The sequence below is a fragment of the Ascaphus truei genome, unplaced genomic scaffold (genome assembly GCF_040206685.1).
Source record: "Ascaphus truei isolate aAscTru1 unplaced genomic scaffold, aAscTru1.hap1 HAP1_SCAFFOLD_1126, whole genome shotgun sequence".
Classification (NCBI taxonomy): domain Eukaryota; kingdom Metazoa; phylum Chordata; class Amphibia; order Anura; family Ascaphidae; genus Ascaphus; species Ascaphus truei.
In genome coordinates this window covers 37463-109551 of record NW_027453993.1, presented here as the reverse complement: position 1 = coordinate 109551, position 72089 = coordinate 37463, and the positions used below count along the sequence as shown (strand labels likewise).

Genomic DNA, 72089 nt, shown 5'->3' with positions numbered 1-72089 from the left:
GTCACTCCCTCATCACTCTCTCTCTCTCCCTTCTCTCTCTCTCCCTTCTCCATCTTCCTTCTTTCTCCATCTCCCTTCTCTCTACATCTACCTTCTCTCTCTCCGATCCCTTCTCTCTCCCTATCCCTTCTCTCTCTCCCTATCCCTTCTCTCTCTCCCTCTTCCTTCTCTCTCCCTATCCCTTGTCGCTCCCTCTCCCTTGTTTCTACCTCTCCCTTGTCTCTCCATTCTCTCTCCATCTTCCTTCCTCTCCCTCTTCCTTCTCTCCCCATCTTCCTTCTCTCTCCATCTCCTTCTCTCTCCATCTTCTTCTCTCTCCATCTTCCTTCTCTCTCCCTTTCCATTCTCTCTCCCTTTTCTTTCCCCTCCCTTTTCCTTCTCTCTCCCTCTCCCTTCTCTCTCCCTCCTCTCTCCCTTGTCACCCCCTTCTATCTCCTCTCCCTTCTCTCTCCCTATACCTTCTCTCTCCCTCTTCCTTCTCTCTCCCTCTTACTTCTCTCTCCCTTTCCATGCTCTCTCCCTTTTCCTTATCTCTCCATTCTCTCCCTTTTCCTTTCCCCTCCCCTTTCCTTCGCTCTCCCTCTCCCTTCTCTCTCTCTCTCCACTCCCTTCTCTCTCTCTCTCCCCCTCCCTTCTCTCTCCCTCTCCCTTATAACTCCCTCGTCATTCCCTCTACCTCTCTCTCTCCCTCTCCCTTCTCTCTCTCTCTCCCTTTTTTTCCCCCCTTCCCTCTCTCACCCTCTTCCTTCTCTCTGTCTCTCCCTCTCCCTTCTCTCTCTCTCCCTTCTCTCTCTCCTCTCTCCCTCTCCCTTCTCTCTCCCTCTCCATGCTCTCTCCCTTTTCCTTATCTCTCCATTCTCTCCCTTTTCCTTTCCCCTCCCCTTTCCTTCGCTCTCCCTCTCCCTTCTCTCTCTCTCCACTCCCTTCTCTCTCTCTCTCCCCCTCCCTTCTCTCTCCCTCTCCCTTATAACTCCCTCGTCATTCCCTCTACCTCTCTCTCTCCCTCTCCCTTCTCTCTCTCCCTTCTCTCTCTCTCCCTTTCCCTTCTCTCTCACCCTCTTCCTTCTCTCTGTCTCTCCCTCTCCCTTCTCTCTCTCTCCCTTCTCTCTCTCCTCTCTCCCTCTCCCTTCTCTCTCCTTCTCTCTCCCTTTTCCTTGTCACTCCCTCATCACTCTCTCTCTCTCCCTCTCTCTCTCTCTCTCTCCCTTCTCTCTCTCTCCCTTCTCCATCTTCCTTCTTTCTCCATCTCCCTTCTCTCTACATCTACCTTCTCTCTCTCCGTATCCCTTCTCTCTCTCCGTATCCCTTCTCTCTCTCCCTATCCCTTCTCTCTCTCCCTATCCCTTTTCTCTCTCCCTCTTCCTTCTCTCTCCCTATCCCTTGTCGCTCCCTCTGCCTTGTTTCTACCTCTCCCTTGTCTCTCCATTCTCTCTCCTCTTCCTTCCCTCTCCCTCTTCCTTCCCTCTCCCTCTTCCTTCTCTCTCCATCTTCCTTCTCTCTCCATCTTCCTTCTCTCTCCATCTTCCTTCTCCCTCCCTTTCCATTCTCTCTCCCTTTTCCTTTCCGCTCCCTTTTCCTTCTCTCTCCCTCTCCCTTCTCTCTCCCTCCTCTCTCCCTTGTCACCCCCTCCTCTCTCCCTCTCCCTTGTCACTCCATTCTCTCTCCCTCTCCCTTCTCTCTCCCTATCCCTTCTCTCTCCCTTTCCTTGTCTCTCCCTCTCCCTTGTCTCTCCATTCTCTCTTCCTTTTCCTTCTATCTCCCTTTTCCTTCTACACTGGCGACACACTTTATTCGAGCTTGGCTAGTCCCACGAATTCGGGTATACCCGGGTGTATTGAGGTTTGTGACTGTTTTCTGCCCGAGTACATTGAGTTATTTTCCAAGCAGGGATTGAAGCATTTTATTCCCGCTGGTTGCAATACTGCACAGTATATATATATTAAACTGCATTACAATTCATGAATTTATGCCATCTGGTAGACACGCGAAGCATTGCAGCCTATTAAATCCTAATCATTATCATTTAACAGATCAGCCGCCCATCAGCCAGGCATGAACCCAGGCTGGGAAGGCAAATGCACGGGGCTTGTCAGAGGTTAGTAGTGGCTTATTCCAGGTATCTGCCAGGTACATACCGGGTATTTGCTCGAATAAAGTGTGTCGGTGCAGTATCTCCCTTTCCTTCTCTCTCCCTTTCCCTTCTCTCTCCCTTTTCTTTCTCTCTCCCTTCTCCATATCCACATTTATTGACTATAAGAGTTCTGATAAAGATTGTAAGTACTGTAACTTGTAATGTTTATGCGGTTAGAAATATGGTATTCATTGTTTATCATCAACCAGCCCTGGTTGTGGGTGGCTCTTGTGTATGAAATAGTCCATAGCACCTACCCCTAGAGATAATGTACACATACACACCCACATACTGTAATGTGTGTGTGTGTGTGTGTGTGTGTGTGTGTGTGTGTGTGTGTGTGTGTGTGTGTGTGTGTGTGTGTATATATCCACATTTATTGTCTACAAGGGTACTGATAAAGATTGTAAGTACTGTAACTTGTAATGTTTATGCAGTTTGAAATATGGTATTAATTGGTTTATCATCAACCAGCCCTGTTTGTGGGGCTCTTTTGTGTGAAATAGCCCAGAGCACCTACCCCTAGAGATAATGTACACATATACACCCACATACTGTAATGTGTGTGTTTATATCCACATTTATTGTCTATAAGAGTTCTGATAAAGATTGTAAGTACTGTAACTTGTAATGTTTATGTGGTTTTAAATATGGTATTCATTGGTTTATCATCAACCAGCCCTGTTTGTGGGGCTCTTGTGTATGAAATTCCCCAGAGCACCTACCCCCTTTATTGTCTCCATAAGAGTTCTGTTAAAGATTGTAAATACTGTGAATGTTAATGTTTCTGTGGTTTGAAATTTGGTATTCATTGGTTTATCATCAACCAGTTCTGTTTGTGGGTGGCTCTTTGCATTGTTCTGTGTATTCTCTGTGTTTTTCTGTTATGTTTGCTGAGTAACCTTGTGATATAAAGAGATGGCAGCCTTGGTTTGTTATGCCTCTTTTTTCCTGTACACAGCAAAAGATTTTGCGGCCTATTCTAATCACTCTTAAGTGAGACAAACCGCTTCTAAAGAGCACTCTAGATGCAAATGTAAATAATAGGTATCATAGAATTTGAACACATGGCTGCTCAACTCAAGTCTCCTTAGATCCCCCCAAACTGGTCTGAATTTCAGGATTTTACAGCTTCAGCACAATTTTACAGCTTCAGCACAAGTGGCTCAAACAGAGGCTTGTTTGAAGACAGAGACCCTGATTGAGCCACCTGTGCTGAAGCAGGGACTGATTAAAGCATCTGTGTTGAAGCTTGGATATCCTGAACACCTGACCTCCCTTCTCTCTCTCTCCCTTTCCCTTCTCTCTCTCTCCCTTCTCAACCTCTCCCTCTCCCTTCTCTCTCTCCCTCTCCCTTCTCTCTCTCTCTCTCCCTCTCCATTCTCTCTCTCCCCCTCCCTCCTTCTCTCCCTCTCCCTTATAACTCCCTCGTCATTCCTCTCCCTTCTCTCTCTCCCTTTCCCTTCTCTCTCACCCTCTTCTTCTCTCTCCCTCTCCCTCTCCCTTCTCTCTCTCCCTTCTCTCTCTCCTCTCTCCTCTACCTTCTCTCTCCCTCTCCCTTCTCAATCCCTTTTCCTTGTCACTCCCTCATCACTCTCTCTCTCTCCCTTCTCTCTCTCTCCCTTCTCCATCTTCCTTCTTTCTCCATCTCCCTTCTCTCTACATCACCTTCTCTCTCTCCGTATCCCTTCTCTCTCTCCCTATCCCTTCTCTCTCTCCCTATCCTTCTCTCTCTCCCTCTTCCTTCTCTCTCCCTATCCCTTGTCGCTCCCTCTCCCTTGTTTCTACCTCTCCCTTGTCTCTCCATTCTCTCTCCATCTTCCTTCCCTCTCCCTCTTCCTTCTCTCCCCATCTTCTTCTCTCTCCATCTTCCTTCTCTCTCCATCTTCCTTCTCTCTCCATCTTCCTTCTCTCTCCCTTTCCATTCTCTCTCCCTTTTCCTTTCCCCTCCCTTTTCCTTCTCTCTCCCTCTCCCTTCTCTCTCCCTCCTCTCTCCCTTGTCACCCCCTTCTATCTCCCTCTCCCTTCTCTCTCCCTATACCTTCTCTCTCCCTCTTCCTTCTCTCTCCCTCTTACTTCTCTCTCCCTTTCCATGCTCTCTCCCTTTTCCTTATCTCTCCATTCTCTCCCTTTTCCTTTCCCCTCCCCTTTCCTTCGCTCTCCCTCTCCCTTCTCTCTCTCTCCACTCCCTTCTCTCTCTCTCTCCCCCTCCCTTCTCTCTCCCTCTCCCTTATAACTCCCTCGTCATTCCCTCTACCTCTCTCTCTCCCTCTCCCTTCTCTCTCTCTCTCCCTTTCCCTTCTCTCTCACCCTCTTCCTTCTCTCTGTCTCTCCCTCTCCCTTCTCTCTCTCTCCCTTCTCTCTCTCCTCTCTCCCTCTCCCTTCTCTCTCCCTCTCCATGCTCTCTCCCTTTTCCTTATCTCTCCATTCTCTCCCTTTTCCTTTCCCCTCCCCTTTCCTTCGCTCTCCCTCTCCCTTCTCTCTCTCTCCACTCCCTTCTCTCTCTCTCTCCCCCTCCCTTCTCTCTCCCTCTCCCTTATAACTCCCTCGTCATTCCCTCTACCTCTCTCTCTCCCTCTCCCTTCTCTCTCTCCCTTCTCTCTCTCTCCCTTTCCTTCTCTCTCACCCTCTTCCTTCTCTCTGTCTCTCCCTCTCCCTTCTCTCTCTCTCCCTTCTCTCTCTCCTCTCTCCCTCTCCCTTCTCTCTCCCTTCTCTCTCCCTTTTCCTTGTCACTCCCTCATCACTCTCTCTCTCTCCCTCTCTCTCTCTCTCTCTCCCTTCTCTCTCTCTCCCTTCTCCATCTTCCTTCTTTCTCCATCTCCCTTCTCTCTACATCTACCTTCTCTCTCTCCGTATCCCTTCTCTCTCTCCGTATCCCTTCTCTCTCTCCCTATCCCTTCTCTCTCTCCCTATCCCTTTTCTCTCTCCCTCTTCCTTCTCTCTCCCTATCCCTTGTCGCTCCCTCTGCCTTGTTTCTACCTCTCCCTTGTCTCTCCATTCTCTCTCCCTCTTCCTTCCCTCTCCCTCTTCCTTCCCTCTCCCTCTTCCTTCTCTCTCCATCTTCCTTCTCTCTCCATCTTCCTTCTCTCTCCATCTTCCTTCTCCCTCCCTTTCCATTCTCTCTCCCTTTTCCTTTCCGCTCCCTTTTCCTTCTCTCTCCCTCTCCCTTCTCTCTCCCTCCTCTCTCCCTTGTCACCCCCTCCTCTCTCCCTCTCCCTTGTCTCTCCATTCTCTCTCCCTTTTCCTTCCCTCTCCCTTTCCTTCCCTTTCCCTTTCCTTCTCTCTCCCTTTTCCTTCTCTCTCCTTTTCCCTTCTCTCTCCCTTTTCTTTCTCTCTCCCTTTTCTCACTCCCTTCTCTATCCCTCTGCCTTTCTCTCCCTTCTCTCTCCGTATCCCTTCTCTCTCTCCCTATCCCTTCTCTCTCTCCCTATCCCTTTTCTCTCTCCCTCTTCCTTCTCTCTCCCTATCCCTTGTCGCTCCCTCTGCCTTGTTTCTACCTCTCCCTTGTCTCTCCATTCTCTCTCCCTCTTCCTTCCCTCTCCCTCTTCCTTCTCTCTCCATCTTCCTTCTCTCTCCATCTTCCTTCTCTCTCCCTCTCCCTTCTCTCTCCCTCCTCCCTTGTCACCCCCTCCTCTCTCCCTCTCCCTTGTCTCTCCATTCTCTCTCCCTTTTCCTTCCCTCTCCCTTTCCTTCCCTCTCCCTTTCCTTCTCTCTCCCTTTTCCTTCTCTCTCCTTTTCCCTTCTCTCTCCCTTTTCTTTCTCTCTCCCTTTTCTCACTCCCTTCTCTATCCCTCTGCCTTTCTCTCCCTTCTCTCTCCCTATCCCTTCTCTCTCCCTCTTCCTTCTCTCTCCCTCTTCCGTCTCTCTCCCTTTCCATGCTATCTCCCTTTTCCTTATCTCTCCATTCTCTCCCTTTTCCTTTCCCCTACCCTTTCCTTCGCTCTCCCTCTCCCTTCTCTCTCTCTCTCCACTCCCTTCTCTCTCTCCCCCTCCCTTCTCTCTCCCTCTCCCTTATAACTCCCTCGTCATTCCCTCTCCCTCTCCCTTCTCTCTCTCAACCATTCCTTTCTCTCTCACCCTCTTCCTTCTCTCTGTCTCTCCCTCTCTCTTCTCTCTCTCCCTTCTCTCTCCTCTCTCCCTCTCCCTTCTCTCTCACTCTCCCTTCTCTCTCCATTTTCCTTGTCACTCCCTCATCTCTCTCTCTCTCTCTCTCTCTCTCTCTCTCTCTCTCTCTCTCTCTCTCTCTCTCTCTCTCTCTCTCTCTCTCTCTCTCTCCATTCTCCATCTTCCTTCTTCTCCATCTCCCTTCTCTCTACATCTACCTTCTCTCTCTCCGTATCCCTTCTCTCTCTCCCTCTTCCTTCTCTCTCTCCCTCTTCCTTCTCTCTCTCCCTCTTCCTTCTCTCTCTCCCTCTTCCTACTCTCTCCCTATCCCTTGTCGCTCCCTCTCCCTTGTTTCTACCTCTCCCTTGTCTCTCCATTCTCTCTCCCTCTTCCTTCTCTCTCCCTCTTCCTTCTCTCTCCCTCTTCCTTCTCTCTCCCTCTTCCTTCTCTCTCCCTCTTCCTTCTCTCTCCCTCTTCCTTCTCTCTCCCTCTTCCTTCTCTCTCCATCTTCCTTCTCTCTCCATCTTCCTTCTCCCTCCCTCTTCCTTCTCTCTCCCTTTCCATTCTCTCTCCCTTTTCCTTTCCCCTCCCTTTTCATTCTCTCTCCCTCTCCCTTCTCTCTCCCTCCTCTCTCCCTTGTCACCCCCTTCTCTCTCCCTCTCCCTTCTCTCTCCCTATCCCTTCTCTCTCCCTTTCCTTGTCTCTCCCTCTCCCTTGTCTCTCCATTCTCTCTCCCTTTCCTTCTCTCTCCCTTTTCCTTCTCTCTCCTTTTCCCTTCTCTCTCCCTTTTCTTTCTCTCTCCCTTTTCTCACTCCCTTCTCTATCCCTCTGCCTTCTCTCTGCCTTCTCTCTCCCTATCCCTTCTCTCTCCCTTTTTCTTATCTCTCCATTCTCTCCCTTTTCCTTGCCTCCCCTTTCCTTCGCTCTCCCTCTCCCTTCTCTCTCTCTCCACTCCCTTCTCTCTCTCTCCACTCCCTTCTGTCTCTCTCCCCCTCCCTTCTCTCTCCCTCTCCCTTATAACTCCCTCGTCATTCCCTCTACCTCTCTCTCTCCCTCTCCCTTCTCTCTCTCTCCCTTTTCTCTCTCCTCTCTCCCTCTCCCTTCTCTCTCCCTCTCCCTTCTCTCTCCCTTTTCCTTGTCACTCCCTCATCACTCTCTTTCTCTCCCTTCTCTCTCTCTCTCCCTTTTCTCTCTCCCTCTTCCTTCGCTCTCCCTCCTCTCTCCCTTGTCACTCCCATCTCTCTCCCTCTCCCTTCTCTCTCCCTATCCCTTCTCTCTCCCTTTCCTTGTCTCTCCCTCTCCCTTGTCTCTCCATTCTCTCTCCCTCTTCCTTTTCTCTCCCTTTTCCTTCTATCTCCCTTTCCTTTTCTCTCCCTTTTCTCTCCCCTTTCTCTCCCCTTTCTGTCCCCTTTCTCTCCCTTTTGCTTTTCTCTCCCTTTTCCTTTTCTCTCCCTTTTCCTTTTCTCTCCCTTTTCCTTTTCTCTCCCTTTTCCTTTTCTCTCCCTTTTCCTTTTCTCTCCCTTTTCCTTTTCTCTCCCTTTTCCTTTTCTCTCCCTCTCCCTTCTCTCTCCCTCTCCCTTCTCTGTCCCTCCTCTCACACTTGTCTCTCCCTTCTCTCTCCCTCTCCCTTCTCTCTCCCTCTCCCTTCTCTCTCCCTCTCCCTTCTCTCTCCCTCTCCCTTCTCTCAATTTTTTTCTCTCTTACTCCCACTCTATCTCTTTCACTTCAACCCGTCTCTTGCTCTCACACACATTTCTTTCTTCCACTTCTCTCTCTCTCTTTTTCTTTCTCACACCCTCTCTTTCTCTCCCTGCTCTCTATTACTCTCCCTGACTAGCATCCCTGCTCCTTCTAAATCACCTGTATTTTACTCTCACAAATGTCCTTTCTTTCTCTCTCTCTTTCAAGGACTACCACTCTCCCCTCTCTCTCACAAACCCCTCTCTCACTCAGTCTAAGCATTGTTTATTTAGTCCATCAGTGAAAGAGGGTCCTCAACTGCATTGCTCTAAAGGGGATTGCATTATATTTTTTCACTTATCTTGGGTAAAATTTATTTGCAGTATGAAAATAGGTAAGTACGTCTATCAAGATGATGTTCACAAAGGACATACTAACAAGGAGGTAAGTAGTTGAGGTAAGTGAGTACACCCACACAATGCATTGCTTTTATCTCTCAGGATATAAAGCTTTGAGTTGATTTCTCTCCCTTTACACGAGTGTGCCCTTTTAGAGTCAGGCAGTGAACTCTTCGCTACTGTCCCATCTGCAGCGCTAGCTCGACTGTAAATTGGGGGAAGAAAGCATACCCCTTTACGGACGATAGACAGTAGTGCTTCTTCACTCCTAGCATACGGCAGAGGAGAAGCTCCGCTCTGTACAAAACGGATCTAGTCCTCAATGTCCAAGTACTTAGTAGTGAGGTAAAAGCTAGCTCTTTACCTCTAAGGGTGCCTCTCGCTAACATGCAACGAATGCAAGAGTTTCAAATTTTTGAATGACTAACTGCATATAAATGCAACATGTCAATTGGATAGGGAATAGAATATATACAACAAAATAGAAAGGGCAGGCTCACAGACTGATTCCATGCCCTCCCTCACCCGCTCTTGACCCATGTTCACTATCACCCACCACCTCATCCACCTTCACCCTCACACTCATCCACCTTCACCCACCCACCATTGCCCCCTCACCAACACCTTCACTCACCCACACCTTCACTCATCCCCCTACCTCACCTACATTCACCAACCTTTAACCCCACTTAAACACACCCTCCCTCTTCCACCTTAATCCTCACCCTCCCTCACCCACGTTCACTCTACCTTACTGGCCTCAACCTTACCTACAAAGCCTCCTATACCCATATTAACCATCCCTCACCCACCTTCAACATCACCTTCCCACACCCTCCTTCACCCAACCTCCCTCACCCACCTTCTACCCTCATCATCCATATTAAAATTCACCTTCACCACCCTTACCTGCACACCAATACCCAGCCTCACCCTTGCCCACTCACCCATACCTGAACTGACCCACACTTTTTTCACCCACCTTCATCCTCACCCTCCCAGACACATTTACTCACCCTCCCTAATCCACCTTCAACACCACCTACCCACTCTCTTCATCATCCACCTTCCCTCAAAAACCTTCAACCTCCTTACCCACACCCACCATACATCCCTAAACCTCCCTCACCCACCTACCCACAACCTCCCTCACGTGCTTACCCACTTACACTTTTTCTTACCACACTTTCAACCCCAAACCACACCCTCCCTAAATTGTTCAGAACTTAACTCTCATTGGCCAAGTACCTAAATGAGTCACATAACTAAAAATGTTCTATTCTTTTTTAACCAAACACAAATACAAAAATAATCGTAAGGGTCAACCCTAACCCTAACTTTCAACGCTAACCCTAACTCTTCTCTGATTGGTTAGTACCCAAATGAGTCACATACCTAAATTTTCGTATTCCCCTATAACCCTGGGCCAAACAAAAATAGAAAAATAATCCTAACTTTCAACCCTAACTTTCAACCCTAACTTTCAACCCTAACTTTCAACCCTAACTTTCAACCCTAACTTTCAACCCTAACTCTTCTCTGATTGGTTAGTACCCAAATGAGTCACATACCTAAATTTTCGTATTCCCCTATAACCCTGGGCCAAACAAAAATAGAAAAATAATCCTAAGTGTCAACCCTAACTTTCAACCCTAACTTTCAACCCTAACTTTCAACCCTAACTCTTCTCTGATTGGTTAGTACCCAAATTGAGTCACATACCTAAATTTTCGTATTCCCCTATAACCCTAACCCTAACCCTAACCCTAACCCTAACCCTAACCCTAACTTTCAACCCTAACTTTCAACCCTAACTCTTCTCTGATTGGTTAGTACCCAAATGAGTCACATACCTAAATTTTCGTATTCCCCTATAACCCTAACCCTAACCCTAACCCTAACCCTAACCCTAACTTTCAACCCTAACTTTCAACCCTAACTCTTCTCTGATTGGTTAGTACCCAAATGAGTCACATACCTAAATTTTCATATTCCCCTATAACCCTGGGCCAAACAAAAATCGAAAAATAATCCTAAGTGTCAACCCTAACTTTCAACCCTAACTTTCAACCCTAACTTTCAACCCTAACTTTCAACCCTAACTCTTCTCTGATTGGTTAGTACCCAAATGAGTCACATACCTAAATTTTCGTATTCCCCTATAACCCTGGGCCAAACAAAAATAGAAAAATAATCCTAAGTGTCAACCCTAACTTTCAACCCTAACTTTCAACCCTAACTTTCAACCCTAACTTTCAACCCTAACTCTTCTCTGATTGGTTAGTACCCAAATGAGTCACATACCTAAATTTTCGTATTCCCCTATAACCCTGGGCCAAACAAAAATAGAAAAATAATCCTAAGTGTCAACCCTAACTTTCAACCCTAACTTTCAACCCTAACTTTCAACCCTAACTCTTCTCTGATTGGTTAGTACCCAAATGAGTCACATACCTAAATTTTCGTATTCCCCTATAACCCTGGGCCAAACAAAAATAGAAAAATAATCCTAAGTGTCAACCCTAACTTTCAACCCTAACTTTCAACCCTAACTTTCAACCCTAACTTTCAACCCTAACTTTCAACCCTAACTCTTCTCTGATTGGTTAGTACCCAAATGAGTCACATACCTAAATTTTCGTATTCCCCTATAACCCTGGGCCAAACAAAAATAGAAAAATAATCCTAAGTGTCAACCCTAACTTTCAACCCTAACTTTCAACCCTAACTTTCAACCCTAACTTTCAACCCTAACTCTTCTCTGATTGGTTAGTACCCAAATGAGTCACATACCTAAATTTTCGTATTCCCCTATAACCCTGGGCCAAACAAAAATAGAAAAATAATCCTAAGTGTCAACCCTAACTTTCAACCCTAACTTTCAACCCTAACTTTCAACCCTAACTCTTCTCTGATTGGTTAGTACCCAAATGAGTCACATACCTAAATTTTCGTATTCCCCTATAACCCTGGGCCAAACAAAAATAGAAAAATAATCCTAAGTGTCAACCCTAACTTTCAACCCTAACTTTCAACCCTAACTTTCAACCCTAACTTTCAACCCTAACTTTCAACCCTAACTCTTCTCTGATTGGTTAGTACCCAAATGAGTCACATACCTAAATTTTCGTATTCCCCTATAACCCTGGGCCAAACAAAAATAGAAAAATAATCCTAAGTGTCAACCCTAACTTTCAACCCTAACTTTCAACCCTAACTCTTCTCTGATTGGTTAGTACCCAAATGAGTCACATACCTAAATTTTCGTATTCCCCTATCACCATGGGCCAAACAAAAATAGAAAAATAATCCTAAGTGTCAACCCTAACTTTCAACCCTAACTTTCAACCCTAACTTTCAACCCTAACTTTCAACCCTAACTTTCAACCCTAACTCTTCTCTGATTGGTTAGTACCCAAATGAGTCACATACCTAAATTTTCGTATTCCCCTATAACCCTGGGCCAAACAAAAATAGAAAAATAATCCTAAGTGTCAACCCTAACTTTCAACCCTAACTTTCAACCCTAACTTTCAACCCTAACTTTCAACCCTAACTTTCAACCCTAACTCTTCTCTGATTGGTTAGTACCCAAATGAGTCACATACCTAAATTTTCGTATTCCCCTATAACCCTGGGCCAAACAAAAATAGAAAAATAATCCTAAGTGTCAACCCTAACTTTCAACCCTAACTTTCAACCCTAACTTTCAACCCTAACTCTTCTCTGATTGGTTAGTACCCAAATGAGTCACATACCTAAATTTTCGTATTCCCCTATCACCCTGGGCCAAACAAAAATAGAAAAATAATCCTAAGTGTCAACCCTAACTTTCAACCCTAACTTTCAACCCTAACTTTCAACCCTAACTTTCAACCCTAACTCTTCTCTGATTGGTTAGTACCCAAATGAGTCACATACCTAAATTTTCGTATTCCCCTATAACCCTGGGCCAAACAAAAATAGAAAAATAATCCTAAGTGTCAACCCTAACTTTCAACCCTAACTTTCAACCCTAACTTTCAACCCTAACTTTCAACCCTAACTTTCAACCCTAACTCTTCTCTGATTGGTTAGTACCCAAATGAGTCACATACCTAAATTTTCGTATTCCCCTATAACCCTGGGCCAAACAAAAATAGAAAAATAATCCTAAGTGTCAACCCTAACTTTCAACCCTAACTTTCAACCCTAACTTTCAACCCTAACTCTTCTCTGATTGGTTAGTACCCAAATGAGTCACATACCTAAATTTTCGTATTCCCCTATCACCCTGGGCCAAACAAAAATAGAAAAATAATCCTAAGTGTCAACCCTAACTTTCAACCCTAACTTTCAACCCTAACTTTCAACCCTAACTCTTCTCTGATTGGTTAGTACCCAAATGAGTCACATACCTAAATTTTCGTATTCCCCTATAACCCTAACCCTAACCCTAACCCTAACCCTAACCCTAACCCTAACCCTAACCCTAACCCTAACCCTAACCCTAACCCTAACCCTAACCCTAACCCTAACTTTCAACCCTAACTTTCAACCCTAACTCTTCTCTGATTGGTTAGTACCCAAATGAGTCACATACCTAAATTTTCGTATTCCCCTATAACCCTGGGCCAAACAAAAATAGAAAAATAATCCTAAGTGTCAACCCTAACTTTCAACCCTAACTTTCAACCCTAACTTTCAACCCTAACTTTCAACCCTAACTCTTCTCTGATTGGTTAGTACCCAAATGAGTCACATACCTAAATTTTCGTATTCCCCTATAACCCTAACCCTAACCCTAACCCTAACCCTAACCCTAACCCTAACCCTAATACGCGGGGCCAAACAAAAATAGAAAAATAATCCTAAGTGTCAACCCTAACTTTCAACCCTAACTTTCAACCCTAACTTTCAACCCTAACTTTCAACCCTAACTTTCAACCCTAACTCTTCTCTGATTGGTTAGTACCCAAATGAGTCACATACATGACGAGAGGTAACTCTCAATGTATTACTTCCTGGTAAAATATTTTATAAATAAATAAATAAATAATACCTAAATTTTCGTATTCCCCTATAACCATAACCCTAACCCTAACCCTAACCCTAACCCTAACCCTAACCCTAACCCTAATAATCCTAAGTGTCAACCCTAACTTTCAACCCTAACTTTCAACCCTAACTTTCAACCCTAACTTTCAACCCTAACTTTCAACCCTAACTTTCAACCCTAACTTTCAACCCTAACTCTTCTCTGATTGGTTAGTACCCAAATGAGTCACATACCTAAATTTTCGTATTCCCCTATAACCCTAACCCTAACCCTAACCCTAACCCTAACCCTAACCCTAACCCTAACCCTAACCCTAACCCTAACCCTAACCCTAACCCTAACCCTAACCCTAATTCCCCTATAACCCTGGGCCAAACAAAAATAGAAAAATAATCCTAAGTGTCAACCCTAACTTTCAACCCTAACTTTCAACCCTAACTTTCAACCCTAACTTTCAACCCTAACTTTCAACCCTAACTTTCAACCCTAACTTTCAACCCTAACTTTCAACCCTAACTCTTCTCTGATTGGTTAGTACCCAAATGAGTCACATACCTAAATTTTCGTATTCCCCTATAACCCTGGGCCAAACAAAAATAGAAAAATAATCCTAAGTGTCAACCCTAACTTTCAACCCTAACTTTCAACCCTAACTTTCAACCCTAACTTTCAACCCTAACTCTTCTCTGATTGGTTAGTACCCAAATGAGTCACATACCTAAATTTTCGTATTCCCCTATAACCCTGGGCCAAACAAAAATAGAAAAATAATCCTAAGTGTCAACCCTAACTTTCAACCCTAACTTTCAACCCTAACTTTCAACCCTAACTCTTCTCTGATTGGTTAGTACCCAAATGAGTCACATACCTAAATTTTCGTATTCCCCTATAACCCTGGGCCAAACAAAAATAGAAAAATAATCCTAAGTGTCAACCCTAACTTTCAACCCTAACTTTCAACCCTAACTTTCAACCCTAACTTTCAACCCTAACTCTTCTCTGATTGGTTAGTACCCAAATGAGTCACATACCTAAATTTTCGTATTCCCCTATAACCCTGGGCCAAACAAAAATAGAAAAATAATCCTAAGTGTCAACCCTAACTTTCAACCCTAACTTTCAACCCTAACTTTCAACCCTAACTCTTCTCTGATTGGTTAGTACCCAAATGAGTCACATACCTAAATTTTCGTATTCCCCTATAACCCTGGGCCAAACAAAAATAGAAAAATAATCCTAAGTGTCAACCCTAACTTTCAACCCTAACTTTCAACCCTAACTTTCAACCCTAACTTTCAACCCTAACTCTTCTCTGATTGGTTAGTACCCAAATGAGTCACATACCTAAATTTTCGTATTCCCCTATAACCCTGGGCCAAACAAAAATAGACAAATAATCCTAACTTTCAACCCTAACTTTCAACCCTAACTTTCAACCCTAAATTTCAACCCTAACTTTCAACCCTAACTTTCAACCCTAACTTTCAACCCTAACTCTTCTCTGATTGGTTAGTACCCAAATGAGTCACATACCTAAATTTTCGTATTCCCCTATAACCCTGGGCCAAACAAAAATAGAAAAATAATCCTAAGTGTCAACCCTAACTTTCAACCCTAACTTTCAACCCTAACTTTCAACCCTAACTTTCAACCCTAACTTTCAACCCTAACTCTTCTCTGATTGGTTAGTACCCAAATGAGTCACATACCTAAATTTTCGTATTCCCCTATAACCCTAACCCTAACCCTAACCCTAACCCTAACCCTAACCCTAACCCTAACCCTAAATTTTCGTATTCCCCTATAACCCTAACCCTAACCCTAACCCTAACCCTAACCCTAACCCTAACCCTAACCCTAACCCTAACTTTCAACCCTAACTTTCAACCCTAACTCTTCTCTGATTGGTTAGTACCCAAATGAGTCACATACCTAAATTTTCGTATTCCCCTATAACCCTGGGCCAAACAAAAATAGAAAAATAATCCTAAGTGTCAACCCTAACTTTCAACCCTAACTTTCAACCCTAACTTTCAACCCTAACTTTCAACCCTAACTCTTCTCTGATTGGTTAGTACCCAAATGAGTCACATACCTAAATTTTCGTATTCCCCTATAACCCTGGGCCAAACAAAAATAGAAAAATAATCCTAAGTGTCAACCCTAACTTTCAACCCTAACTTTCAACCCTAACTTTCAACCCTAACTCTTCTCTGATTGGTTAGTACCCAAATGAGTCACATACCTAAATTTTCGTATTCCCCTATAACCCTGGGCCAAACAAAAATAGAAAAATAATCCTAAGTGTCAACCCTAACTTTCAACCCTAACTTTCAACCCTAACTTTCAACCCTAACTTTCAACCCTAACTTTCAACCCTAACTCTTCTCTGATTGGTTAGTACCCAAATGAGTCACATACCTAAATTTTCGTATTCCCCTATAACCCTGGGCCAAACAAAAATAGACAAATAATCCTAAGTGTCAACCCTAACTTTCAACCCTAACTTTCAACCCTAACTTTCAACCCTAACTTTCAACCCTAACTTTCAACCCTAACTCTTCTCTGATTGGTTAGTACCCAAATGAGTCACATACCTAAATTTTCGTATTCCCCTATAACCCTGGGCCAAACAAAAATAGAAAAATAATCCTAAGTGTCAACCCTAACTTTCAACCCTAACTTTCAACCCTAACTTTCAACCCTAACTTTCAACCCTAACTTTCAACCCTAACTTTCAACCCTAACTTTCAACCCTAACTTTCAACCCTAACTCTTCTCTGATTGGTTAGTACCCAAATGAGTCACATACCTAAATTTTCGTATTCCCCTATAACCCTGGGCCAAACAAAAATAGAAAAATAATCCTAAGTGTCAACCCTAACTTTCAACCCTAACTTTCAACCCTAACTTTCAACCCTAACTTTCAACCCTAACTCTTCTCTGATTGGTTAGTACCCAAATGAGTCACATACCTAAATTTTCGTATTCCCCTATAACCCTAACCCTAACCCTAACCCTAACCCTAACCCTAACCCTAACTTTCAACCCTAACTTTCAACCCTAACTCTTCTCTGATTGGTTAGTACCCAAATGAGTCACATACCTAAATTTTCGTATTCCCCTATAACCCTGGGCCAAACAAAAATAGAAAAATAATCCTAAGTGTCAACCCTAACTTTCAACCCTAACTTTCAACCCTAACTTTCAACCCTAACTTTCAACCCTAACTCTTCTCTGATTGGTTAGTACCCAAATGAGTCACATACCTAAATTTTCGTATTCCCCTATAACCCTGGGCCAAACAAAAATAGACAAATAATCCTAACTTTCAACCCTAACTTTCAACCCTAACTTTCAACCCTAACTTTCAACCCTAACTTTCAACCCTAACTTTCAACCCTAACTTTCAACCCTAACTCTTCTCTGATTGGTTAGTACCCAAATGAGTCACATACCTAAATTTTCGTATTCCCCTATAACCCTAACCCTAACCCTAACCCTAACCCTAACCCTAACCCTAACCCTAACCCTAACTTTCAACCCTAACTCTTCTCTGATTGGTTAGTACCCAAATGAGTCACATACCTAAATTTTCGTATTCCCCTATAACCCTGGGCCAAACAAAAATAGAAAAATAATCCTAAGTGTCAACCCTAACTTTCAACCCTAACTTTCAACCCTAACTTTCAACCATAACTTTCAACCCTAACTCTTCTCTGATTGGTTAGTACCCAAATGAGTCACATACCTAAATTTTCGTATTCCCCTATAACCCTAACCCTAACCCTAACCCTAACCCTAACCCTAACCCAAATAATCCTAAGTGTCAACCCTAACTTTCAACCCTAACTTTCAACCCTAACTTTCAACCCTAACTTTCAACCCTAACTTTCAACCCTAACTTTCAACCCTAACTCTTCTCTGATTGGTTAGTACCCAAATGAGTCACATACCTAAATTTTCGTATTCCCCTATAACCCTGGGCCAAACAAAAATAGAAAAATAATCCTAAGTGTCAACCCTAACTTTCAACCCTAACTTTCAACCCTAACTTTCAACCCTAACTTTCAACCCTAACTTTCAACCCTAACTTTCAACCCTAACTCTTCTCTGATTGGTTAGTACCCAAATGAGTCACATACCTAAATTTTCGTATTCCCCTATAACCCTGGGCCAAACAAAAATAGAAAAATAATCCTAAGTGTCAACCCTAACTTTCAACCCTAACTTTCAACCCTAACTTTCAACCCTAACTCTTCTCTGATTGGTTAGTACCCAAATGAGTCACATACCTAAATTTTCGTATTCCCCTATAACCCTGGGCCAAACAAAAATAGAAAAATAATCCTAAGTGTCAACCCTAACTTTCAACCCTAACTTTCAACCCTAACTTTCAACCCTAACTTTCAACCCTAACTCTTCTCTGATTGGTTAGTACCCAAATGAGTCACATACCTAAATTTTCGTATTCCCCTATAACCCTGGGCCAAACAAAAATAGAAAAATAATCCTAAGTGTCAACCCTAACTTTCAACCCTAACTTTCAACCCTAACTTTCAACCCTAACTTTCAACCCTAACTCTTCTCTGATTGGTTAGTACCCAAATGAGTCACATACCTAAATTTTCGTATTCCCCTATAACCCTGGGCCAAACAAAAATAGAAAAATAATCCTAAGTGTCAACCCTAACTTTCAACCCTAACTTTCAACCCTAACTTTCAACCCTAACTCTTCTCTGATTGGTTAGTACCCAAATGAGTCACATACCTAAATTTTCGTATTCCCCTATAACCCTAACCCTAACCCTAACCCTAACCCTAACCCTAACCCTAACCCTATAACCCTGGGCCAAACAAAAATAGAAAAATAATCCTAAGTGTCAACCCTAACATTCAACCCTAACTTTCAACCCTAACTTTCAACCCTAACTCTTCTCTGATTGGTTAGTACCCAAATGAGTCACATACCTAAATTTTCGTATTCCCCTATAACCCTGGGCCAAACAAAAATAGAAAAATAATCCTAAGTGTCAACCCTAACTTTCAACCCTAACTTTCAACCCTAACTTTCAACCCTAACTTTCAACCCTAACTTTCAACCCTAACTCTTCTCTGATTGGTTAGTACCCAAATGAGTCACATACCTAAATTTTCGTATTCCCCTATAACCCTGGGCCAAACAAAAATCGAAAAATAATCCTAAGTGTCAACCCTAACTTTCAACCCTAACTTTCAACCCTAACTTTCAACCCTAACTTTCAACCCTAACTTTCAACCCTAACTCTTCTCTGATTGGTTAGTACCCAAATGAGTCACATACCTAAATTTTCGTATTCCCCTATAACCCTGGGCCAAACAAAAATAGAAAAATAATCCTAACTTTCAACCCTAACTTTCAACCCTAACTTTCAACCCTAACTTTCAACCCTAACTCTTCTCTGATTGGTTAGTACCCAAATGAGTCACATACCTAAATTTTCGTATTCCCCTATAACCCTGGGCCAAACAAAAATAGAAAAATAATCCTAAGTGTCAACTCTAACTTTCAACCCTAACTTTCAACCCTAACTTTCAACCCTAACTTTCAACCCTAACTCTTCTCTGATTGGTTAGTACCCAAATGAGTCACATACCTAAATTTTCGTATTCCCCTATAACCCTGGGCCAAACAAAAATAGAAAAATAATCCTAACTTTCAACCCTAACTTTCAACCCTAACTTTCAACCCTAACTTTCAACCCTAACTCTTCTCTGATTGGTTAGTACCCAAATGAGTCACATACCTAAATTTTCGTATTCCCCTATAACCCTGGGCCAAACAAAAATAGAAAAATAATCCTAAGTGTCAACCCTAACTTTCAACCCTAACTTTCAACCCTAACTTTCAACCCTAACTCTTCTCTGATTGGTTAGTACCCAAATGAGTCACATACCTAAATTTTCGTATTCCCCTATAACCCTGGGCCAAACAAAAATAGAAAAATAATCCTAACTTTCAACCCTAACTTTCAACCCTAACTTTCAACCCTAACTTTCAACCCTAACTTTCAACCCTAACTCTTCTCTGATTGGTTAGTACCCAAATGAGTCACATACCTAAATTTTCGTATTCCCCTATAACCCTGGGCCAAACAAAAATAGAAAAATAATCCTAAGTGTCAACCCTAACTTTCAACCCTAACTTTCAACCCTAACTTTCAACCCTAACTCTTCTCTGATTGGTTAGTACCCAAATGAGTCACATACCTAAATTTTCGTATTCCCCTATAACCCTGGGCCAAACAAAAATAGAAAAATAATCCTAAGTGTCAACCCTAACTTTCAACCCTAACTTTCAACCCTAACTTTCAACCCTAACTTTCAACCCTAACTCTTCTCTGATTGGTTAGTACCCAAATGAGTCACATACCTAAATTTTCGTATTCCCCTATAACCCTGGGCCAAACAAAAATAGACAAATAATCCTAACTTTCAACCCTAACTTTCAACCCTAACTTTCAACCCTAAATTTCAACCCTAACTTTCAACCCTAACTTTCAACCCTAACTTTCAACCCTAACTCTTCTCTGATTGGTTAGTACCCAAATGAGTCACATACCTAAATTTTCGTATTCCCCTATAACCCTGGGCCAAACAAAAATAGAAAAATAATCCTAAGTGTCAACCCTAACTTTCAACCCTAACTTTCAACCCTAACTTTCAACCCTAACTTTCAACCCTAACTTTCAACCCTAACTCTTCTCTGATTGGTTAGTACCCAAATGAGTCACATACCTAAATTTTCGTATTCCCCTATAACCCTAACCCTAACCCTAACCCTAACCCTAACCCTAACCCTAACCCTAACCCTAAATTTTCGTATTCCCCTATAACCCTAACCCTAACCCTAACCCTAACCCTAACCCTAACCCTAACCCTAACCCTAACCCTAACTTTCAACCCTAACTTTCAACCCTAACTCTTCTCTGATTGGTTAGTACCCAAATGAGTCACATACCTAAATTTTCGTATTCCCCTATAACCCTGGGCCAAACAAAAATAGAAAAATAATCCTAAGTGTCAACCCTAACTTTCAACCCTAACTTTCAACCCTAACTTTCAACCCTAACTTTCAACCCTAACTCTTCTCTGATTGGTTAGTACCCAAATGAGTCACATACCTAAATTTTCGTATTCCCCTATAACCCTGGGCCAAACAAAAATAGAAAAATAATCCTAAGTGTCAACCCTAACTTTCAACCCTAACTTTCAACCCTAACTTTCAACCCTAACTCTTCTCTGATTGGTTAGTACCCAAATGAGTCACATACCTAAATTTTCGTATTCCCCTATAACCCTGGGCCAAACAAAAATAGAAAAATAATCCTAAGTGTCAACCCTAACTTTCAACCCTAACTTTCAACCCTAACTTTCAACCCTAACTTTCAACCCTAACTTTCAACCCTAACTCTTCTCTGATTGGTTAGTACCCAAATGAGTCACATACCTAAATTTTCGTATTCCCCTATAACCCTGGGCCAAACAAAAATAGACAAATAATCCTAAGTGTCAACCCTAACTTTCAACCCTAACTTTCAACCCTAACTTTCAACCCTAACTTTCAACCCTAACTTTCAACCCTAACTCTTCTCTGATTGGTTAGTACCCAAATGAGTCACATACCTAAATTTTCGTATTCCCCTATAACCCTGGGCCAAACAAAAATAGAAAAATAATCCTAAGTGTCAACCCTAACTTTCAACCCTAACTTTCAACCCTAACTTTCAACCCTAACTTTCAACCCTAACTTTCAACCCTAACTTTCAACCCTAACTTTCAACCCTAACTTTCAACCCTAACTCTTCTCTGATTGGTTAGTACCCAAATGAGTCACATACCTAAATTTTCGTATTCCCCTATAACCCTGGGCCAAACAAAAATAGAAAAATAATCCTAAGTGTCAACCCTAACTTTCAACCCTAACTTTCAACCCTAACTTTCAACCCTAACTTTCAACCCTAACTCTTCTCTGATTGGTTAGTACCCAAATGAGTCACATACCTAAATTTTCGTATTCCCCTATAACCCTAACCCTAACCCTAACCCTAACCCTAACCCTAACCCTAACTTTCAACCCTAACTTTCAACCCTAACTCTTCTCTGATTGGTTAGTACCCAAATGAGTCACATACCTAAATTTTCGTATTCCCCTATAACCCTGGGCCAAACAAAAATAGAAAAATAATCCTAAGTGTCAACCCTAACTTTCAACCCTAACTTTCAACCCTAACTTTCAACCCTAACTTTCAACCCTAACTCTTCTCTGATTGGTTAGTACCCAAATGAGTCACATACCTAAATTTTCGTATTCCCCTATAACCCTGGGCCAAACAAAAATAGAAAAATAATCCTAAGTGTCAACCCTAACTTTCAACCCTAACTTTCAACCCTAACTTTCAACCCTAACTCTTCTCTGATTGGTTAGTACCCAAATGAGTCACATACCTAAATTTTCGTATTCCCCTATAACCCTGGGCCAAACAAAAATAGAAAAATAATCCTAAGTGTCAACCCTAACTTTCAACCCTAACTTTCAACCCTAACTTTCAACCCTAACTTTCAACCCTAACTCTTCTCTGATTGGTTAGTACCCAAATGAGTCACATACCTAAATTTTCGTATTCCCCTATAACCCTGGGCCAAACAAAAATAGACAAATAATCCTAACTTTCAACCCTAACTTTCAACCCTAACTTTCAACCCTAACTTTCAACCCTAACTTTCAACCCTAACTTTCAACCCTAACTTTCAACCCTAACTCTTCTCTGATTGGTTAGTACCCAAATGAGTCACATACCTAAATTTTCGTATTCCCCTATAACCCTAACCCTAACCCTAACCCTAACCCTAACCCTAACCCTAACCCTAACCCTAACTTTCAACCCTAACTCTTCTCTGATTGGTTAGTACCCAAATGAGTCACATACCTAAATTTTCGTATTCCCCTATAACCCTGGGCCAAACAAAAATAGAAAAATAATCCTAAGTGTCAACCCTAACTTTCAACCCTAACTTTCAACCCTAACTTTCAACCATAACTTTCAACCCTAACTCTTCTCTGATTGGTTAGTACCCAAATGAGTCACATACCTAAATTTTCGTATTCCCCTATAACCCTAACCCTAACCCTAACCCTAACCCTAACCCTAACCCTAACCCAAATAATCCTAAGTGTCAACCCTAACTTTCAACCCTAACTTTCAACCCTAACTTTCAACCCTAACTTTCAACCCTAACTTTCAACCCTAACTCTTCTCTGATTGGTTAGTACCCAAATGAGTCACATACCTAAATTTTCGTATTCCCCTATAACCCTGGGCCAAACAAAAATAGAAAAATAATCCTAAGTGTCAACCCTAACTTTCAACCCTAACTTTCAACCCTAACTTTCAACCCTAACTTTCAACCCTAACTTTCAACCCTAACTTTCAACCCTAACTCTTCTCTGATTGGTTAGTACCCAAATGAGTCACATACCTAAATTTTCGTATTCCCCTATAACCCTGGGCCAAACAAAAATAGAAAAATAATCCTAAGTGTCAACCCTAACTTTCAACCCTAACTTTCAACCCTAACTTTCAACCCTAACTCTTCTCTGATTGGTTAGTACCCAAATGAGTCACATACCTAAATTTTCGTATTCCCCTATAACCCTGGGCCAAACAAAAATAGAAAAATAATCCTAAGTGTCAACCCTAACTTTCAACCCTAACTTTCAACCCTAACTTTCAACCCTAACTTTCAACCCTAACTCTTCTCTGATTGGTTAGTACCCAAATGAGTCACATACCTAAATTTTCGTATTCCCCTATAACCCTGGGCCAAACAAAAATAGAAAAATAATCCTAAGTGTCAACCCTAACTTTCAACCCTAACTTTCAACCCTAACTTTCAACCCTAACTTTCAACCCTAACTCTTCTCTGATTGGTTAGTACCCAAATGAGTCACATACCTAAATTTTCGTATTCCCCTATAACCCTGGGCCAAACAAAAATAGAAAAATAATCCTAAGTGTCAACCCTAACTTTCAACCCTAACTTTCAACCCTAACTTTCAACCCTAACTCTTCTCTGATTGGTTAGTACCCAAATGAGTCACATACCTAAATTTTCGTATTCCCCTATAACCCTAACCCTAACCCTAACCCTAACCCTAACCCTAACCCTATAACCCTGGGCCAAACAAAAATAGAAAAATAATCCTAAGTGTCAACCCTAACTTTCAACCCTAACTTTCAACCCTAACTTTCAACCCTAACTCTTCTCTGATTGGTTAGTACCCAAATGAGTCACATACCTAAATTTTCGTATTCCCCTATAACCCTGGGCCAAACAAAAATAGAAAAATAATCCTAAGTGTCAACCCTAACTTTCAACCCTAACTTTCAACCCTAACTTTCAACCCTAACTTTCAACCCTAACTTTCAACCCTAACTCTTCTCTGATTGGTTAGTACCCAAATGAGTCACATACCTAAATTTTCGTATTCCCCTATAACCCTGGGCCAAACAAAAATCGAAAAATAATCCTAAGTGTCAACCCTAACTTTCAACCCTAACTTTCAACCCTAACTTTCAACCCTAACTTTCAACCCTAACTTTCAACCCTAACTTTCAACCCTAACTCTTCTCTGATTGGTTAGTACCCAAATGAGTCACATACCTAAATTTTCGTATTCCCCTATAACCCTGGGCCAAACAAAAATAGAAAAATAATCCTAACTTTCAACCCTAACTTTCAACCCTAACTTTCAACCCTAACTTTCAACCCTAACTCTTCTCTGATTGGTTAGTACCCAAATGAGTCACATACCTAAATTTTCGTATTCCCCTATAACCCTGGGCCAAACAAAAATAGAAAAATAATCCTAAGTGTCAACTCTAACTTTCAACCCTAACTTTCAACCCTAACTTTCAACCCTAACTTTCAACCCTAACTCTTCTCTGATTGGTTAGTACCCAAATGAGTCACATACCTAAATTTTCGTATTCCCCTATAACCCTGGGCCAAACAAAAATAGAAAAATAATCCTAACTTTCAACCCTAACTTTCAACCCTAACTTTCAACCCTAACTTTCAACCCTAACTCTTCTCTGATTGGTTAGTACCCAAATGAGTCACATACCTAAATTTTCGTATTCCCCTATAACCCTGGGCCAAACAAAAATAGAAAAATAATCCTAAGTGTCAACCCTAACTTTCAACCCTAACTTTCAACCCTAACTTTCAACCCTAACTCTTCTCTGATTGGTTAGTACCCAAATGAGTCACATACCTAAATTTTCGTATTCCCCTATAACCCTGGGCCAAACAAAAATAGAAAAATAATCCTAACTTTCAACCCTAACTTTCAACCCTAACTTTCAACCCTAACTTTCAACCCTAACTTTCAACCCTAACTCTTCTCTGATTGGTTAGTACCCAAATGAGTCACATACCTAAATTTTCGTATTCCCCTATAACCCTGGGCCAAACAAAAATAGAAAAATAATCCTAAGTGTCAACCCTAACTTTCAACCCTAACTTTCAACCCTAACTTTCAACCCTAACTTTCAACCCTAACTTTCAACCCTAACTCTTCTCTGATTGGTTAGTACCCAAATGAGTCACATACCTAAATTTTCGTATTCCCCTATAACCCTGGGCCAAACAAAAATAGAAAAATAATCCTAAGTTTCAACCCTAACTTTCAACCCTAACTTTCAACCCTAACTTTCAACCCTAACTTTCAACCCTAACTTTCAACCCTAACTTTCAACCCTAACTCTTCTCTGATTGGTTAGTACCCAAATGAGTCACATACCTAAATTTTCGTATTCCCCTATAACCCTGGGCCAAAAAAAAATAGAAAAATAATCCTAAGTGTCAACCCTAACTTTCAACCCTAACTTTCAACCCTAACTTTCAACCCTAACTTTCAACCCTAACTCTTCTCTGATTGTTTAGTACCCAAATGAGTCACATACCTAAATTTTCGTATTCCCCTATAACCCTGGGCCAAACAAAAATAGAAAAATAATCCTAACTTTCAACCCTAACTTTCAACCCTAACTTTCAACCCTAACTTTCAACCCTAACTTTCAACCCTAACTCTTCTCTGATTGGTTAGTACCCAAATGAGTCACATACCTAAATTTTCGTATTCCCCTATAACCCTAACCCTAACCCTAACCCTAACCCTAACCCTAACCCTAACCCTAACCCTAACCCTAACCCTAACCCTAACCCTAACCCTAACCCTAACCCTAACCCTAATTTTCGTATTCCCCTATAACCCTGGGCCAAACAAAAATAGAAAAATAATCTTAAGTGTCAACCCTAACTTTCAACCCTAACTTTCAACCCTAACTTTCAACCCTAACTCTTCTCTGATTGGTTAGTACCCAAATGAGTCACATACCTAAATTTTCGTATTCCCCTATAACCCTGGGCCAAACAAAAATAGAAAAATAATCCTAAGTGTCAACCCTAACTTTCAACCCTAACTTTCAACCCTAACTTTCAACCCTAACTTTCAACCCTAACTTTCAACCCTAACTCTTCTCTGATTGGTTAGTACCCAAATGAGTCACATACCTAAATTTTCGTATTCCCCTATAACCCTGGGCCAAACAAAAATAGAAAAATAATCCTAAGTGTCAACCCTAACTTTCAACCCTAACTTTCAACCCTAACTTTCAACCCTAACTTTCAACCCTAACTCTTCTCTGATTGGTTAGTACCAAATGAGTCACATACCTAAATTTTCGTATTCCCCTATAACCCTGGGCCAAACAAAAATAGAAAAATAATCCTAAGTGTCAACCCTAACTTTCAACCCTAACTTTCAACCCTAACTTTCAACCCTAACTTTCAACCCTAACTCTTCTCTGATTGGTTAGTACCCAAATGAGTCACATACCTAAATTTTCGTATTCCCCTATAACCCTGGGCCAAACAAAAATAGAAAAATAATCCTAAGTGTCAACCCTAACTTTCAACCCTAACTTTCAACCCTAACTTTCAACCCTAACTCTTCTCTGATTGGTTAGTACCCAAATGAGTCACATACCTAAATTTTCGTATTCCCCTATAACCCTGGGCCAAACAAAAATAGAAAAATAATCCTAAGTGTCAACCCTAACTTTCAACCCTAACTTTCAACCCTAACTTTCAACCCTAACTCTTCTCTGATTGGTTAGTACCCAAATGAGTCACATACCTAAATTTTCGTATTCCCCTATAACCCTGGGCCAAACAAAAATAGAAAAATAATCCTAAGTGTCAACCCTAACTTTCAACCCTAACTTTCAACCCTAACTTTCAACCCTAACTTTCAACCCTAACTCTTCTCTGATTGGTTAGTACCCAAATGAGTCACATACCTAAATTTTCGTATTCCCCTATAACCCTGGGCCAAACAAAAATAGAAAAATAATCCTAAGTGTCAACCCTAACTTTCAACCCTAACTTTCAACCCTAACTTTCAACCCTAACTCTTCTCTGATTGGTTAGTACCCAAATGAGTCACATACCTAAATTTTCGTATTCCCCTATAACCCTGGGCCAAACAAAAATAGAAAAATAATCCTAAGTGTCAACCCTAACTTTCAACCCTAACTTTTAACCCTAACTTTCAACCCTAACTTTCAACCCTAACTTTCAACCCTAACTTTCAACCCTAACTCTTCTCTGATTGGTTAGTACCCAAATGAGTCACATACCTAAATTTTCGTATTCCCCTATAACCCTGGGCCAAACAAAAATAGAAAAATAATCCTAAGTGTCAACCCTAACTTTCAACCCTAACTTTCAACCCTAACTTTCAACCCTAACTTTCAACCCTAACTTTCAACCCTAACTCTTCTCTGATTGGTTAGTACCCAAATGAGTCACATACCTAAATTTTCGTATTCCCCTATAACCCTGGGCCAAACAAAAATAGAAAAATAATCCTAAGTGTCAACCCTAACTTTCAACCCTAACTTTCAACCCTAACTTTCAACCCTAACTTTCAACCCTAACTCTTCTCTGATTGGTTAGTACCCAAATGAGTCACATACCTAAATTTTCGTATTCCCCTATAACCCTGGGCCAAACAAAAATAGAAAAATAATCCTAAGTGTCAACCCTAACTTTCAACCCTAACTTTCAACCCTAACTTTCAACCCTAACTTTCAACCCTAACTTTCAACCCTAACTCTTCTCTGATTGGTTAGTACCCAAATGAGTCACATACCTAAATTTTCGTATTCCCCTATAACCCTGGGCCAAACAAAAATAGAAAAATAATCCTAAGTGTCAACCCTAACTTTCAACCCTAACTTTCAACCCTAACTTTCAACCCTAACTCTTCTCTGATTGGTTAGTACCCAAATGAGTCACATACCTAAATTTTCGTATTCCCCTATAACCCTGGGCCAAACAAAAATAGAAAAATAATCCTAAGTGTCAACCCTAACTTTCAACCCTAACTTTCAACCCTAACTTTCAACCCTAACTCTTCTCTGATTGGTTAGTACCCAAATGAGTCACATACCTAAATTTTCGTATTCCCCTATAACCCTGGGCCAAACAAAAATAGAAAAATAATCCTAAGTGTCAACCCTAACTTTCAACCCTAACTTTCAACCCTAACTCTTCTCTGATTGGTTAGTACCCAAATGAGTCACATACCTAAATTTTCGTATTCCCCTATAACCCTGGGCCAAACAAAAATAGAAAAATAGTCCTAAGTGTCAACCCTAACTTTCAACCCTAACTTTCAACCCTAACTTTCAACCCTAACTCTTCTCTGATTGGTTAGTACCCAAATGAGTCACATACCTAAATTTTCGTATTCCCCTATAACCCTGGGCCAAACAAAAATAGAAAAATAATCCTAAGTGTCAACCCTAACTTTCAACCCTAACTTTCAACCCTAACTCTTCTCTGATTGGTTAGTACCCAAATGAGTCACATACCTAAATTTTCGTATTCCCCTATAACCCTGGGCCAAACAAAAATAGAAAAATAATCCTAAGTGTCAACCCTAACTTTCAACCCTAACTTTCAACCCTAACTTTCAACCCTAACTTTCAACCCTAACTCTTCTCTGATTGGTTAGTACCCAAATGAGTCACATACCTAAATTTTCGTATTCCCCTATAACCCTGGGCCAAACAAAAATAGAAAAATAATCCTAACTTTCAACCCTAACTTTCAACCCTAACTCTTCTCTGATTGGTTAGTACCCAAATGAGTCACATACCTAAATTTTCGTATTCCCCTATAACCCTGGGCCAAACAAAAATAGAAAAATAATCTTAAGTGTCAACCCTAACTTTCAACCCTAACTTTCAACCCTAACTTTCAACCCTAACTTTCAACCCTAACTCTTCTCTGATTGGTTAGTACCCAAATGAGTCACATACCTAAATTTTCGTATTCCCCTATAACCCTGGGCCAAACAAAAATAGAAAAATAATCCTAAGTGTCAACCCTAACTTTCAACCCTAACTTTCAACCCTAACTTTCAACCCTAACTTTCAACCCTAACTCTTCTCTGATTGGTTAGTACCCAAATGAGTCACATACCTAAATTTTCGTATTCCCCTATAACCCTGGGCCAAACAAAAATAGAAAAATAATCTTAAGTGTCAACCCTAACTTTCAACCCTAACTTTCAACCCTAACTTTCAACCCTAACTCTTCTCTGATTGGTTAGTACCCAAATGAGTCACATACCTAAATTTTCGTATTCCCCTATAACCCTGGGCCAAACAAAAATAGAAAAATAATCTTAAGTGTCAACCCTAACTTTCAACCCTAACTTTCAACCCTAACTTTCAACCCTAACTTTCAACCCTAACTCTTCTCTGATTGGTTAGTACCCAAATGAGTCACATACCTAAATTTTCATATTCCCCTATAACCCTGGGCCAAACAAAAATAGAAAAATAATCCTAAGTGTCAACCCTAACTTTCAACCCTAACTTTCAACCCTAACTTTCAACCCTAACTCTTCTCTGATTGGTTAGTACCCAAATGAGTCACATACCTAAATTTTCGTATTCCCCTATAACCCTAACCCTAACCCTAACGTTTATCTCTATGGCAATGAACAGACCCGCTTATTGCCCCCCGGTCCGACCCCCCAGAGATGGACTCCAACTGGACAAGCACAGTCTCACCAAGTATGTGGAGGGCACTGATCGGATTGACATGTTTCTAAGGAACTTTGAAACGCAGTGCCGGCGGTACGGGGTGCTTCCCCAGCATAGGGTTGCACGCCTGGACCCGCTACTCTCCAGCTTGGCTAAACAGACTTTGATGGCGCTTACAGAGGAGTTTGCTGATGACTATGACCACCTGAAAGAACTTTTGCTGTTTCAGCATGGTTTTACCCCTGAAGCTTACCGGGGTAAGTTCCGGCTGGAGGAGAGGCACCCTCAGGAGACCTATGTCACTTATGTGACCCGCATGGCTTTGTATGGGTTACACTGGGTGGAGGGCTCTGAGGCCAAGACTTACCAACGCCTGCTGGACCTCATCTTTCAGGAGCAGCTCATGCAGCAGTGCCCGCCGGCGGTGAGGGCTTTTGTGTATGATAAAAAGCCCAAGACCTACACCGAGGCGGCGAGGATGGCAGATGACTATGTGGTCAGCCGGTCCCAGATGACCGCCAAGGTACCAGCCAAAGCGGTAACCCCACCGTCGCCAGCCAAGAAAGCTGTGAGTACCCCCCAGTGGACCCAAAAGCCGCCTGCGGGCAGCGGGTCACAGAAGGCGGGAGAGCTCCGGCATGAGCGCCAGTGCTACAATTGCAACAGCACTGGTCACATCTGACCAGATTGCCCGGAACCCCTGCGTTCCAACGGACCCTATCGAGGGCAACGCACCCCAGCTGCAAAGCCGGTAGCCCGCGTGCGGGTGGCTTCCACCAAAGAACCAGGACCGGTCATGGAAACAACTCCCAGCGAGACGTCCCATGTCACCCCTACCCCGGTTTCTTCAGTGCCTACAGCCAGGAGCGGAGGACATCACAGCGCAGACCTGCAGCAGACGGACGGCAGGAGCAAGCATCTCACCCCGGTCACAGTCGGTGACCGGCAAGCAGTTGGCTTACTTGATTCAGGAGCTGCAGTGACCCTGGTCCGACCTGATATGGTCCGGCCAGAGGAATTGATCCCAGGCCCTGGGATACAGATCACTGTGGCTGACGGAGAGCCACGTTTCCTGCAGGTGGCCCGCATTTTTTTGGATTGGGGGGTGGGCAAGAGTGTGCGGGAGGTGGGGGTTTTACCAGGTTTGGATGCTGAAATTCTTTTGGGCAATGACCTGGGACCGATGACCTGCACCTACGACCGTGTGCCCCAGCCCGCTGCAGTGGCGGCGGTTACCCGGAGCCAGACCGCGGCAATGTTGGCGGTGGCCACCCCAGTCCCCCAGCCTTTGGGACCAACGTTAGCGGAGGGCACAGAGGAGCCCAGGGAGGTAAGCCAGGATCAGTTGCAACCACAGGCTGACTTACTGTTCCCCCTTACCGTGTCCCCTTCCCCTGACAATGACATGACTGGGGGGGGGGGCAGATTTAGGAGCCCAGTTTAGGGAGGCAGTGAAGGCAGACCCTACCCTGGCCGGCGTGAGAATTCGGGCGTCTGAATCTCAGGCAGGGGAGGGCACTGAGCGCTGCCTATGGCATAAGGGACTCCTATACAGAGAAGAAGGGAACCCGAGAATAGAGAAGGGATTGACCGGTAAGCGACAGCTAGTAGTACCCCAGGGGTACCGACAGCAATTGTTATGGGTAGCTCACTCTCTTCCGTTAGCGGGACATCAGGGGGTCACCAGAACGCGAGCCCGGTTATTGCAGCGTTATTTCTGGCCGGGGGCATCCAGGGATGCGGCTGATTTCTGCCGCTCCTGTGATGCCTGCCAGCGAGTAGGTAAGGCGGGCGACCGTGTGAAGGCACCCCTGAGACCCCTACCGATAATAGGGGAACCCTTCCAGAAGGTAGCGATGGACCTGATAGGACCCCTCATGATTCCTAGCAGGTCAGGGAAGTGCTACATCCTCACGGTGGTGGATTTTGCCACCCGGTACCCTGAGGCGGTAGCGCTGGGCACCATAAGTGCCAAGACAGTGGCAGCAGCTTTGCTGAACATTTTTGCTAGGGTAGGTTTCCCTAGTGAGATCCTAACTGATCAGGGGTCGCAGTTCATGAGTGAACTGTTACATTGTCTCTGGGATGCCTGCGGTGTACAGCACCAGCGCACTACCCCTTACCATCCCCAAACAAACGGATTATGTGAGAGGTTTAATGGTACCCTGAAGCAGATGCTTCGGACCTTTATAGAGGCGGAGGGGAAAGACTGGGAGATTCACCTGCAGCACTTGCTGTTTGCATACCGAGAGGTACCGCAAGAATCTACAGGCTTCTCCCCCTTCGAGCTACTATATGGCCGCAGGGTACGTGGACCTCTGGACCTCTTCCGTGAGGGATGGGAGGGGAAGACTACTGCTACTGATGCTTCAGTGATCCAGTATGTAGTAGATCTCAGAGACCGGTTAGAGATGCTTATGGGGGTGGCCCAGGACCACCTCAGGGCTGCTCAGACCAAGCAGAAGCAATGGTATGACCAGCAGGCCGTAGCAGAGAATTCATCCCAGGACAGCAGGTGCTTGTTCTCAAACCCACTCGGGAGAACAAGCTGATGGCTGCCTGGTCGGGACCGTACCCGGTTATCCGAAAGGTGAATGAGTGCAACTATGTTGTACAGGTAGCGCCTGAGAGGCACAAGACATATCACATTAATATGTTAAAGGAATACAGAGCACCGAGTATGGGAGCAGTAATGGCCATTTGTAGCCCACTGCTGGAGGATCCGGCGAGCAATGCTCTGCCTGATCTCCTAGGGGAGGCAAAGCAAGGAAACACTGTTGAGCAGGTAGAGATCGGGGCACAGTTGAGTGCTAGGCAGAAGGGAGAAGCCAGGGACATGCTAGCTCAGTATAGCGCCCTCTTCACTGACATGCCAGGGACCACACATCTCACCAAACACCCAGTACACACAGGGGACCTGCAGCCTCTGCATAAGCACGCTTATAGAGTGTCAGCAGAGGTCAAGACAAGTATGGAGAGAGAGATTGAGGAGATGCTGACCCTAGGGGTAATTACTCCGTCCCAGAGCCCTTGGGCAAGTCCAGTAGTCCTAGTGCCTAAGGACAAAACCACCCGGTTTTGTGTGGACTACCGGTTGCTCAACGCTGGGACGGTGTCAGATGCTTACCCCATGCCCCGCATGGATGAGTTACTAGATGAACTCGCGGGGGCAAAGTATCTGACCACCATGGATCTGAGCAAAGGCTACTGGCAGATTCCCCTGACCCTGGAGGCTAGGGAGAAGTCAGCATTCTTCACTCCAAGTGGCCTCTATGAGTTTTTGGTGATGCCATTTGGGATGAAGAATGCCCCGGCTACCTTCCAACGCCTGGTCAATAGGTTACTGGAAGGGATGCAGAGCTATGCCAGGGCTTACTTAGATGACATTGTTGTCTTTAGTAATTCCTGGGAATCCCACATAGGACATGTAGCTGCGGTGCTGGATAGAATCAGGGAGGCTGGGCTTACCTTAAAACCCACTAAATGTATGGTAGGTATGGCAGAAGTCCTGTACTTAGGGCACAGGGTGGGTGGAGGGCATTTCAAGCCAGAGCCAGCCAAGGTAGAAGCCATAGTTCAGTGGCCTGTTCCAAAAACCAAGAAACAGGTCATGGCCTTTTTGGGCACCGCAGGGTACTACAGGAAATTTGTCCCACAGTACAGCGCCGTGGCCAAACCCCTGACTGATCTGACTAAGAAGCAACTGCCTGTGCTTATTACCTGGTCTCCTGCTGTGAAACTGCTTTCCAGGCACTGAAAGCTGCGCTTGCTGAGGCCCCCATCCTGGCTGCCCCAGATTATACCAAGCATTTTCTTATTCAGACTGATGCCTCAGACTTTGGTGTGGGGGCTGTGTTGAGCCAGGTGGGGGACGACGGCAAAGAGCACCCTGTGGTGTATCTCAGTCGCAAACTGCTCCCCAGGGAGGTGGCATATGCCACCATTGAAAAGGAGTGCTTGGCCATTGTGTGGGCACTCAAAAAGCTCCAGCCCTATGTCTATGGGAGGGCTTTCACGGTCATTACCGACCACAATCCCCTGAGCTGGCTACAGAGGGTATCAGGGGAAAATGCCAAACTGCTGAGATGGAGCTTGGCTTTGCAAGAATTTGAATTCACCATTCAGCACAAAAAGGGTAGTGAAAACAGCAATGCTGATGGACTTTCACGCCAGGACTATCCCTCTGAGACTGAATTCATTAATGGTGCCAGCAGTGCCCCACTCCCCGTCAGGGCCAGTGGGCCACAGGACACGCATTAAGAAGGGGAGGTGTAGAGGGAGAGAGGGGGTGGCCCGGTATTAAAGGGGTTGCACCCCATTTGGCCACCCCTGACCGCACCAGGGAGACAAGGGGTTAACTGGGCTGAGGTCCAGAAATGTGATGTAACCCTTGTTATGACATGTAAATGTATTTTCCCCTGTTCCATTGTAATGTCTGGTTACTCAGTGTTTGCATCACACACACACTAGAATCCATCCGGGAGCACAAGGGTTAATAATTCTTTAATGATTATAGCTCTTTGTGTAAGTTTCCCGCCTTTTCGGGCACCATTTTGCAGGTCCCCATTGGCCGCCATTAGGGCTCAATGCATTTCAATAGGAATTTGTGCTGTTTTCGTCCTGTTTCCTGTAGTGACCAGCAGGTGGCGTCCGAGAGGGAGAGCGGCGGTTTCCCATTGAAAGTCAATGGGCTCATTGACTTCAATGGAGATGCCTCGAGGTAACCTAGTTGGCTGCCGTCCAGACCGCAAACCGCAAAGCGGATACAATGTCCTTCAAAAGAGCTAAAATCACTGGGTCAAGTTCAACGTCAATTAGCGGGGAAATAAACTGTTTTAGGGCACCTAGGGATAAAATTCTTTTTGCCCCTAGTTCCTAAGCGTCCCCCCACTCGACCACCACCGGGTCCCCGAATCCTGGACCCCCGATAAGGGTCGAACCAGATAGAGCGGGTCGCGCCATAGGCTTTGCCGGCGGCGGCAGAAACGGCTCAGAAAAATGACTACGTGAGAAATGCTGAATTTTAGGAATCCATATCTCCGGTTCCGGAGGGTTCAGCGGATCAGGGTTTGGGGTATCTGTAGCCACTGCTCCGGCATCGCTGCAGAACCATCCTTGACCCGCTTGGACCAACCCGACGGAGTATGGACCCCCTTGAAGTTCGGGACTTTTCCCATAAACTTCAATGGCAGAAAACCCCCATTGACTTCAATGGCGGCGATTTACCATTGAAAGTCTATGGCGGAGCTGCCCGTTGTTTTCAATGGGGATTTAGTGAAAAGCTGAGATTTCTTTTTCAATGGAGATTTTTGTATTAAAATGATTTAATGTGCATTGGTGTAACTCCGGTTTCTTAGGTCGTAGCAAGTCGCTTTTTGGACCATATGGTGTCCCAGTTCTGGCAATGCGAACTGGGAAGTTTGGACCTGCTAAACCTAACGGAACCGGATATTTTAATACGTTTATGTTTTATGCTTAATAGTGTATCTTAAGGTATGGACAAAGACCCAGAAGAGATTCTTTTGGGCCATAAGGTAGCAGATGGCCCTGGGGACGCCGCTATGTCTAGGATTTAAGTGCTGTTCAAAGTTTTATCACCCTCACTGTTTATCCGAAGCCCAAACCAGGGCAGGTCTTAAGTGTTCCAGTTAACACCTTTCAACAAAGGTTTTCCTGCCAGAACTCCAAATGGTAGACTGTCTGGCATTCCTGACGTAAATGTGGGGCTTCAGAAATGAGACCCCCAGAGTTCTACTGCGCATGTGCCAACTAGCAGGGGGGCATGGGTCAGAATGCTTTCCCACGTTAGTGAGTGGCTGGAGGTAATTGTAAACCAATCCCCTGTGCTTAAGGTTAAGAATAGAAGGAGAATGGTTTATAAACTGCTGTCCACCCATATATCCTTTGTCTTCGTTTGCTGATATGGTTACCTGATATCACCTGAATGATTTCCTCACTGCTGAAAGAAATGCTACATCATACTTCTCATTCCCCAACCCTTAAGTAAGTGTACTTCTTGTTCGTTACTGTATTATCTGTTGTGTTCACCTATATTCTAAGGAATAAATACAATTTATTATATCTTAAGCCTCGTTCAGTTCAAACCCAATTATTTTTGTGTAATATTAATAAGCCTGTGGAAGCTATCGTCACAAGGAGGTATTATAGTGTGTATTGTGGGGAGAATTAGTGTGTGTGTTGTTTGGGAGTGATATTCGGGAGGATTGTGTGTGCAGAAGGAAGAATGAGTGAGGGGGGAGTAAGGGAGCAGGATTGAATGAGAGGGGGTCATTGAGTGATAGCGGGGAGGGGAGGGAAGAGTGAGGAGAGTGGGTGTAGGAGGGAGCAGTGCAAGAGACCGTCGGGGGCAGAATACATGGTGAGAAGGGAGGCTGCCTAGAAGCATAAAAATCTACTTCACCACTGTTCTGTACTCTCTTCAATACTCTGTGTTACAGATCTCTCTGGCAAGAAATGGGGTCCAATGGCAAAGACTGCTCTAAATAAGATAGTATAAATGAACACAGAGAGAAATTCCAAAGAGTAACCCAAGAAAATACAAGTGAAATCTAATCGTAAGGTAATTAGTCCCATTAAGTGAAATACATAAAGGAATAGTCCATAAAAAAGCACAAAGGAAAAAAATAGGAGTACTTTATTGTGATGTTACATTTCAGAGAATATAAAATTATAGTAAAACAATTCCACTTTGTTCAGAAAACCAGAAAGTCTTGGTCCCAGGTGGACTGAATTTTTATTGCAAATAAGTTCCTTAATACACAAGTAAAGAATATAGTTACTTATTCTATTCTCTACTGTAAGACGTGCCACATTGCCCAATATTTGGGTACAGTGCCCAGATTGTGACCATGCACTACAGAGGTGAGATTCCCCCAACTCCAATTTGCTACACACTCCAAGAGAGATTATTGTGATCAGAGGTGGAATGAGAGGGGTGAGAAGGGTCGCTGCCCAGGGAGTAGCCTGACAGGGGGTACAGAAATCTCTTTTGGTGCATATATTGCGGAGCTGCATTGATTGACTTGTCAATCAGCTCTGCTGCCTATCCCATTGACATCATGATCCGGCACTGTGATCAGCTGCAGCGCTGACCCAGGTGTGTTAGTGCAGCACTTTACAGGGAGGGAACAGAGGTTGTGGATGACAGATGCTGGGGATAGGCCATGAGTACGGGCCAGAGTAAGGTGGAGACTTTCTGTACTCTGCATACAGGACACTGCATGCATGACAGTGTCTGTGTGTGTGTGTGTGTGTGTGTGTGTGTATTCCAAGTGTCAGTGTGCATAAGTAAGTGTGCTCTGTAAGTATGCCTGTGTGGCAGGTATAGGGGGGTGGTTCAGCTGGAGGAACTTATCCAGGCACAAAAGCACATAGATGCCCCAGATTATACCACCCCAAATGCTGATAATATCCTGCTGCACTTTACAGAAGATGATGCAGATGTCAGTGGGTGGTGGGTTCATTAAATCCATCCATCATATCATAGCCACACTGTGCATATGATGTACTGAATCAATCACAGGAAGACATCTCCATGGTAGGGGTAGAAGTTAACAGAATATGTCCAGCACTGTGGTGTGTAGCCCATAAATAATAATTGTGCACATTACAGAACATACTTGCAACTGCAAGATCATTTTGCTGCTTGTAGTGTTTGCTCTTGTCCTGTGCAGTGTTGTCGTAGATCCGTCTCTTCAGTGTTCACTGCAATAAAAGTAAGACATTGCATTAATATTACAGAAGTTTGGGAGCTGAAATCCCACTATGCTGCAGACATTTTCCCTTTGCATAAGATTCTTGTGATTATATCTCAATGATGATCAATAACAACTACATCATAACACAGCCGCTCAATACAAAATATGTATTTGCTATCAATGGTCATGGAGGCCAAACGTCACACAATGTACAGATATACTGCTGCGGCCGAGTTTATTCGAGCATTTGCCCGTTCTTGGCCGCAGCAGTAACCTGGCGCGCGCCGGAGGGTGCCGGGCGCACGCCGAAGCAGCGGAGGAGCGCCCTCCGATCGGGGCTTTCTCCCTTCCGCTGCCGGGTCCGTCGGGTCCCCCGGAACCCCCTGCCGCTGTCCCCCACATCGCGGGACACCAGTGCTCCCTCGGGGAGCCCTGGACGCGCGTGCAGGGGGCGCAGGCAACCGATGACGCGTGACCGTGCATCGGTGATGTGCGGCACGCTGAGGGAGTGCGGCTAGCACGCCGGGGCATCCCCCGGCTTGCGGTGCTAGCCGTGCTTCAATAAAACGTGTCGGTAGTGTAGCAAGGATTATTTCTTCCTCTGGTGCATTATGATGGGATGTGTTGTAAGATTCTGCATTATTAGCATCACTGAATCTTTTGGAAACTGAGTAATATTCTATGTTTTAATGCAATATTATGGATGATCAGCCGGTAAAATAAAGCTTACTGTATCTGTAGCCATGCTCTACCCATGATGTGCTGAATCAATGACTGCAGAGTGATTCAGAGTGGTAAACATGACTGGAACTCATCTCTGAATAGAGGACAGAACAGCAGTGCAGAGTAGGAGGTGAATGTATCTCAAATGGAAGACTTAGTAGCTGTGTGGGGAGTAGACAGTACAGACTGATCAAATAAATAGTTAAAGGAGTATCTTCAACATTACTTGGCTTTGTTATCAACATTGAAGTTTCTCTTGTTTTTTCTGTTCTTTAAATCACTACTACTGATGCCATGTGTAACCTGTACTGAGAGATATACTCTACTGGCCTAGATGAAACCATATGATGCAAACAGGATTCATCCCACTCCAGATTCATATGATTGCACCACTTCAACCTTTAATAAAACACATAGAACTACAGCAGTGCGCTACTGCACATGTTCTTGTTATGAATGGTAGTAGATGTGGTCCTTGGGTCAATACTTCATACAGCAGCCACACTCTACTCATGATGTATTGAATCAACAAAAACCTGCATGGTACAGATCACAGGAAGGGTAGAGTAGAGGGGAATATGTCCAATGCGAAACCCTTAGCAGCTGGATTGTGTGGAGTCAACAAAACGACAAATACTAAATGAGAAATATACACATTGCTTATCTGTCTCTGTGTAGTCATTTTCCTCCTCTTCAACTGTCTTTCAAAATTTCTCTTCTGACAGAAAAGAAACACATGGCTTCAATATTCACTGTTCTTCCCTCCTGAAATAAAAGTTAAGCATTGCATGGTTATGATCATACATACAATGAACCTTGCGCCAAACCATGTGATCCAAAGTAAATCCACCTCCCTCCCATAGCTGTGTTCCTTCTAGAGCTTCTACCACACAAGTCATTAATGTTCGTGACACTGTACTGCAGTCACAGTCTGCACACAAAGTACTGAATCAATTACATCACACTGAAAAGGCAGTCTACATGATGCAATAGTTAACCATAATAACTCTGTCATGCAAATGACAGGAAAACCTATATGTATATCATTAGGGGAGAGGGGAAAAATAATTAAAAAATAAGTGCGACAAATAAAAACAGATTATAGGAAAGTAAATCCTTGCCCTGGGAACTTTACAATCTAATAGAAATGTTAGAAGACTTAAAGAGAGGCAGCAGTTGGGGGAAGAAGTGCAGTAGATGACAATGCTTGTCCTTAATGGTGGGTACAATTAGTAGAAAGCACATCTTGGGAACAATAGTTGTTAGCAGTGACTGTGGGTGTGGGACAGTAGCCACGAGTCAAAGTTTTTTAAATGCTTGATTTAAGTCGTGAATTTTAAGATTGGTCTTACATGTGGGTGGAAGAGGTTATGTTGGCATATACTGAGTGTGAGGAAGTTTCACATGTACGGTGCAGTGATGGAAAATGGTTTCAGGCAAGTGAGAGAACAGTAGAGGTGAAAGAAGTTTACAGGAGACAGTTATGGTTATAGTGCAAGAGACAAGCAAGGGCATAACGAGAGATCAAAGATGATATGCAAGAAGGAGCAGATTAATGGAGAGCCTTAACAAAAAGGTAAGGAGGAGAACTTTGTAGGTGATACAAAAACTTGATGGGATGCCAGGACAGGGATTTAAGGAGATGAGCAGAGACTGTTGTGGGAGAAAGTGAGATAATTCAAGCAGCAGAGTTTTGCATAGGAGAAAGTTGTGAAGCATGGAGGCCTGTTAGTAGTATGTTAAAATAACCTATAGGATAACAGTATACATTGGAGTTTTAGCAGTAGGTTGAGAGGGGAAAGGGAAGATCTTGGCAATATTACAGAGAAAGAGGCAACACATTTTACCCATAGCCGTGCATGTGAATGGAGATGGAATTGAAGAGCCAAATGTTACTCCTATGCAACATGTTTGATGACAAGATAGATGGTAGTACTGTTTACTGTGATGGAGAAAGGGGATAATATGAGCCCAGTGTTAGACATTAAGTTTAAGGCAGTGGAGTGCCATCCATGAGCATATAGCCAGGAGACAACCCAAGAGTAGGGACTGGATTGCAGGAGTGAGAACAGGGGTGGATAGATTTGTGTGTGTATCATCCGCATAGAGATTATATCTAAGGCCAAAAGCATTGATGAAGTCACCAAATGATAGTATGTAGAGAGAAAGAGAGATCTCAGAACAGAGCCCTGATGTATACCCACAGACAGATCAATAGAAGACGAAGACATGTTAGCAACAGAGATGGAGAATGTGTGACAGGAAAGTTATGATGAAAACCAGGATAGAACTTTGTTACTGATACCAAGAGAGAGTTTAGAATATGAAGGAGGAGAGTGATTGAGAGCATCAAACGCAGCCGATAGATCAAGTAGGATTAGTAGGGAAAAACCTTGGGAATTAGCTTTAAGCACAGTCTGTAGAACGTGCTGTACGAAAGGCAGGTTGTAAAGGATCCAGGAGGGCATGTGATTTAAGAATGTTGACACTAGCAATTAGAAGGCAAACAGCATGAGGGATACAGAGCGGTAGTTAGTAAGGCACATAGGGTGTAGTTTGTTTCTGACAAAAGGGTGACCGCTACAGGCTTAAAGTAAGAGGGCAAAAATCCAGAGAATAGGGAGAAATTGAAGATGTGGGTGAGAGTGTGGACTAAGAGATGCAGTAAGGTGTGAGGGGATACGATCTAGAGGGCATGTGGTAGAGGGAGAATAGAAGATGATTAGCTTCCAGCTCTGTAAGAGAAGAAAAGGAGTCAAGTGCAGAAGGAGATTTGGGTAGAAGGAGAGAAGGGGGAAGGGACAGAAGGAATCTCCTTTTGGGTGGCATCCACCTTGCCTCTGAAGTAGTCAAATGCTTGAGGAGAAGTGAAGGAAGGATGGCAAGTGGGAGGAGAAGGTCAGTGGAGGGAGTCAAATACAGAGAAAAAAAACAGCGTAAATTAAATTTGAGTGTTGATGAGTGTGGAAAAAAGTAGTGTATTTAGCCCTAGAGAGCAGCTTTATACAGGACAGGAGACATTTTTACTGTAGAAAAATCAAACAAAGTGTGAGATTTCCTCCGTAGGTATTAAGAACAGCGAGTGGAAGTGTGATGAGTGTGTTTGGGAATTTAGCCAAAGGTGTGGGTTAGAGGGATGAGTGTGTCAGAGCCTATAGGGGGCATATAGATAGGAGGATAGCATTGTAAGAGTTAATAAGATTGTTAGTTTAAGCAGAAAGAAAGAGAGAGAAGAGAGAAGAGAGGTTAGAGTAGATGTCAGAGGAGAGTTTAATTAAGCAGAGGCAAATCAGTGGGACAGGTAAGATGCGGTGAGGGGAATGACTGATTGTGACTGATGAGAGCAGAAGAGGTTATGTACAACTAGAGCCTTGTTAGTAAGAGTGGACATTCCAGAGGGCACAGGAGAAGGGAAGAGAAAAGTAAGGAAAGGAATGTGGATTACATTAGATAGGTTAACACTCTTAGTAGGGAGGCCTGATGTGTATATGAGCCGGTCCAAGATTATAAGAGATATCCCCCAACATCAGCGAGCATAGAAGGAGACACAGAGATAGGTGTAGAGAGAGACAGAGATAGGGATATGTAGAGAGAGAAGGGCGTCAAGAGAATGAGACAGATAGGCGTAGAGAGAGGAGACATAGAGAGAGGGGGCTTTGAGAGGGGGGCGTAGAGAATGAGGGAAGGTGGAAGAGAATAGGATGTGCAGGAGTGCATTTCATTGAGCAGTGCAGAAATAGCTGCAATAGAGGTCTGTACAAATGGTGCTTTGTGTAGACACATGCAAAGGTAGGGGAAGGAAAGTGTATAGAACATGTGGATAAAAGCAGGAGTGTGGAAGTTAGAGAAATTAGAAAAGTTTTACAGAGGAGTGAGGAAACAGTAAACAGAAAGAACAAGAGAGAGGTTACATTGGGATGACGTGCTGTGGTAGAGAGAAATGCTAGGAGAGAGCCTCCAGATATTAGAGGACATGAATTGAGAGAGCAAATGTATAAATCAAAACCGGAGGGGGAGGTATAGCACGAAAGCTTGCACAGCAGTTGATGAAGATTATAGTCTTAAAGTTGCGTGTACCTGTCAGGGCACTCAAGAAGGTCAATGCTCACAAGTGCAGAGTTCATGAAGAAATGCTGAATCCTGTTCCCCTCCAATTTAATTTTAATATAACTTTTTCATTCTTCATTACTGCAAAAAGCAAACAAAACAAAACCACATTGCATTACTATTTTCAAAATGGATTGAATGACATATTCAACTGTAACTGTGTGATGCCAATATTGCCTTCTCACTCGTAGGCCAGTACGGTCAGGTACCCAGTACTGATAAAACAATAAGTGCCCGTACTAAGTACCAATATGAATTATAAGGAAATGTAAAATCTCCAGGTCTCTCTCCATCTCTGCAACAGATATATGGATAAGCCCATATTAAGGCATCACGTGACCGGAGCCGTCACTGACTGGGTATACGCAAAGATGCAGGGAGATGCAAAGAAAGGGAGGGAGAGAGACAGGGAGAAGATGGGAAACGGAGGGAGGCACGGATGGCAGGCCTCTCTCTTTCACTGGTGCATGCAAGGAGCTGGTCCCAACATCCACAAAGTGTGTGTGTATTATTGGTTGTGTTTTATGGCGGTAGGAGGATAGGGTGTATATTGTGTGTGTGTGGGAGTATTATATTGTGTGTAGGGTATTATAGTGTGTATATTATGTTGAGGTGCAGAGGAGAGTGTTAGATTGGGTATCTTGTGTTAGGGGGTATTGTGTATATTGTGTTTAAGACTATAATATTATTGGGGAGATTATTATTGAGGAGGTATTAAAGTGTGTATTGTGGGGAGTATTAGTGTATGTATTATTTGTGGGTGACAGATGCTGTGGGTAGGCCAAGAGTACGGGCCAGACTAAGGTGGAGACTTTCTGTACTCTGCATACAGGACTCTACATGTACTGCAGAGGTGAAATTCCCCCAACTCCAATTTGCTACACTCTCCAAGAGAGAATATTGTGATCAGAGGTGGAAGATGAGCAGGGTCACTGCCCAGGGAGTAGCCTGTCAGGGGGCATGGAAATCTCTTTTGGTGCGTATGTTGCCACGTGGCATTGATTGACCGGTCAATTAGCACTGCTTCCTATCACAGTGACATGATCCGGTGCTGTGATCGGTTGCAGCGCTGACCAAGGTGTGTTAGTGCAGCAATTTACAGGGAGGGAACAGAGGTTGTGGGTGACAGATGCTGGGGGTAGGCCAAGAGTACGGGCCAGAGCAAGGTGGAGATATTCTGTACTCTGCATGCCCATCCTGCATGCCCAGGACTCTGCATGCATGCCAGTGGCTGTGGGGTGTGTGTGTGTAGGTATGCCAAGTGTCAGTGTGCATAAGTAAGTGTGCTGTGTGTGTAAGTAAGTTTGCCTGTGTGGCAGGAGGTGTAGGGGGGTGGGGGGCGGGGGGCGGTTCAGCTGGAGGACTTTACCCAGCACAAAAGCACATAGATGCCTCTGATTATATCACCCCAAATGCTGATAATATCCTGCTGTAGATGCACTTTACAGAAGATGATACAGATGTCATCAGTGTTTGGTGGGTTCATTAAATCAATCCATCATATAATAGCCACACTGTGCATATGATGTACTGAATCAGTAACACCAATCACAGGAAGACATCTCCATGGTAGGGGTAGTGTTGAAGTTAACAAAATATGTCCAGCACTGTGGTGTGGAGCCCATACATAATAATTGTGCACATTACCAGAACAACATATTGTCAACTGCATGATCATTTTGCTGCTTGTAGTGTATACTCTTGTCCTGTGCAGTGTTGTAGTAGATCCGTCTCTTCGGTGTTCACTGCAATAAAAGTAAGACATTGCATTAATATTACAGAAGTTTGGGGGCTGAAATCCCACTATGCTAATGACAGTTTCCCTTTGCATAAGATTCTTGTGATTATATCTCAATGATGATCAATAACAACTACATCATAACACAGCTGCTCTATACAGAATATGTATTTGCCATCAATGGTCATGGAGGCAATATGTCACACAATGTACATATATAGCAAGGATTATTTCTTCCTCTGGTGTATTATGATGGGAGGGTGAGATTCTGCATTATCAGCATCAGTAAATCTGTAGGAAACTGAGTGATATTCTATTTTTTAATGCAATATTAGGGTAAAATAAAGCTTGCTGTATCTATAGCCATGCTCTACCCATGATGTGCTGAATCAATGACTGCAGAGCGATTTAGAGTGGTAAACATGACTTGAACTCATCTCTGAATAGAGGGTAGCACAGTAGTGCAGAGTAGAAGGTGAATGTATCTCAAATGGAAACCCTTAGCAGCTGTGTGGGGAGTAGACAGTACAGACTGACCAAGTAAATAGTAAAAAGTAGTAACTTCAACATTACTTGGTTTTGTTCTCCACTCCTGTTTTTCTGTTCTTTAAATCACTAATACTGATGCCATATGTAACCTGTACTGAGAGTTATATACTCTACTGGCCTAGATCAAATTAAATGATGCAAACAGGATCCCTCCCACTCAAGATTCATATGATTGCACCACCTCAACCTTTCATAGCAATAACATAGAACTGCAGCAGTGCGCTACTGCACATGTTCTTGTTATGAATGGTAGTAGATGTGGTCCTTGGGTCAGTACTTCATACTGTAGCCACACTCTATTCATGATGTATTGAATCAACAAAAATCTGCATGATACAGATCACAGGAAGGGGTGGAGTAGAGGTGAATATGTCCAATGCGAAACCCTTAGCAGCCGGATTTTTTGGAGTCAATAAAACGACAAATACTAAATGAGAAATATACACATTGCTTATCTGTCTCTGTGTAGTCATTTTCCTCCTCTTCAACTGTCCTTCAATTTTCTATTTTGCAAGAAAATGAACACATGGCTTCAATATTCACTTCTGTTCTGCAGTCTTTCCTCTTGAAATAAAAAAGTTAAGCATTGCATTATTATTATTATAATTATTATTGACGATACATACAATGAACCTTGCTCCAAACCATGTGATACAAAGCAAATCCACCTCCCTCCCACAGCTGTGCTCCTTCTAGAGCTTCTACCACACAAGTTATTCATGTCAGTGAAACTGTACTGCAGTCCCGGTCTGCACACAATCTACTGAATCAATGACATCACACTGTGTCACACAATGTCATGCTAACGACAGGAAACAATCTTTGTATATATCTTTGTATATATAATAATAATAATAATAATAATAATAAAAAAAATAAGACAGGACAGACACTCCTACATTGCAATCAATAGAAAATAACTGGGACAGGCACTTCAAGGATGCATACGGTCCCGGATAAACTGTAGCTACCTATACACGTGTGCCTTGTCTCTAGACTCTGCAAATATCTCTATTTATATACCACCCATTGTGTACTCAGCTCTTTACAAGAGAGACCAAAAAGTACAGGAAATTATTATACAATAAGTTCAACAAACAAAAACAGACAATAGGAAAGTAAATCCCTGTCCTGGGTAGTTTACAATCTAAGAGAAATGTAAGGAGACTTACAGAGAGACAACAGGTGGGGGAACAAGTGCAGTAGATGACAATGCTTGTCCTTAATGGTGGGTACTTGTAGTATAAAGCACTTCTTGGGAACAATAGTTAGTGACTGAATGAGTGACAGTAGCAACGAGTAAAAGCTATTGAAATGCTTCATTTAAGTTGTGAATTTTAAGGTTGATCTTAAATGTGGGTGGAAGAGGGTATGTTGGCATATACTGAGTGTGTGTGAGTTTCACAGGTAAATTGATGGGAAAGGGTTTCAGGCAAGAGAGCGAGTGCGCAGTAGAGGTGTAAGAAGTATAATGGAGACAGTTATTAGTAGAGCTTAGGAGACGAGGAAGGGCATAACGAGACCAAAGATGATATGTAGGAAGGAGCAGATGAATAGAGAATAGTGTTGGACTGGGTCCTCAACTATAAAAAAATGGGTAACGGGTACCCGGCCAAAATGAAAGGTTCTACCCGGTCGGGTACACGGTTTGGCACTTACCTTCCGGGTGGCGGTGACATCTAGGATCAGCAGCAGTCCTGTGACGGTGGCAGCATCTGTGGTGTCTTCAGCCGGCGGGGGAGCTGCAGGCTCACAGACACAGCTTACCTGCTTCGGTGCTGTGGAAGTGATTCCTGCAGCTCCCCCCGCCAGGTGAAGACACCTCTGATGCTGCCAACATCAGAGGACTGCTGCTGCTGATCCTAGATGTCTTAGGAAAGGTAAGTATAAAAGATTATTTCCAGCTGCCCTGACATTACCCGACGCCGGGTATTACCCGGCCAAGTCCACTTCTCAGTGGCCGGTTTCGAGTAAATGTCCGGGTAGCTGGAAATGTGTCGGGTAACGCCGGGTACTCGGTACACCACTAATAGAGAACCTTAACAAAAAGGTAAGGAGGAGAACTTTGTAGGTGATCTGAAACTTGATGGGAAGCAAGGAGAGGGATTTAAGGAGGAGGAGGAGATGAGCAGATACTGTTGTGGGAGAAAGGGAAATTATTCAAGCAGCAGAGTTTTGGATAGATTGCAAATGAGAAAGTTGTGAAGCAGGGAGCCCTGTTAGCAGTATGTTAACCCATACGATAAGGGCATGCATTGGCGTTTTAGCAGTAGATTGACAGAGAAAAGGGCAAATCTTGGAAATATTACAGAGAAAGAATCGACAAACTTTAGCCAGTGTCGTGAATGAAGATGGAAAGGGAAGAGTCAAATGTTACTCCTAGGCAATGTGCTTTCATGACAGGATGATGGTAGTACTGTTTACTGCGATGGAGAAAGGTGATATTAGGCCAGATTTAGGGGGAAATATGAGGAGCTCAGTTTTAGACATTAGGTTTAAGGCAGAAGAGTGTCATCCATGGAGGATATAGCCAGGAGGCGACCCGAAACTAGGAACTAAATTGCAGGAGTGACGGTAGGGTGGATAGGTGTGTGTATCATCTGCATAGAGATGATATCAAGGGCCAAAATAGTTGATAAGGTCAACTAGTGATAGTATGTAGTGAGAGAGGTCCCAGAACAGAGTCCTGAGGTATACCAACAGACAAAACAACAGGAGACAAAGACACGTTAGCAACAGAGATGGAGAATGTGTGATGGAGAAGTATGATGAAAACCAGGATATAAGTTTGCTGCGGATACGAAGAAAGAGTTTAGAATATGAATGAGAAGAGTGATTGACAGTATCAAAAGCAGAAGAGAGATCAAGCAGGATTAGTAAGTAAAATGGACCTTGGGAATTTTCTTTATGTACATAATTGGTTACATTGGGAAAGGCAGATTGTGAAGGGCCCAGAGGAGCATGTGATTTAAGAATGTTGATCAAACGGGAGATCACAAGACGTTCTAGCAATTAGGAGGCAAATGGTAGGACGGATACAGGGCGATAGTTAGAAATTCACACTAGGTTAAGGTTATTTTTGAGAATAGGGGTGACCACTGCATGCTTAAAAGGAAGAGTTGAAAGAGCCAAAGGATATGGAGGAATTGAAGATGTGGGTGAGAGTGAGAATATAGGATTGAGAGGACATGTGGTAGAGGGAGAAGAGAAGATCAGGTTCCAGCTTTGTGACAGGAGAAAAGGAGTCAAGAGTGCAATGAGATCTAGATAGAAAAAGAGAGAGGGGGAAGGGAGAGAACGAATCTACTTGTGGATGGCATCCACCTTGCCTCAAGTGAGCAAAGGCTTGAGGAGAAATAAAGGATGGATGTTAAGTGGGAGGAGAAAGTCAGTGGTGGGACTCAAATACTGTACATAGAAGACAGTGTGAATGAAATTGGAGTGTTGATGAGTGAGGAAAAAGTAGTGTTTGACCTTAAAAAAAGGAGCAGAGTTTTACAGAACAGGACAAAGGTTTAGTGTAGAAAATCAGACTGTGAGATTTCCTCCATAGGTGTTAAGAGCAGCAGTGTGATGTGATGAAGTGTGATGAGAGCGTGCTTGTGAATTAAACCAATGCATGGGTTAGGCTGCGTCTATAGTAAGCACGCAACAGAAGGCAAAGTTAGCGCATGCCTGTCGCTCCAGCAATCCCTGCACTGAGGTCCGAGGCGACGGGGAGGCCCTGCATCGCTCGCACGCACTGTGGACGACCAAGCGTGTGCCCATGATAATCACGGCCTTAGAGGGATGAGTGTGTCAGAGCCTAGAAGGGGCATATAGATGATGGAGGAGGAGGGAGGAGGAGATGATAGCATTGTAAGAGTTAACAAGATAGTTAGTTTAAGCAGAAAGTGAGGAGAGGTTAGAGATAAGGGTAGATGTCAGAGGAGAGAGTTCAATTAAGCTGAGGTATCGAGTAGGACAGGGGTGAGGGGAATGAGAAGTGGTGGACATTCCAGAGGGCACGTGAGAAGGGAAGAGTAAAGTGAGACAAGGAATGTGGATTACATTAGATGGGTTAATACGCTTAGCAGGGAGGTGGAGAGAGAGGCAAGAGGCAGAGGGTGGTGTAGGGGTAGAGGAAGAGATGTTGCATGTACCTTGTCAGAACATTAAAGAACGTCAATTCACACTGGTGCAGAGTTGATGATGAAATGCTGAATCCAGTTCACGTCCAATTCAATTTTAACAGAACTTTTTCATTCTTCATTACTGCAAAAAAAAAAGTAAAAAACAATGCATTACTATTTTCAAAATGGATTGAATTCCCCCACCAATGACTATGTGTTACCAATATATCCCTCTCAGTCCCACTGCAGCACATACTGTACCAGTGTGAAAGTAAGAAGGTACACAGTACCGGTAAAACAATACGTGCCGGTACTATGCACCATATGAATTATAAGGGGATGTAAATCTCCCAGTCTCTCTCCATATCCGCAACAGAGCGGGCTCCGGTCAGTGGCATGGATGCCCATATATGGGTATGCTCATATTTGGGCATCCCATGTCACTGACCGGAGCCGGCTCTGAGTATAGGGATATATGCGGAGACGCAGAGGTGCAAGGAAATGGGAGGAGGCACGGTGAGAAACAGGGAGAGACCACAGGAAGATAGAGGGCAACAACTTCCACAAGGTACTTGTATGGGTATAATTGTTTGTATTTTGTGCAGAGGGGGTAATTTCAGATAAAATACAATTCTCCACCCTCTACGAAACAATTCCACTTTGTTCAGTAAGCCAGAAAGTCTTGGTCCCATGTGGACTGAATTGAATGCAAATAAGGTCCTTAATACACAAGTAAAGAATAAAGTTACTTATTCTCTACTGTAAGAAGTGCCACATTGCCCACTATTTGGGTCCTGTGCCCAGATTGTGACCATGCATGGCAGAGGTGAGATTCCCCCAACTCCAATTTGCTACACTCTCCAAGAGAGATAATTGTGATCAGAGGTGGAACTAGGGGAGGGTGTGAGCAGGGTCACTGCCCAGGGAGTAACCTGACTGGGGGCACGGAAATCTCATTTAGTGCATATGTTGCGGCACTGCATTGATTGACCGGTCAATCTGCACTGCTGCCTGTCACAGTGACATCCTGATCGGGCACTGTGATCAGCTATAGCACTGACCCAGGTGAGATAGTTCAGCACTTTACAAGGAGGGAACAGATGTTGTGGGTGACAGATGCTGGAGGTAGGCCAAGACTGTTGGCCAGAGTAACGTGGAGACTTACTGCACTCTGCATGCCCATCCTCTCCCTGACATCAGGGGAAGGAAGTGGCCCTGGGGTGTGTGTAGGTATGCCAGATGTCAGTGTATGCATAAGTAAGTATGCCTGTGTAGTGGGAGGTGTAGGGGCGTTAAGCTGGAGGACTTAAAACAGGCACAAAAGCACATAGATACCTCTGATTATACCGCACCAAATGCTGATAATATCATGCTGTAGCTGCACTTTACAGAAGATGATGCAGATGTCATCATTGGTTGGTGGGTTCATTAAATCAATCCATCATATCATAACCACACTGTGCATATGATGTACTGAATCAGTAACACCAGGAAGACATCTCCATGTTAGGAGTAGAGTTGAAGTTAACAGAATATGTCCAGCACTGTGGTGTGTAGCCCATAAATAATAATTGTGCACATTACCAGAACAACATACTGTCAACTGCAAGATCATTTTGCTGCTTGTAGCGTATGCTCATCCTGTACAGTGTTGTAGTAGATCCGTCTCTTCAGTGTTCACTGCAACAAAAGTAAGACATTGCATTAATATTACAGACGTTTGGGGGCTGAAATCTCACTTCGCTGCGGACAATTTCCCTTTGCATAAGATTCTTGTGATTATGTCAATGATGATCAATAACTGCATCATAACACAGCCGCTCTATACAGAAGATGTACTTGCTCTCAATGGTCATGGAGGTAATACGTCACACAATGTACAGATATAGCAAGGATTATTTCTCCCACTGGTGCATTATGGCATTATGATGGGAAATGTTGTGAGATTCTGCATTATCAGCATCACTGAATCTTTTGGAAATTAAGTGATATTCTATGTTTTAATGCAATATTATGGATGATCAGCCGGTAAAATAATAATAGCTTGCTGTATCTGTAGCCATGCTCTACCCATGATGTGCTGAACCAATGACTGCAGAGAGATTCAGAGTGGTAAACATGACTGGAACGCATCTCTGAATAATGGGCAGCAAAGCAGTGCAGAATAGGAGGTGAAAGTATTTAAAATGGAAGATCCTTAGCAGCTGTGTGGGGAGTAGACAGTACAGACTGACCAAGTAAATGGTAAAAGGAGTAACTTCAACATTACTTGGCTTTGTTCTCCACATTGAAGCTTTCCTCCTCTTTAAATCACTAATACTGATGCCATGTGTAACCTGTACTGAAAGTTATATAATCTACTGGCCTAGATGAAACCATATGATGCAAACAGGATCCATCCCACTCCAGATTCATAGAATTGAACCACCTCAACCTTTCATAACAATCACATAGAACTGCAGCTGTGCGCTACTGCACATGTTCTTGTTATGAATGGTAGTAGATGTGGTCCTTGGGTCTTTACTTCATACTGTAGCCACCCTCTACTCATGATGTATTGAATCAACGAAAACTTGCATGGTTCAGATCACAGGAAGGGGTAGAGTAGAGATGAAAATATTCAATGTGAAACCCGTAGCAGCCGGATTGTGTGGAGTCAATAAAACGACAAATACTAAATGGTAAATGAGAAATATACACATTGCTTATCTGTCTCTGTGTAGTAATTTTCCTTCTCTTCAACTGTCCTTCAAATTTTCTCTTTTGCAAGAAAAGGAACACATGGCTTCAATATTCACTTCTGTTCTGCAGTCATCCCTCCTGAAATAAAAGTTAAGCATTGCATTGTTATTATGTTACTACATACAATAAACCTTGCTCCAAACCATTTGATGCAAAGCAAATCCACCTCCCACCCACAGCTGTGCTCCTTCTAGAGCATGCATGTCAAACTCCAGTCCTCGAGGGTCCCAAACAGGCCAGGTTTTCAGTAGGGATATCCTGAAAACCTGGCCTGTTTGCTGCCCTCGAGGACTGGAGTTTGACATCCTTGTTCTTGAGCTTCTACCACGCAAGTCATCCATGTGAGTGACACTGTACTGCAGTCCTGGTCTGCACACAATCTACTGAATCAATGACATCACACTGTAAAGGCAATCTACAAGATGTATTAGTTGTCCACACTTCCGAAATGTTACTTTTATGTCCAAATCACTTATTCCCATGACCTGATATTTGTATTTGTTATTTATAGGATTGTCACAAAGAGTTGATGAGGTCACCAAATGATAGTATGTAGAGAGAAAGAGAGATCTCAGAACAGAGCCCTGATGTATACCCACAGACAGATCAATAGAAGACGAAGACATGTTAGCAACAGAGATGGAGAATGTGTGACAGGAAAGTTATGATGAAAACCAGGATAGAACTGTGTTACGGATACCAAGAGAGAGTTTAGAATATGAAGGAGGAGAGTGATTGAGAGCATCAAACGCAGCAGATAGATCAAGTAGGATTAGTAGGGAAAAGTGACCTTGGGAATTTGCTTTAAGCACAGTCTGTAGAACGAGCTGTACGAAAGGCAGGTTGTAAAGGATCCAGGAGGGAATGTGATTTAAGAATGTTGACATTCTAGCAATTAGGAGACAAACAGCAGGAGGGATACAGGGCGGTAGTTAGTAAGGCACATAGGGTGTAGGTTGTTTCTGAGAAAAGGGTGACCACTACAGGCTTAAAGTAAGAGGGTAAAGAGCCAGAGAATAGGGAGGAATTGAAGATGTGGGTGAGAGTGGGGACTAAGAGATGCAGTAAGGTGTGAGGGGATACGATCTAGAGGGCATGTGGTAGAGGGAGAAGAGAAGATGATTAGCTTCCAGCTCTGTAAGAGAAGAAAAGGAGTCAAATGCAGAAGGAGAATTAGGTAGAAGGAGAGAAGGGGGAAGGGACAGAAGGAATCTCCTTGTGGGTGGCATCCACCTTGCCTCTGAAGTAGTCAAATGCTTGAGGAGAAGTGAAGGAAGGATGGCAAGTGTGAGGAGAAGGTTAGTGGAGGGAGTCAAATACAGGGAAAAAAAGACAGCGTAAATTAAATTTGAGTGTTGATGAATGTGAAAAAAAAGTAGTGTGGTTTGGCCACAGAGAGCAGCTTTATACAGGACTGGAGACATTTTTACTGTAGAAAAATCAAATATCAATTGTGTGATTTCCTTCATAGGCATTAAGAACAGCGAGTGGAAGTGTGATGAACATGTTTGGGAATTTAGCCAAGGGTGTGGGCTAGAGGGACAAGTGTGTCAGAGCCTAGAGGGGGCATATAGATAGGAGGATAGCATTGTAAGAGTTAATAAGATTGTTAGTTTAAGCGGAAAGAGAGAGAGAGCAGAGAGGTTAGAGTAGATGTCAGAGGAGAGTTTAATTAAGCAGAGGCAAATCAGTGGGACAGGTAAGATGGGGTGAGGGGAATGACTGATTGTGAATGATGAGAGCAGAAGAGGTCATGTACAACTAGAGCCTTGTTAGTCAGAGAACGGACATTCCAGATGGCATAGGAGAAGGGAAGAGAAAAGTAAGGAAAGGAATGTGGATTACATTAGATAGGTTAACACTCTTAGCAGGGAGGCAGAGGCAGGGAGGCCCGATGTGTATATGAGCAGGTTCAAGATTATAAGAGATATCCCACACATCAGCAAACATAGAAGGAGACACAGAGATAGGTGTAGAGAGAGACAGAGATAGCTCTATGTAGAGAGAGAGGGACGTAGAGAGAATGAGACAGATAGGCGCAGAGAGAGGGGGCGCAGAGAGAGGAGGCGCCAAAAGAGGGGGCGCAGAGAGAGGGGGCACAGAGAATAGGATATTAAAGAGTGCTTTTCATTGAGCAGTGCAGAAATAGCTGCAATAGAGGTCTGTACAAATGGTGCAGTGTGTAGACACATGCAAAGGTAGGGGAAGGAAAGAGGAGAACATGTGGATAAAAGCAGGAGTGTGGAAGTTAGAGAAATTAGAAAAGTTTAACAGAGGAGTGAGGAAACAGCAAGCAGAAAGAACAAGAGAGAGGTTACATTGGGATGACGTTCTGTGGTAAAGAGAAAATGCTAGGAGAGAGCTTTCAAATATTAGAGGACATGAATTGAGGCAGCAAATGTATAAATCAAAACCTGAGGGGGAGGTATAGCACGAAAGCTTGCACAGCAGATTATAGTCTTAATGTTGCGTGTACCTGTCAGGGTATTCAAGAAGTTAAATTCTCACAAGTGCAGAGTTCATGATGAAATGCTGAATCTAGTCCCCCTCCAATTTAATTTTAATATAACTTTTCCATTCTTCATTACTGCAAAAAGCAAACAAAACAAAACCACATTGCATTACTATTTTCAAAATGGATTGAATGGCATATTCAACAGTGACTGTGTGATGCCAATATTCCCCACTCACTCGTAGTGAAGCACATATTGTACTAGTGTTGAAAGTAGGCCGGTAGAGTCAGGTACGCAGTACTGATAAAACAATAAGTGCCCGTCGTAAGTACCAGCTCCGCAACAGTGCGGGCATCACATTAGTGACGTGGATGAACATATATGGATAAGCCCATATTAAGGCATCACGTGACCAGAGCCGTCACTGACTGGGTATACGTAAAGACGCAGGGAGATGCAAGGAAAGGGAGGGAGAGAGACAGGGAGAAGATGTGAAACGGAGGAAGGCACGGATGGAGGGAGTTCTTCCGAGCTTCTGCGGGCCTCTCTCTTTCACTGGTGCATGCCGGGAGCTGGTCCCAACATCCACAAAGTGTGTGTGTATTATTGGTTGTATTTTATGGGGGTAGGAGGGTAGTGTGTATATTGTGTGTGTGGGAGTATTATATTGTGTGTAGAGGTGCAGAGGAGAGTACTAGAATGTGTATCTTGTGTAAGGGTGTTGTGTATATTGTGTTTGGAGCTATAATATTATTGGGGAGATTAGTATTGAGGAGGTATTATAGTGTGTATTGTGGGGAGTATTAGTGTGTGTATTGTTTGTGGGTGACAGATGCTGGGGGTATGCAGCAATCCCTGCACTGAGGTCCGAGGCGGCTCTGCATCGCTCACACGCACTGTGGACGACCAAGCATGTGCCCATGATAATCATGGCCTTAGAGGGATGAGTGTGTCAGAGCCTAGAAGGGGTATATATATAATGGAGGAGGGAGGAGGAAGGAGGAGGAGGGAGGAGGAGATGATAGCATTGTAAAAGTTAACAAGATAGTTAGTTTAAGCAGAAAGTGAGGAGAGGTTAGAGATAAGGGTAGATGTCAGAGGAGAGAGTTCAATTAAGCTGAGGTATCGAGTAGGACAGGGGTGAGGGGAATGAGAGGTGGTGGATGATGAGAGCAGAAGAGGTCATGTACAAATAGACCTTGTTAGTCAGAGAGCAGTCATTCCAGAGGGCACGTGAGAAGTGAAGAGTAAAGTGAGACATGGAATGTGGATTACATTAGATGGGTTAATACGCTTAGCAGGGAGGTGGAGAGAGAGAGGCAAGAGGCAGAGAGTGGTGCAGGGGTTGAGGAAGAGATGTTGCATGTACCTTATCAGAACATTAAAGAACATCAATTCACACTGGTGCAGAGTTGATGATGAATCCAGTTCACCTCCAATTCAATTTTAACAGAAATGTTTCATTCTTCATTACTGAAAAAAAAGAAAAGTAAAAAACATTTCATTACTATTTTCAAAATGGATTGAATTCCCCCAACAATGACTATGTGTTACCAATATATCCCTCTCAGTCCCACTGCAGCATATACTGTACCAGTGTGAAAGTAGGAAGGTACACAGTACCGGTAAAACAATACGTGCCGGTACTATGCACCATATGAATTATAAGGGGATGTAAATCTCCCAGTCTCTCTCCATATCCGCAACAGAGCGGGCTCCGGTCAGTGGCATGGATGCCCATATATGGGTATGCTCATATTTGGGCATCCCATGTCACTGACCGGAGCCGGCTCTGAGTATAGGGATATATGCGGAGACGCAGAGGTGCAAGGAAATGGGAGGAGGCACGGTGAGAAACAGGGAGAGACCACAGGAAGATAGAGGGCAACAACTTCCACAAGGTACTTGTATGGGTATAATTGTTTGTATTTTGTGCAGAGGGGGTAATTTCAGATAAAATACAATTCTCCACCCTCTACGAAACAATTCCACTTTGTTCAGTAAGCCAGAAAGTCTTGGTCCCATGTGGACTGAATTTAATGCAAATAAGGTCCTTAATACACAAGTAAAGAATAAAGTTACTTATTCTCTACTGTAAGAAGTGCCACATTGCCCACTATTTGGGTCCTGTGCCCAGATTGTGACCATGCATGGCAGAGGTGAGATTCCCCCAACTCCAATTTGCTACACTCTCCAAGAGAGATAATTGTGATCAGAGGTGGAACTAGGGGAGGGTGTGAGCAGGGTCACTGCCCAGGGAGTAACCTGACTGGGGGCACGGAAATCTCATTTAGTGCATATGTTGCGGCACTGCATTGATTGACCGGTCAATCTGCACTGCTGCCTGTCACAGTGACATCCTGATCGGGCACTGTGATCAGCTATAGCACTGACCCAGGTGAGATAGTTCAGCACTTTACAAGGAGGGAACAGATGTTGTGGGTGACAGATGCTGGAGGTAGGCCAAGACTGTTGGCCAGAGTAACGTGGAGACTTACTGCACTCTGCATGCCCATCCTCTCCCTGACATCAGGGGAAGGAAGTGGCCCTGGGGTGTGTGTAGGTATGCCAGATGTCAGTGTATGCATAAGTAAGTATGCCTGTGTAGTGGGAGGTGTAGGGGCGTTAAGCTGGAGGACTTAAAACAGGCACAAAAGCACATAGATACCTCTGATTATACCGCACCAAATGCTGATAATATCATGCTGTAGCTGCACTTTACAGAAGATGATGCAGATGTCATCATTGGTTGGTGGGTTCATTAAATCAATCCATCATATCATAACCACACTGTGCATATGATGTACTGAATCAGTAACACCAGGAAGACATCTCCATGTTAGGAGTAGAGTTGAAGTTAACAGAATATGTCCAGCACTGTGGTGTGTAGCCCATAAATAATAATTGTGCACATTACCAGAACAACATACTGTCAACTGCAAGATCATTTTGCTGCTTGTAGCGTATGCTCATCCTGTACAGTGTTGTAGTAGATCCGTCTCTTCAGTGTTCACTGCAACAAAAGTAAGACATTGCATTAATATTACAGACGTTTGGGGGCTGAAATCTCACTTCGCTGCGGACAATTTCCCTTTGCATAAGATTCTTGTGATTATGTCAATGATGATCAATAACTGCATCATAACACAGCCGCTCTATACAGAAGATGTACTTGCTCTCAATGGTCATGGAGGTAATACGTCACACAATGTACAGATATAGCAAGGATTATTTCTCCCACTTGTGCATTATGGCATTATGATGGGAAATGTTGTGAGATTCTGCATTATCAGCATCACTGAATCTTTTGGAAATTAAGTGATATTCTATGTTTTAATGCAATATTATGGATGATCAGCCGGTAAAATAATAATAGCTTGCTGTATCTGTAGCCATGCTCTACCCATGATGTGCTGAACCAATGACTGCAGAGAGATTCAGAGTGGTAAACATGACTGGAACGCATCTCTGAATAATGGGCAGCAAAGCAGTGCAGAATAGGAGGTGAAAGTATTTAAAATGGAAGATCCTTAGCAGCTGTGTGGGGAGTAGACAGTACAGACTGACCAAGTAAATGGTAAAAGGAGTAACTTCAACATTACTTGGCTTTGTTCTCCACATTGAAGCTTTCCTCCTCTTTAAATCACTAATACTGATGCCATGTGTAACCTGTACTGAAAGTTATATAATCTACTGGCCTAGATGAAACCATATGATGCAAACAGGATCCATCCCACTCCAGATTCATAGAATTGAACCACCTCAACCTTTCATAACAATCACATAGAACTGCAGCTGTGCGCTACTGCACATGTTCTTGTTATGAATGGTAGTAGATGTGGTCCTTGGGTCTTTACTTCATACTGTAGCCACCCTCTACTCATGATGTATTGAATCAACGAAAACTTGCATGGTTCAGATCACAGGAAGGGGTAGAGTAGAGATGAAAATATTCAATGTGAAACCCGTAGCAGCCGGATTGTGTGGAGTCAATAAAACGACAAATACTAAATGGTAAATGAGAAATATACACATTGCTTATCTGTCTCTGTGTAGTAATTTTCCTTCTCTTCAACTGTCCTTCAAATTTTCTCTTTTGCAAGAAAAGGAACACATGGCTTCAATATTCACTTCTGTTCTGCAGTCATCCCTCCTGAAATAAAAGTTAAGCATTGCATTGTTATTATGTTACTACATACAATAAACCTTGCTCCAAACCATTTGATGCAAAGCAAATCCACCTCCCACCCACAGCTGTGCTCCTTCTAGAGCATGCATGTCAAACTCCAGTCCTCGAGGGTCCCAAACAGGCCAGGTTTTCAGTAGGGATATCCTGAAAACCTGGCCTGTTTGCTGCCCTCGAGGACTGGAGTTTGACATCCTTGTTCTTGAGCTTCTACCACGCAAGTCATCCATGTGAGTGACACTGTACTGCAGTCCTGGTCTGCACACAATCTACTGAATCAATGACATCACACTGTAAAGGCAATCTACAAGATGTATTAGTTGTCCACACTTCCGAAATGTTACTTTTATGTCCAAATCACTTATTCCCATGACCTGATATTTGTATTTGTTATTTATAGGATTGTCACAAAGAGTTGATGAGGTCACCAAATGATAGTATGTAGAGAGAAAGAGAGATCTCAGAACAGAGCCCTGATGTATACCCACAGACAGATCAATAGAAGACGAAGACATGTTAGCAACAGAGATGGAGAATGTGTGACAGGAAAGTTATGATGAAAACCAGGATAGAACTGTGTTACGGATACCAAGAGAGAGTTTAGAATATGAAGGAGGAGAGTGATTGAGAGCATCAAACGCAGCAGATAGATCAAGTAGGATTAGTAGGGAAAAGTGACCTTGGGAATTTGCTTTAAGCACAGTCTGTAGAACGAGCTGTACGAAAGGCAGGTTGTAAAGGATCCAGGAGGGAATGTGATTTAAGAATGTTGACATTCTAGCAATTAGGAGACAAACAGCAGGAGGGATACAGGGCGGTAGTTAGTAAGGCACATAGGGTGTAGGTTGTTTCTGAGAAAAGGGTGACCACTACAGGCTTAAAGTAAGAGGGTAAAGAGCCAGAGAATAGGGAGGAATTGAAGATGTGGGTGAGAGTGGGGACTAAGAGATGCAGTAAGGTGTGAGGGGATACGATCTAGAGGGCATGTGGTAGAGGGAGAAGAGAAGATGATTAGCTTCCAGCTCTGTAAGAGAAGAAAAGGAGTCAAATGCAGAAGGAGAATTAGGTAGAAGGAGAGAAGGGGGAAGGGACAGAAGGAATCTCCTTGTGGGTGGCATCCACCTTGCCTCTGAAGTAGTCAAATGCTTGAGGAGAAGTGAAGGAAGGATGGCAAGTGTGAGGAGAAGGTTAGTGGAGGGAGTCAAATACAGGGAAAAAAAGACAGCGTAAATTAAATTTGAGTGTTGATGAATGTGAAAAAAAAGTAGTGTGGTTTGGCCACAGAGAGCAGCTTTATACAGGACTGGAGACATTTTTACTGTAGAAAAATCAAATATCAATTGTGTGATTTCCTTCATAGGCATTAAGAACAGCGAGTGGAAGTGTGATGAACATGTTTGGGAATTTAGCCAAGGGTGTGGGCTAGAGGGACAAGTGTGTCAGAGCCTAGAGGGGGCATATAGATAGGAGGATAGCATTGTAAGAGTTAATAAGATTGTTAGTTTAAGCGGAAAGAGAGAGAGAGCAGAGAGGTTAGAGTAGATGTCAGAGGAGAGTTTAATTAAGCAGAGGCAAATCAGTGGGACAGGTAAGATGGGGTGAGGGGAATGACTGATTGTGAATGATGAGAGCAGAAGAGGTCATGTACAACTAGAGCCTTGTTAGTCAGAGAACGGACATTCCAGATGGCATAGGAGAAGGGAAGAGAAAAGTAAGGAAAGGAATGTGGATTACATTAGATAGGTTAACACTCTTAGCAGGGAGGCAGAGGCAGGGAGGCCCGATGTGTATATGAGCAGGTTCAAGATTATAAGAGATATCCCACACATCAGCAAACATAGAAGGAGACACAGAGATAGGTGTAGAGAGAGACAGAGATAGCTCTATGTAGAGAGAGAGGGACGTAGAGAGAATGAGACAGATAGGCGCAGAGAGAGGGGGCGCAGAGAGAGGAGGCGCCAAAAGAGGGGGCGCAGAGAGAGGGGGCACAGAGAATAGGATATTAAAGAGTGCTTTTCATTGAGCAGTGCAGAAATAGCTGCAATAGAGGTCTGTACAAATGGTGCAGTGTGTAGACACATGCAAAGGTAGGGGAAGGAAAGAGGAGAACATGTGGATAAAAGCAGGAGTGTGGAAGTTAGAGAAATTAGAAAAGTTTAACAGAGGAGTGAGGAAACAGCAAGCAGAAAGAACAAGAGAGAGGTTACATTGGGATGACGTTCTGTGGTAAAGAGAAAATGCTAGGAGAGAGCTTTCAAATATTAGAGGACATGAATTGAGGCAGCAAATGTATAAATCAAAACCTGAGGGGGAGGTATAGCACGAAAGCTTGCACAGCAGATTATAGTCTTAATGTTGCGTGTACCTGTCAGGGTATTCAAGAAGTTAAATTCTCACAAGTGCAGAGTTCATGATGAAATGCTGAATCTAGTCCCCCTCCAATTTAATTTTAATATAACTTTTCCATTCTTCATTACTGCAAAAAGCAAACAAAACAAAACCACATTGCATTACTATTTTCAAAATGGATTGAATGGCATATTCAACAGTGACTGTGTGATGCCAATATTCCCCACTCACTCGTAGTGAAGCACATATTGTACTAGTGTTGAAAGTAGGCCGGTAGAGTCAGGTACGCAGTACTGATAAAACAATAAGTGCCCGTCGTAAGTACCAGCTCCGCAACAGTGCGGGCATCACATTAGTGACGTGGATGAACATATATGGATAAGCCCATATTAAGGCATCACGTGACCAGAGCCGTCACTGACTGGGTATACGTAAAGACGCAGGGAGATGCAAGGAAAGGGAGGGAGAGAGACAGGGAGAAGATGTGAAACGGAGGAAGGCACGGATGGAGGGAGTTCTTCCGAGCTTCTGCGGGCCTCTCTCTTTCACTGGTGCATGCCGGGAGCTGGTCCCAACATCCACAAAGTGTGTGTGTATTATTGGTTGTATTTTATGGGGGTAGGAGGGTAGTGTGTATATTGTGTGTGTGGGAGTATTATATTGTGTGTAGAGGTGCAGAGGAGAGTACTAGATTGTGTATCTTGTGTAAGGGTGTTGTGTATATTGTGTTTGGAGCTATAATATTATTGGGGAGATTAGTATTGAGGAGGTATTATAGTGTGTATTGTGGGGAGTATTAGTGTGTGTATTGTTTGTGGGTGACAGATGCTGGGGGTATGCAGCAATCCCTGCACTGAGGTCCGAGGCGGCTCTGCATCGCTCACACGCACTGTGGACGACCAAGCATGTGCCCATGATAATCATGGCCTTAGAGGGATGAGTGTGTCAGAGCCTAGAAGGGGTATATATATAATGGAGGAGGGAGGAGGAAGGAGGAGGAGGGAGGAGGAGATGATAGCATTGTAAAAGTTAACAAGATAGTTAGTTTAAGCAGAAAGTGAGGAGAGGTTAGAGATAAGGGTAGATGTCAGAGGAGAGAGTTCAATTAAGCTGAGGTATCGAGTAGGACAGGGGTGAGGGGAATGAGAGGTGGTGGATGAGAGCAGAAGAGGTCATGTACAAATAGACCTTGTTAGTCAGAGAGCAGTCATTCCAGAGGGCACGTGAGAAGTGAAGAGTAAAGTGAGACATGGAATGTGGATTACATTAGATGGGTTAATACGCTTAGCAGGGAGGTGGAGAGAGAGAGGCAAGAGGCAGAGAGTGGTGCAGGGGTTGAGGAAGAGATGTTGCATGTACCTTATCAGAACATTAAAGAACATCAATTCACACTGGTGCAGAGTTGATGATGAATCCAGTTCACCTCCAATTCAATTTTAACAGAAATGTTTCATTCTTCATTACTGAAAAAAAAGAAAAGTAAAAAACATTTCATTACTATTTTCAAAATGGATTGAATTCCCCCAACAATGACTATGTGTTACCAATATATCCCTCTCAGTCCCACTGCAGCATATACTGTACCAGTGTGAAAGTAGGAAGGTACACAGTACCGGTAAAACAATACGTGCCGGTACTATGCACCATATGAATTATAAGGGGATGTAAATCTCCCAGTCTCTCTCCATATCCGCAACAGAGCGGGCTCCGGTCAGTGGCATGGATGCCCATATATGGGTATGCTCATATTTGGGCATCCCATGTCACTGACCGGAGCCGGCTCTGAGTATAGGGATATATGCGGAGACGCAGAGGTGCAAGGAAATGGGAGGAGGCACGGTGAGAAACAGGGAGAGACCACAGGAAGATAGAGGGCAACAACTTCCACAAGGTACTTGTATGGGTATAATTGTTTGTATTTTGTGCAGAGGGGGTAATTTCAGATAAAATACAATTCTCCACCCTCTACGAAACAATTCCACTTTGTTCAGTAAGCCAGAAAGTCTTGGTCCCATGTGGACTGAATTTAATGCAAATAAGGTCCTTAATACACAAGTAAAGAATAAAGTTACTTATTCTCTACTGTAAGAAGTGCCACATTGCCCACTATTTGGGTCCTGTGCCCAGATTGTGACCATGCATGGCAGAGGTGAGATTCCCCCAACTCCAATTTGCTACACTCTCCAAGAGAGATAATTGTGATCAGAGGTGGAACTAGGGGAGGGTGTGAGCAGGGTCACTGCCCAGGGAGTAACCTGACTGGGGGCACGGAAATCTCATTTAGTGCATATGTTGCGGCACTGCATTGATTGACCGGTCAATCTGCACTGCTGCCTGTCACAGTGACATCCTGATCGGGCACTGTGATCAGCTATAGCACTGACCCAGGTGAGATAGTTCAGCACTTTACAAGGAGGGAACAGATGTTGTGGGTGACAGATGCTGGAGGTAGGCCAAGACTGTTGGCCAGAGTAACGTGGAGACTTACTGCACTCTGCATGCCCATCCTCTCCCTGACATCAGGGGAAGGAAGTGGCCCTGGGGTGTGTGTAGGTATGCCAGATGTCAGTGTATGCATAAGTAAGTATGCCTGTGTAGTGGGAGGTGTAGGGGCGTTAAGCTGGAGGACTTAAAACAGGCACAAAAGCACATAGATACCTCTGATTATACCGCACCAAATGCTGATAATATCATGCTGTAGCTGCACTTTACAGAAGATGATGCAGATGTCATCATTGGTTGGTGGGTTCATTAAATCAATCCATCATATCATAACCACACTGTGCATATGATGTACTGAATCAGTAACACCAGGAAGACATCTCCATGTTAGGAGTAGAGTTGAAGTTAACAGAATATGTCCAGCACTGTGGTGTGTAGCCCATAAATAATAATTGTGCACATTACCAGAACAACATACTGTCAACTGCAAGATCATTTTGCTGCTTGTAGCGTATGCTCATCCTGTACAGTGTTGTAGTAGATCCGTCTCTTCAGTGTTCACTGCAACAAAAGTAAGACATTGCATTAATATTACAGACGTTTGGGGGCTGAAATCTCACTTCGCTGCGGACAATTTCCCTTTGCATAAGATTCTTGTGATTATGTCAATGATGATCAATAACTGCATCATAACACAGCCGCTCTATACAGAAGATGTACTTGCTCTCAATGGTCATGGAGGTAATACGTCACACAATGTACAGATATAGCAAGGATTATTTCTCCCACTGGTGCATTATGGCATTATGATGGGAAATGTTGTGAGATTCTGCATTATCAGCATCACTGAATCTTTTGGAAATTAAGTGATATTCTATGTTTTAATGCAATATTATGGATGATCAGCCGGTAAAATAATAATAGCTTGCTGTATCTGTAGCCATGCTCTACCCATGATGTGCTGAACCAATGACTGCAGAGAGATTCAGAGTGGTAAACATGACTGGAACGCATCTCTGAATAATGGGCAGCAAAGCAGTGCAGAATAGGAGGTGAAAGTATTTAAAATGGAAGATCCTTAGCAGCTGTGTGGGGAGTAGACAGTACAGACTGACCAAGTAAATGGTAAAAGGAGTAACTTCAACATTACTTGGCTTTGTTCTCCACATTGAAGCTTTCCTCCTCTTTAAATCACTAATACTGATGCCATGTGTAACCTGTACTGAGAGTTATATAATCTACTGGCCTAGATGAAACCATATGATGCAAACAGGATCCATCCCACTCCAGATTCATAGAATTGAACCACCTCAACCTTTCATAACAATCACATAGAACTGCAGCTGTGCGCTACTGCACATGTTCTTGTTATGAATGGTAGTAGATGTGGTCCTTGGGTCTTTACTTCATACTGTAGCCACCCTCTACTCATGATGTATTGAATCAACGAAAACTTGCATGGTTCAGATCACAGGAAGGGGTAGAGTAGAGATGAAAATATTCAATGTGAAACCCGTAGCAGCCGGATTGTGTGGAGTCAATAAAACGACAAATACTAAATGGTAAATGAGAAATATACACATTGCTTATCTGTCTCTGTGTAGTAATTTTCCTTCTCTTCAACTGTCCTTCAAATTTTCTCTTTTGCAAGAAAAGGAACACATGGCTTCAATATTCACTTCTGTTCTGCAGTCATCCCTCCTGAAATAAAAGTTAAGCATTGCATTGTTATTATGATAATACATACAATAAACCTTGCTCCAAACCATTTGATGCAAAGCAAATCCACCTCCCACCCACAGCTGTGCTCCTTCTAGAGCATGCATGTCAAACTCCAGTCCTCGAGGGTCCCAAACAGGCCAGGTTTTCAGTAGGGATATCCTGAAAACCTGGCCTGTTTGCTGCCCTCGAGGACTGGAGTTTGACATCCTTGTTCTTGAGCTTCTACCACGCAAGTCATCCATGTGAGTGACACTGTACTGCAGTCCTGGTCTGCACACAATCTACTGAATCAATGACATCACACTGTAAAGGCAATCTACAAGATGTATTAGTTGTCCACACTTCCGAAATGTTACTTTTATGTCCAAATCACTTATTCCCATGACCTGATATTTGTATTTGTTATTTATAGGATTGTCACAAAGAGTTGATGAGGTCACCAAATGATAGTATGTAGAGAGAAAGAGAGATCTCAGAACAGAGCCCTGATGTATACCCACAGACAGATCAATAGAAGACGAAGACATGTTAGCAACAGAGATGGAGAATGTGTGACAGGAAAGTTATGATGAAAACCAGGATAGAACTGTGTTACGGATACCAAGAGAGAGTTTAGAATATGAAGGAGGAGAGTGATTGAGAGCATCAAACGCAGCAGATAGATCAAGTAGGATTAGTAGGGAAAAGTGACCTTGGGAATTTGCTTTAAGCACAGTCTGTAGAACGAGCTGTACGAAAGGCAGGTTGTAAAGGATCCAGGAGGGAATGTGATTTAAGAATGTTGACATTCTAGCAATTAGGAGACAAACAGCAGGAGGGATACAGGGCGGTAGTTAGTAAGGCACATAGGGTGTAGGTTGTTTCTGAGAAAAGGGTGACCACTACAGGCTTAAAGTAAGAGGGTAAAGAGCCAGAGAATAGGGAGGAATTGAAGATGTGGGTGAGAGTGGGGACTAAGAGATGCAGTAAGGTGTGAGGGGATACGATCTAGAGGGCATGTGGTAGAGGGAGAAGAGAAGATGATTAGCTTCCAGCTCTGTAAGAGAAGAAAAGGAGTCAAATGCAGAAGGAGAATTAGGTAGAAGGAGAGAAGGGGGAAGGGACAGAAGGAATCTCCTTGTGGGTGGCATCCACCTTGCCTCTGAAGTAGTCAAATGCTTGAGGAGAAGTGAAGGAAGGATGGCAAGTGTGAGGAGAAGGTTAGTGGAGGGAGTCAAATACAGGGAAAAAAAGACAGCGTAAATTAAATTTGAGTGTTGATGAATGTGAAAAAAAAGTAGTGTGGTTTGGCCCCAGAGAGCAGCTTTATACAGGACTGGAGACATTTTTACTGTAGAAAAATCAAATATCAATTGTGTGATTTTCTTCATAGGCATTAAGAACAGCGAGTGGAAGTGTGATGAACATGTTTGGGAATTTAGCCAAGGGTGTGGGCTAGAGGGACAAGTGTGTCAGAGCCTAGAGGGGGCATATAGATAGGAGGATAGCATTGTAAGAGTTAATAAGATTGTTAGTTTAAGCGGAAAGAGAGAGAGAGCAGAGAGGTTAGAGTAGATGTCAGAGGAGAGTTTAATTAAGCAGAGGCAAATCAGTGGGACAGGTAAGATGGGGTGAGGGGAATGACTGATTGTGAATGATGAGAGCAGAAGAGGTCATGTACAACTAGAGCCTTGTTAGTCAGAGAACGGACATTCCAGATGGCATAGGAGAAGGGAAGAGAAAAGTAAGGAAAGGAATGTGGATTACATTAGATAGGTTAACACTCTTAGCAGGGAGGCAGAGGCAGGGAGGCCCGATGTGTATATGAGCAGGTTCAAGATTATAAGAGATATCCCACACATCAGCAAACATAGAAGGAGACACAGAGATAGGTGTAGAGAGAGACAGAGATAGCTCTATGTAGAGAGAGAGGGACGTAGAGAGAATGAGACAGATAGGCGCAGAGAGAGGGGGCGCAGAGAGAGGAGGCGCCAAAAGAGGGGGCGCAGAGAGAGGGGGCACAGAGAATAGGATATTAAAGAGTGCTTTTCATTGAGCAGTGCAGAAATAGCTGCAATAGAGGTCTGTACAAATGGTGCAGTGTGTAGACACATGCAAAGGTAGGGGAAGGAAAGAGGAGAACATGTGGATAAAAGCAGGAGTGTGGAAGTTAGAGAAATTAGAAAAGTTTAACAGAGGAGTGAGGAAACAGCAAGCAGAAAGAACAAGAGAGAGGTTACATTGGGATGACGTTCTGTGGTAAAGAGAAAATGCTAGGAGAGAGCTTTCAAATATTAGAGGACATGAATTGAGGGAGCAAATGTATAAATCAAAACCTGAGGGGGAGGTATAGCACGAAAGCTTGCACAGCAGATTATAGTCTTAATGTTGCGTGTACCTGTCAGGGTATTCAAGAAGTTAAATTCTCACAAGTGCAGAGTTCATGATGAAATGCTGAATCTAGTCCCCCTCCAATTTAATTTTAATATAACTTTTCCATTCTTCATTACTGCAAAAAGCAAACAAAACAAAACCACATTGCATTACTATTTTCAAAATGGATTGAATGGCATATTCAACAGTGACTGTGTGATGCCAATATTCCCCACTCACTCGTAGTGAAGCACATATTGTACTAGTGTTGAAAGTAGGCCGGTAGAGTCAGGTACGCAGTACTGATAAAACAATAAGTGCCCGTCGTAAGTACCAGCTCCGCAACAGTGCGGGCATCACATTAGTGACGTGGATGAACATATATGGATAAGCCCATATTAAGGCATCACGTGACCAGAGCCGTCACTGACTGGGTATACGTAAAGACGCAGGGAGATGCAAGGAAAGGGAGGGAGAGAGACAGGGAGAAGATGTGAAACGGAGGAAGGCACGGATGGAGGGAGTTCTTCCGAGCTTCTGCGGGCCTCTCTCTTTCACTGGTGCATGCCGGGAGCTGGTCCCAACATCCACAAAGTGTGTGTGTATTATTGGTTGTATTTTATGGGGGTAGGAGGGTAGTGTGTATATTGTGTGTGTGGGAGTATTATATTGTGTGTAGAGGTGCAGAGGAGAGTACTAGATTGTGTATCTTGTGTAAGGGTGTTGTGTATATTGTGTTTGGAGCTATAATATTATTGGGGAGATTAGTATTGAGGAGGTATTATAGTGTGTATTGTGGGGAGTATTAGTGTGTGTATTGTTTGTGGGTGACAGATGCTGGGGGTATGCAGCAATCCCTGCACTGAGGTCCGAGGCGGCTCTGCATCGCTCGCACGCACTGTGGACGACCAAGCATGTGCCCATGATAATCATGGCCTTAGAGGGATGAGTGTGTCAGAGCCTAGAAGGGGTATATATATAATGGAGGAGGGAGGAGGAAGGAGGAGGAGGGAGGAGGAGATGATAGCATTGTAAAAGTTAACAAGATAGTTAGTTTAAGCAGAAAGTGAGGAGAGGTTAGAGATAAGGGTAGATGTCAGAGGAGAGAGTTCAATTAAGCTGAGGTATCGAGTAGGACAGGGGTGAGGGGAATGAGAGGTGGTGGATGAGAGCAGAAGAGGTCATGTACAAATAGACCTTGTTAGTCAGAGAGCAGTCATTCCAGAGGGCACGTGAGAAGTGAAGAGTAAAGTGAGACATGGAATGTGGATTACATTAGATGGGTTAATACGCTTAGCAGGGAGGTGGAGAGAGAGAGGCAAGAGGCAGAGAGTGGTGCAGGGGTTGAGGAAGAGATGTTGCATGTACCTTATCAGAACATTAAAGAACATCAATTCACACTGGTGCAGAGTTGATGATGAATCCAGTTCACCTCCAATTCAATTTTAACAGAAATGTTTCATTCTTCATTACTGAAAAAAAAGAAAAGTAAAAAACATTTCATTACTATTTTCAAAATGGATTGAATTCCCCCAACAATGACTATGTGTTACCAATATATCCCTCTCAGTCCCACTGCAGCATATACTGTACCAGTGTGAAAGTAGGAAGGTACACAGTACCGGTAAAACAATACGTGCCGGTACTATGCACCATATGAATTATAAGGGGATGTAAATCTCCCAGTCTCTCTCCATATCCGCAACAGAGCGGGCTCCGGTCAGTGGCATGGATGCCGATATATGGGTATGCTCATATTTGGGCATCCCATGTCACTGACCGGAGCCGGCTCTGAGTATAGGGATATATGCGGAGACGCAGAGGTGCAAGGAAATGGGAGGAGGCACGGTGAGAAACAGGGAGAGACCACAGGAAGATAGAGGGCAACAACTTCCACAAGGTACTTGTATGGGTATAATTGTTTGTATTTTGTGCAGAGGGGGTAATTTCACATAAAATACAATTCTCCACCCTCTACGAAACAATTCCACTTTGTTCAGTAAGCCAGAAAGTCTTGGTCCCATGTGGACTGAATTTAATGCAAATAAGGTCCTTAATACACAAGTAAAGAATAAAGTTACTTATTCTCTACTGTAAGAAGTGCCACATTGCCCACTATTTGGGTCCTGTGCCCAGATTGTGACCATGCATGGCAGAGGTGAGATTCCCCCAACTCCAATTTGCTACACTCTCCAAGAGAGATAATTGTGATCAGAGGTGGAACTAGGGGAGGGTGTGAGCAGGGTCACTGCCCAGGGAGTAACCTGACTGGGGGCACGGAAATCTCATTTAGTGCATATGTTGCGGCACTGCATTGATTGACCGGTCAATCTGCACTGCTGCCTGTCACAGTGACATCCTGATCGGGCACTGTGATCAGCTATAGCACTGACCCAGGTGAGATAGTTCAGCACTTTACAAGGAGGGAACAGATGTTGTGGGTGACAGATGCTGGAGGTAGGCCAAGACTGTTGGCCAGAGTAACGTGGAGACTTACTGCACTCTGCATGCCCATCCTCTCCCTGACATCAGGGGAAGGAAGTGGCCCTGGGGTGTGTGTAGGTATGCCAGATGTCAGTGTATGCATAAGTAAGTATGCCTGTGTAGTGGGAGGTGTAGGGGCGTTAAGCTGGAGGACTTAAAACAGGCACAAAAGCACATAGATACCTCTGATTATACCGCACCAAATGCTGATAATATCATGCTGTAGCTGCACTTTACAGAAGATGATGCAGATGTCATCATTGGTTGGTGGGTTCATTAAATCAATCCATCATATCATAACCACACTGTGCATATGATGTACTGAATCAGTAACACCAGGAAGACATCTCCATGTTAGGAGTAGAGTTGAAGTTAACAGAATATGTCCAGCACTGTGGTGTGTAGCCCATAAATAATAATTGTGCACATTACCAGAACAACATACTGTCAACTGCAAGATCATTTTGCTGCTTGTAGCGTATGCTCATCCTGTACAGTGTTGTAGTAGATCCGTCTCTTCAGTGTTCACTGCAACAAAAGTAAGACATTGCATTAATATTACAGACGTTTGGGGGCTGAAATCTCACTTCGCTGCGGACAATTTCCCTTTGCATAAGATTCTTGTGATTATGTCAATGATGATCAATAACTGCATCATAACACAGCCGCTCTATACAGAAGATGTACTTGCTCTCAATGGTCATGGAGGTAATACGTCACACAATGTACAGATATAGCAAGGATTATTTCTCCCACTGGTGCATTATGGCATTATGATGGGAAATGTTGTGAGATTCTGCATTATCAGCATCACTGAATCTTTTGGAAATTAAGTGATATTCTATGTTTTAATGCAATATTATGGATGATCAGCCGGTAAAATAATAATAGCTTGCTGTATCTGTAGCCATGCTCTACCCATGATGTGCTGAACCAATGACTGCAGAGAGATTCAGAGTGGTAAACATGACTGGAACGCATCTCTGAATAATGGGCAGCAAAGCAGTGCAGAATAGGAGGTGAAAGTATTTAAAATGGAAGATCCTTAGCAGCTGTGTGGGGAGTAGACAGTACAGACTGACCAAGTAAATGGTAAAAGGAGTAACTTCAACATTACTTGGCTTTGTTCTCCACATTGAAGCTTTCCTCCTCTTTAAATCACTAATACTGATGCCATGTGTAACCTGTACTGAGAGTTATATAATCTACTGGCCTAGATGAAACCATATGATGCAAACAGGATCCATCCCACTCCAGATTCATAGAATTGAACCACCTCAACCTTTCATAACAATCACATAGAACTGCAGCTGTGCGCTACTGCACATGTTCTTGTTATGAATGGTAGTAGATGTGGTCCTTGGGTCTTTACTTCATACTGTAGCCACCCTCTACTCATGATGTATTGAATCAACGAAAACTTGCATGGTTCAGATCACAGGAAGGGGTAGAGTAGAGATGAAAATATTCAATGTGAAACCCGTAGCAGCCGGATTGTGTGGAGTCAATAAAACGACAAATACTAAATGGTAAATGAGAAATATACACATTGCTTATCTGTCTCTGTGTAGTAATTTTCCTTCTCTTCAACTGTCCTTCAAATTTTCTCTTTTGCAAGAAAAGGAACACATGGCTTCAATATTCACTTCTGTTCTGCAGTCATCCCTCCTGAAATAAAAGTTAAGCATTGCATTGTTATTATGATAATACATACAATAAACCTTGCTCCAAACCATTTGATGCAAAGCAAATCCACCTCCCACCCACAGCTGTGCTCCTTCTAGAGCATGCATGTCAAACTCCAGTCCTCGAGGGTCCCAAACAGGCCAGGTTTTCAGTAGGGATATCCTGAAAACCTGGCCTGTTTGCTGCCCTCGAGGACTGGAGTTTGACATCCTTGTTCTTGAGCTTCTACCACGCAAGTCATCCATGTGAGTGACACTGTACTGCAGTCCTGGTCTGCACACAATCTACTGAATCAATGACATCACACTGTAAAGGCAATCTACAAGATGTATTAGTTGTCCACACTTCCGAAATGTTACTTTTATGTCCAAATCACTTATTCCCATGACCTGATATTTGTATTTGTTATTTATAGGATTGTCACAAAGAGTTGATGAGGTCACCAAATGATAGTATGTAGAGAGAAAGAGAGATCTCAGAACAGAGCCCTGATGTATACCCACAGACAGATCAATAGAAGACGAAGACATGTTAGCAACAGAGATGGAGAATGTGTGACAGGAAAGTTATGATGAAAACCAGGATAGAACTGTGTTACGGATACCAAGAGAGAGTTTAGAATATGAAGGAGGAGAGTGATTGAGAGCATCAAACGCAGCAGATAGATCAAGTAGGATTAGTAGGGAAAAGTGACCTTGGGAATTTGCTTTAAGCACAGTCTGTAGAACGAGCTGTACGAAAGGCAGGTTGTAAAGGATCCAGGAGGGAATGTGATTTAAGAATGTTGACATTCTAGCAATTAGGAGACAAACAGCAGGAGGGATACAGGGCGGTAGTTAGTAAGGCACATAGGGTGTAGGTTGTTTCTGAGAAAAGGGTGACCACTACAGGCTTAAAGTAAGAGGGTAAAGAGCCAGAGAATAGGGAGGAATTGAAGATGTGGGTGAGAGTGGGGACTAAGAGATGCAGTAAGGTGTGAGGGGATACGATCTAGAGGGCATGTGGTAGAGGGAGAAGAGAAGATGATTAGCTTCCAGCTCTGTAAGAGAAGAAAAGGAGTCAAATGCAGAAGGAGAATTAGGTAGAAGGAGAGAAGGGGGAAGGGACAGAAGGAATCTCCTTGTGGGTGGCATCCACCTTGCCTCTGAAGTAGTCAAATGCTTGAGGAGAAGTGAAGGAAGGATGGCAAGTGTGAGGAGAAGGTTAGTG

The 72089-nt window shown here is 43.4% G+C and overlaps 1 long non-coding RNA gene across 1 annotated transcript; it reads right to left on the bottom strand.

Annotated features, from left to right (window-relative positions):
• Window positions 1-36154: 36154 nt before the first annotated feature.
• LOC142475280 (uncharacterized) lies at window positions 36155-44906 on the bottom strand. Its single transcript, XR_012790854.1, has 5 exons — window positions 44797-44906; window positions 43713-43810; window positions 42036-42146; window positions 38612-38723; window positions 36155-37242 (listed from the first exon to the last, which is right to left on the bottom strand). It is a non-coding gene; the product is annotated as an uncharacterized LOC142475280 (long non-coding RNA).
• Window positions 44907-72089: the final 27183 nt, after the last annotated feature.